This window comes from Wasmannia auropunctata, unplaced genomic scaffold, assembly GCF_000956235.1.
Source record: "Wasmannia auropunctata unplaced genomic scaffold, wasmannia.A_1.0 LD336000.1, whole genome shotgun sequence".
Taxonomy (NCBI): domain Eukaryota; kingdom Metazoa; phylum Arthropoda; class Insecta; order Hymenoptera; family Formicidae; genus Wasmannia; species Wasmannia auropunctata.
The window spans coordinates 2993420-3065508 of NW_012026890.1; the positions used below are offsets into that span (position 1 = coordinate 2993420).

Below are 72089 nucleotides of genomic sequence, written 5' to 3' on the forward strand. Positions count from 1 at the left end.
TTCCATCGTATCGCCTTTCCGGTCGCTTTTATTATCACCTCGCTCTGTCGTTGTACAGCCGCGTGCGTGTCACTGTTATCTTCGATTGAGATAGCTGCACTTTATACGTCGCCCGTGACAGGCGTTTCTGTAACGCGAGACAAGAGCTGATAGGACGACGATAAAGTGGACGCACGAAATAGCAGTATGTGATACCGAAGGTGTAAACCGGGGAGCATTCGTTCTCTCGCGATTTTTCTCGCGCCCGTGATTCTCCTGCAATCGCGTGAGATAAAGATTGCTTGAATCTCTCCACTCTATACGGAAGAAAAATTATTCTACAGACGTTGTTAAATCGATATTTGAATTTTTAAGTAACTAAAATAGTAAGAAACAATGTACGACAGAGATAAATATCTCTTACATCGTAATCTGATTCAGAAAGTATTGCGATAAAACGATTGTGCTCTTATTTTTACTACTTCTAGAGAAAAAAAGATTATTAAAAATACTCTACGTCTATATCTTCCCGTTGAAATGTAGTTCATCGATCAAATTCAAAATTATTTCTGAAAACTGTCGACTACACTACTAACTTATACGTATGCACCGTGAGCGCCGTTCTAAATAAATGAATTTGATGAGATTAATACGGAAACGTCACTCTAGTTCCGCTTCTGCTCTATAAATACCAAAATATCACAAGCGACGGACTGTGTCGTCGTATAGAGAATTCTGGTAGGAAATTACAACGATAATGGGCGATTTTATGGCAGCCTGTTAAAACTTGTAAGTGCACTTTTATCATTCATCGTGAAATCAAATGATACACTGCCTTTAAAGTTTCTCAGCTTGATACCGTAAAAACCGAAGAAATCCGACTGAAAGAAGGAATTGCTTCTTTTAATTGCTTACAGTCTGTTAATAACAGAAAATAGTCTAGTTTAAAGACTGTTCAATCAAACAACATGTTATTAAGAAGGCAATAATTTTACAATTAAATATGTTTAATAAACTCAGTTAATAAATTTATTAGACATATGCACTAAATAAAATTTAATATAATTTCTGTAAAGTGATAGATGTAAATTATATTATTCAATTAATCTGAGGAAGAATCTATTTATTTAGAATTATATAGAAATGTGCAAATATATAATTAGGATTATTAAATTTATTCATCAGTTGTATGACAATTGATGAATAAAGAACAATTATTCATCGCTAACTAATGTAATGCTAACAAATACATCCATGTAAATTTCCGTTTGCTAATGGGATGAATTTTCCCCTTTATCAGAGGATAAGAACCCGTGATACGGGTATTGCTATTAGCATAAACACTGTAAGCTGTAAGAAAAAGATGCGTGCTTATCACGCGTCTTTGAATCTCGTCGATACAATGAACCGTAGCGCGTCTCGTACGTTGCGCGTGAAGATGAAGAAGCTTCGGAAAATGAGCGTCTAGTAATAACATCGAATTTTTTATCGCTTGTAAATGAATATCGTTTTTCCAGGCGAACAACGAAAAGGTGACACAAAAGAAGAGTATCATTTTTCTGACAATTGTGTCGTTTTTTTTTTAAATTGAAGCAAAGGAAATACATATTGTTATGAAGAAATTAGACCCTAGATAGAATTACTAGATACGATCATAAGAGAAAATTTCTTTTCAATTTTAGATAGTGAGAAACAAATGATTTAAAATATTTTAAAAGATTAAAGGATTCGTCGAAAATATTTATTTCAAACAAATTTTCTACTCTTTCTGAAATCCAATATATATAAGCGATTACATAAAAAAGCTCGAACAAAAAATCCTTTTTGTCGCAAAAAAAAATATAGATATCAGCGAATCTATAAATCCTAAAAACAGGAAGAGAAATTTTTCCGCTCTCGCCTGCGCTTCAGTCCGGCGCGATCAAATTTTATATCGGCTTTGCACCAACGGCGGCGTCGCCACACGCAAAATAAGATCGTTCATCGTCAGTAAAGGTTGACGCAACGCTAACATACAGCGATATGAGAGAAAAGAAAAGAGAAAAGGAAAAAAGAGTGAAAAATGTAGGACAAAAAATGGTTTCCACGTTACTCCACCGCCCACGCTCCTCCCCTATTTTTCATCGTCCGACCTCGGTGATGCTCTCCCCGACCGTTCTTTCATTTACGCGAGAGAAACAGAGGAGGCTGCAGAGAGCTGAAAGCTTTCTGAATTCGATCCTTCTCTCTCCGGGGTTTCGTATATCCCGCATCCGTCTCCTTTCCCCTCTCTTTCTCGCTCACTCTCTATTTCCTTTCGTCAGTATCCTCACGTTTCCTCTCGCGCATTAATATACCGACGACTGGATTAAGCACGTCTACGGTTTATCTCCTTCTTGCAATACGTTTAGGCACCTCCGCGCCTAACATGCCCGACCTGCGCGGGATAGGGCAAAAAGCTCATTTACCAAGGGGCTTTATCCCCTTTCCGCCACGCGTCAACTCTCGAATCCGCGAGAGCTGCTCGGCGACGACGTCGGCGAAATGTATGCACGTACGTACGGTTTGCACGATAGAAACGCAGCGGAGGAATTATGCGCAAAAGTCATGCGACACTTGCACGACTTCTCGCGGTGATTCGACTTTCAAATGCGAAAAATCGAACTGATTTTAATCCACCGGCGCGGGCGGAGGATCTTCCACGCGCCGCAACCACTCCATGTAGGAATAAAAAATGTCAATCTGCACTTTGAATACGTGAGATTTTGCGGAGAGAATCGCGCGCGGAGGGCATTCGGTAATCGGCAAAAATTCATAAAAATTTAAGTAACAGAAACTTCATTTTGGAAGCAGGAACGGAGGTGTCACGATACTCAAGAGAGTAACTGCGCAGATCGAATATAGGCGAAACTAGGTCGTCCAGAATGTGTAATGAGACACGGAAGAATGAACACGTCCAAGCCGATTTTATTCGAAACATTCTTTTTATGTTATCTCTCCGTTTCGACGATATTCACTCAGCCAATTGAGAACGCTTCTCCCTGTTAATTAAGCGCTACGAAAAACTGCAATTAAATCCAGTGAGTCGCACACTTTGCATCGCCAATTTATTTCCGTTGTTTTATGAACATATACGTTGTACTATTGTTTTAATACTATTCCCCTTTTGCTATTTAAAATCTCTATGTTTTTAATCTACTTAATTTATTTTGATCATCGATACGTGCGGCGATAATTATTTCGTTACAAACTAGAACGCCGCGGTAATCAAAGACCACAAAACAATAAATAAATACATGTTGGGAATATCGATGCGACTAGAAATAGCGAGCTAAATAATTCCCAGATAGCAAAACCGGCATTACGTGCTTCTAGAAATTTCTCGTATAAAATATACAAAAAGAACAATGTTGCGACTTCGCGCACATCGAAGGTCACCGTGTGTATTCAACTGCATCCGGTGCATATATTCGTGAAAATACGACCACGCCTACATTTTTCTATTTATCATCTCCTTTGAACATCATTACTATCTATTTTATTAAGAATAAAAGTAACTAATGATTACATATATCTTTGTTATTTAAATTACGAAAGAAACTATATAGAATACAATTATCACACTTATAATCACACTTAATCACACTTTTACAGCGTATCTCGCGATAAGATCGCGTGAATATATGAATAAGAAAAAAAGTAGAATCATGAAACATAGTGAAATACAGCGAGAAACGGGAGCATCGATTTCGCATCAAAGTCCGAGCGTCCGTAGAAACTCCATTACGTATCCGCTTTTTATTCCATGCATTTATGACACTTTTATCATATTCAGCCATAAATCATTGAAATAGCGATACAGCCCACGTAACAACGTAATAATCAGATAACAGTAGTTGAAAAAAGTAAAATATTTTTTTCTACATTAATTTCAAACTTTAAAGAGAACTGTAGAGTTAAAAAAAGAAATTCCATTTTTGATTAACTATATATTTTATTTAATTGAAATCGATAACAGTAAAACGAAATAATGAAAAAAATTTCAAATATTGTGGTGAATATGTTGTTCATTTTTCCCTTGTATCACAAATATTAAAATAAAAGGGAACTAAACATACTGCAGTCCGCAGTGTTCTAAATTCAAAGTTTTCATATATTTCAAACCTTACAACGTGCAAAATACATCATATTGTTGAAAGTTAAGAAATTGCATTTAGAGATAACATAAATAATAATTCTAAATTTATCAAAAAATTGGAAAAGCAATCTGTAAAATGATATGAAAATATAAACATGGCCAAAATAAAATAAAATGTAATTATTGGAGCCATATCAAACAATTCGTGCATAATATGAAACTCTAAAAAATAAGACGCGCGCATTTTGGAAGTTAATTTACGAAAATATCTCCGTCGTGAAATAACAAAGACGCGGGTAACATATAAAAGGTAAAGTAGCATCCCGGTTTTTCTTTGGAGTGCTTCGTTTCTAAAGTAACGAGTTGGAAGAGATAAAAATTAGTTTTTATATCGGCGGAGTAGATAACGTGCATACATACAACTGTATTCGCATCTTCTCGTCCCAGCATGTTAATTCTGTCATAATGATTCGCACAAAAGTACATTTCTAAAAAAGATAAAACAATTGCAGCGCCGAGTATGTACACATGTCTCCTATAGAGAAGATTCAATATCATATCAAGAACATACACACAGTTCAACTGCGGAAAGTGCGTCTATAGTCACGATACACATAAGTGTTTTCCTCACGTCGTTTTTTTTTTCAATCCCATCCCGAATCGAAAGAACGCCTTACTTGCTTCCTAAGAACACGGTTCTTGTACATTCGACACTTTTTTCCTTTTAACAAAACGAAGATGCGAGAATCAATAGTATCAATATTTTTTTTATTGTAACTACAACATTTATAAGCATCTTCGATCGAGGCTAAATTTTGGCGCCTAATAATATTTTTATATGAATTTTAAATCCGGCCTTTTTCAATTGCACCTCGAATTAATGTCGGACTTGCAACGCAATCATAAGCTGAAGTTGGAATGACGAGATCATAATTAAATTGATCTTCTATTTTTAACAATGCGAACACTACAAAAAAAAATTATTGCGAAAAATATTACCTCATCCTGAGAATGGTAATATTTTTATTTAAAATTTATTTGTGATATTCATTTACGCGGTCTAGTTCAATTTATTATTGCTTATACAACACTTATATTATTATAACGTACGTATTCAGTAACTATTGTATACATTTATTATCAATAATTTCTGTACAAGCGAACTGTGACCTATTTTCACTAAATTTGCTTATTACAGATAATATATTTAAGACGTCATGTGACATTTTTAGATGACATATCGAGGAAGCAATTAAGCAAAAGAAACACGAATTTATAAAATTCAATTTTATTCAAAAGGCTGACATTATGTAAATTTCAAGTACAAACTTAGGTCAATAATTATCAAAAGATTTATGTAACATATGTTTTTAAGGCTTTTACGGTATTCTCTTTAAAAATGCTAATAGGTTTACCGGTTTTCTGCATGTTTTAATCCATTGTTCGTTCCAACGTTTCATGAACAATGCTGTTAATTTCATCAGCTGATATTGTACCTCATCACCTGACATTGTAATATCAGGTTGTTTCTCATTCTGATAAAACGAACAGCATTATTCACGATACGTTGACATTAATAATGAATCAAAACACGGAGAAAACCTATAAACCTCTTAGCACTTTTAATGTAACATATGTATATGATATAATAGATTTAACAAGAATAACGAGAAATACAAATTTATAAAAATATAATTCTATCGCATTCTGTTAAGATATAATATTATATTTTTGTAAGATATAATATTATCTAATATTTGTGTACATATACACAGTTGAGTCTATCAAAAATAGAAAAAATTTTGTACATATTAATTTTCTAGTTATTTCTAATTGTTTTTAATTATGTTTAATGTCAATTAAAAATAATTGTGAAAATGTTTTACATTTAATTATTTCTTTTTGAAAAAATAAAATTTATTTATGTTTGTTTTTTTAAATTATATAAATGTCTTTTAACATTACGTTCCGTTTTTGATAGACTGCAAAAGATAATTTGTACATATAAATATATATTATGTACATATTTATATCAAAGATTTACAGTTTTATGGAAAAAACACTGTACACGTAATAATGATATACACCCATGGAAAATTACATTTCACCTACGTTCGTTTATATGTGCAAAACTTTTAAATTTTTTATTATTAATCTTATTTAAAAAAATATCTTTTTATCAAAAAGATATGACTTTGACAACGTTAAGACTTATAGGTTTGCTTCAACTTCGATCTTAGAATTTTTCCGCTTGCATTCTTCGGAATGTCATCAACGAATGTGACTCCACCTGAGAAAAAGAGAAAAAGTATATCTTTTCTTGAACTTTCCTGATAAAGCTTTCTTAGCTATCCATTTCTCTCTATCTCTGAATTCTTAGACCTACATTTTAATCGAATTACATAACAAAATTGGTCATTTCTCTAAATATTTGCAATTATTCGGATGTCTGGATAATAATTATTCTAAAGGTCGCGACACAACCACTATATCGATATGCTAATTAAATTAAACTGATTGCGCGGCAATTAGAAATTTCCGCGATTTTGTAAAACTTGAATCAAGTTATACCTTCCAGTCGCTTGTAGTCGGAGACCTTCCCTTTCACAAAGTTCTTAATGTCGTCCTCCGTGGGTTTCTTACCCTTGCTCGCCACTATGAATGCCTTCGGTACCTCGCCATGCCTCGCGTGCGGAATACCAATCACTGCCGCTTCCTCCACGTCGGGATGCGTTCGCAGCAACGCTTCCAGTTCCGCCGGCGGTACCTTCGACCAGGCGAAAATAACGTTTTAAATTAAGGGAAAAGGCGGTCACTTTAAACGCCACCGAGAAATGAGGTACCGTCAAACAGCGGAAAACTTTGAAACTTTGAAGCGATATTTTAGATATAAATTACAACTGTTATTTATCATCCATTTCCCCAAGCAACGTGAATAATTATATAAAGTCCAATAATATGGCAAAACTGAAATTAACTTCTTAATCAGTCTTAATGTGATAAAATTTCTTATCAGAGATTAAAGAAAGAAATGTAAAGATTTCTCGATCAATTTTGTCGGAAATAAATAATTCTGCTAATCATTGCATAACACAATTACGTAATTAAATGATTTGAATATTTTTTATAGTGATATAGAATAATAATGTTCAAATTGTAAAATAATTTATAATTTTAATAAAAAGAATAAATTACACTATATTAGGTATATAACATTTGGGAAGAAAATTTTACTTATAAATAAAGCAATTATTTTCTAAAGATTATTTATATAATTGGAATTTTCTTATACCACACATCGATCAACATTGCAAAAAATATAATATATGTCTCAATTTAAAAATAAAAATACCAAGTTACATATTACAATAAAAAAGAAAAGGCTCTTTTCTCTCAACAGAACAAGTCGTTACCTGGAATCCTTTGACTTTGATAAGTTCCTTTAATCTGTCTGTAATATAGAAATCGAAATCTTCATCAAAATAAACGATATCGCCCGTTTTCAGCCATCCATCCTTGGTTAACGTATTCTTTGTAGCGACTTCGTCATCCAGATATCCTTTCATAATGTGAGGCCCTTTGATCCATAATTCGCCGGTTTGACCAGAAGTACTGACGTCCTGCTGTGTCGTTATATCTACAAGGCGTACATGGCAACTCGCCACATTTTTTCCGATGCTAGAAGGTTTTTCACCATGTTCGACAAACGCCACTGGTGAACTTTCCGTCAATCCGTAACCTTGAAAAAACATCGTAAGATTTTAAATAATTAGACTTGATATCAAAATAAATATTTTGTCATTTTGAATTCTATCGATTCTTTTTCTCTTATTTTATATTTAGCGATATATTTTAATTTATTTTATATTTATATTTATATCGACAGGAGAGAGAGAATAAAAAGTTTTAATAAAGAATTTTATTAGAATAAATGGAATCTTCAAAATAGTTACAAAAATGATAGTTGTGAGATTCAACGAGATGGAACGAAAAAAATTAAAAACTGACACGAAAAACGTTAACAAACTTTGCAACCTATTATTGACACGTAATTTGTCAAACTAACTCTGAGCCAAAAACAATTTTGCTGAATAAACACGTGTAAGTGTTAAATAAGTTAATATACATATATCTGAGTGAAACCTCTGTTTGCGAAAAAAATAAATAAATAGATTCTGTCGATTAACACTGGCATTTTTTTCAAACACAATAAATTTGCCGATTTCCACAAACTCGAATGTGCAACAAACAAACAAGAGTAAAATTTAATACGACATCGCTCTCGATACGACGAACTTTATTTCAGAATCTGCGCGGCCGATTCGTCGGATCTCGTTAAAAATTGAATGTATACGCCGTTCGTTCGTTCGGGCTCGCAAAGCCCACAAATGCAAAACTCGTCCCTCCTCCTCCTCCTGCTCCTCGACATTGCTACCCCCATCGGGAAAAAAAATATATCCGAGCCTTCAAAGCTCGCGCACGTTGAAACGCGACCCCGGAAATTCGATTCGCGAAACTCGATAAACATCTCGTTCGCTCGCGAGTCGAGAATTTTGCGTCGACAACGGCTCGATTTTGCGAACACCCACCTTGATGAAACTTGAAGACTTGTGGATCAACGTTGTATTTCTCGTAGAATCTATCGACGTCCGTTTTGGCGAGCGGCGCGGCTCCACTCATCATCATATGCATATGATCGAAATAATGCTTCTTCACAAGAGGGGAAGCCGTTAAAAATAGCACTATAGGTGGTACACAAAACAGGACAGTTGCCTACAAAGTGCCATGTCGCGAGTTTAGTGCTTTAAGCCTTTTATAATTTTTTTTATACACAAGTGAAATCATAATTTTCTAATTGATGATGTAAAATTGTAAAAATATGAAATCACAAAAAGTGCATGATGTTTTGTTTTAGATTAATTTGAATATATTCAATCGTGCTTCATCTTACATTCTACCTAATAAATCGAAATTTTTAATAAAAAAATGTACCGAAAAATCTAAAGAAGAGATTTATTCGAATATGGCAAACGATAATACCTTGTGTTTTTCTAATACGCTGAGAAACTGATCCGGTACAAATTTTGGAATGGTAATTATCTTGTTGCCGGAAGCAAGACGTGGAAATACCACACCATTCATTCCATAAATATGGAAAAATGGTAACACAGTAGGTATTATTTCTTGAAATGTACCTGAAAAAAAATTAAGAAATTTTAATATATGATGAATATCAAATCGTGAAGCTAGAAAACAATTTTAAATTAAGGATTTTGCAAATATAAAGCTAATTGATATAACATTAATTTACAAAATTTTTACAAATTTTGGAAAGCTCAAACAAGAAGATTGAAATCATAACTTGTTGGATAAAATGGAAGGTACTTGTAGTAGGATGAAATGCGTCGACAGAAGCTGTCACCATCATTATATTAGACACCAGATTGCGATGTGTTAGCTTAACACCCTTTGGTAATCCAGTCGTACCACTTGAGAATGGCAAAACCGCTACATCGTCGCAAGTTCTGTCCGAATTTACGGGTGGCAATGATTTACCTCGCGTTATGAGATCCTGAAAAATTTTTTTATATTTATTTTTGTTTAATTACTTTCATTTGTAACATTTAAATATCGCTCATTTATTTGAGAAATATCTATCTTAATTGATTACTAACATCAAAAGGTATCGAACCCTCTGGAGTAGAACCAGTCTTATCGTCAATTACAATAAAAGGAGTTTCATGTGGAAGACATGCCCTTGTTGCAGCGAGCACTGTAGATGCAATTGCGGTCGAAGTGATGATTGCTTTTACTTTGGCTTTCAAAAACTGCCTCTGCATTTCCTCTAAAAATTTTCATCATGTCTATCAATATTATAACAATACGCTTAATTCGCCCATTTATTTTAAATATTTCATCATGTTTATATATATATATATATATATATATATATATATATATAGTATACATATTAAAATAAAATAGTTTGAAATATCAAGCTCACCAGACGTATACAGTGGATTCACGGTAGTGACAACAAGGCCTCCTGACTGGCTCCCAAGGAAACCTAAAACTGTGTCCGGCAAATTGGGTGCCACTAATGCTACCACATCGCCCTTTTTAAGACCCATGTTCCGCAAACTTCTACCGATATAACTTGTCGCATCCTTGGCTTGCGCGAATGTGTATTTCTTGCCATTTACACCGCATTCCTGCAAAGTATGATAAAATTAATATACAGCGTCTACAATCTCCATAAGATAGATTCTCCATTAGCGAATATAGGTCTAACTAATTACGCTTACATTTGGTCACATATTTTCCGTCTTTGCAAACGTTTATTCTTGATTTCCACATACACGCACAATTCCCTCCCCCCCCCCACATTAAAATTTGTTAAATAATTTATATTGATCTGTTTGAAAAAAAATGACGCAATTAGTTAGAAACGCTACACATCAAAATAGATTATCTATCGTATAGAACTAATAGAGATACACACTGGAAAAAAATCTGGTTGTATTAATTGGAAATCTATATTCAATCAGTATATCTGTTCAAAAATCGAATTGTTGTTGGATTTACCAGACGAATATGATTAATTCTTTCCTATTAAATCTACCAGAACTTTTGTTGCATCATCTTTCCTGTCAAATATACCAGAATTTTTGTTGACCGAATAATTCTTCCCTATTAAATATAGTAGAATTTCTTGTTGGATGTTGAGCCTCTTATATTTTAGCATGTTTTAGCATGTCTAATATGGAATATTTAACTTCCAGAAATTATCAAGTTCTTGAAATAATTTTGGTGCAAAACTAAAAACTGTCAAAATCTTTCTCTCAGTTACTTTTATTTTCGGTTTCTCTCTTTTGGGAATTGTGAAAAATCTCATGATGCTGCATGTTTTATTCTCTTCTGTGTGACGTCTACTGAATATAACGCCTACTGAAAAGAAATTTTACAGATCCAACTAGTAATTAAATCCGTGTAGTAAATAAAGTCTATCAAACGTTCTAGTTATGAAATGTCGAATCCTATATTATTATGATCAGAAATTCTGTTTGATTTTACCAAAATTCATTCAACCATATCCATCTTACAATTAGTAAAACTATTTTTCCCAGTGTAGATATAGATACGTAGATCTGATAGATCTATGCGATAGATAATAGATATATTTATTAGATCAAAAAAATTACCAAAGCAATGTGATTAGGATAACTCTCGCTATCGTTCCAAATGAATTCGTGGATCAAGATTTCCGGGTAAGAAGCTTCACCGGCTACAGGCATAATAATCTTCTCGTTATTTGGCCCCGTCACAATTCTGGGTTGCGACGAGGTCGATGCACGTCTCAATGTGGAGTTCAGCGTCCTTATTCCTGCATCCAGTACCCGATTCAGCCTCTGAATACCACGAAATGCGTGTGTTGCCATGCTCGTATAATGGTATTAACTTATCGGCAATTAATTGCACAGTTCGTAATCTGCAAGCGTAATAAATCATTTTATTAGTTCAAGACTGGAAATAAAATCGTAAAATAAAGACAGATTATGGTAATTGTATGTATTAGAAGACATAGAATTATAAAAATGTTACCTAATACAAAAATAGATAATTTTTTAAGTTTTATACGTTAATAAAGTTTTTATTATGCATGTTTTTTTAATTAAATATTCATGTAGAAATACACATGTAGAAATACAAAAAGTACAATTTACATCATATTTCTTTTTCGGAATAAATGTCATAAACGAATGTAGAATTTAAACGTAAATATAAAATATTTGTTAAAAAAATAAACGTAAAATATTACGATATAAAGATTTATATAAAATAATAGTAGATGTTTTCGCAAAAAATTAGTTGTGCAGTTTTTGCAACTGAATAATGGATGATGGATTTGCGCGAAAAAATACCGCGCAGTTATTGACACTATGAAATGCATGAATATTCTAAGTGTCGTATGTATCCGCAATTATAAAAATTTTTATTATCTGCTTATTTAACGATAGTATCATCGTGACATTTGTACGTTACACTGATACATTCATTTCAATAACAAACTCATTTAATACAAAAGTCAAGATCAAACATCTCCATTTTTATTTAAATATGTTTCGAATAAATATATTATACATATTTGTTTATCAAAATTAACTTAATTTACTACAATAAGTAATTAATGGCTTCCTGATCATTAAAAAATCATAAAAAATTAAAATAAAATCTCCTGTTCTCGCCATGCAATAAAAGGCAAAAATAAAAATATATTATACTGCATTACTTAACTCAAGAAATTGATTATTTGTTTATATATCATTTATTCTTTAAATCATTTTTTTTTGTATCTATGATATCTACATAAATTATAATATAAAGAAAAACATAATTGTGTAAAATCAATCTTTTTTACTATACTATTTACGTATAAAGCATTAAGAAATTAAAGTAGCATATTTTTCTCCCTTCTTTTTAAATAGAGAAGTCTCATAGAAATGCCTCATTAATCTTATCAAAATATTCCAACAAATTGAAACACTAAAACAAAAAAATTACAAGTGATAATTGACCGATATAGATAACACAAATAAGCGGTGAATTTTCTTTCATTACCGATGCTGACTAGCAATACTATTAAATCAGTTCTATTAAATTGCTTATCAGTGTGTGCTATTAAACTACTTGATATTACATACTCCAGCTTCTGTTTAGGACTATGTTTCAAGACCAACAAATAATTGACGCGCAGTTTGTATGAACTAGAAATTATAAAATTAATACAAAAATATTATTGAATATGAGATCTGCTATGTTTGCGAGCAAGATCTTAGTTTATTCTAAAATAAAATTTTATTATAGTAACAAATGTTATTATTAAAATAACATTTTATTAATGTTAAAATAAAATTTCAATTGTTTCCTAGAAAAGTATAAGGACAAAGTAATATAAAATATGATAAAAAGAATATATAACTCCCCCCATAATAAAATTGCTGCTATGAGTATACATATTGCTACTGTTTTATATAAAATTAATATAACGGATATAATGTTTTATGTAATATTTTAAAATTAATATAACGGATATAATGTTTTATGTAATATTTTGTTTTATGCAATAGTAACATTTTAGACGAGTATAAGTAAACTTCACTTCGTGAACTTATCTTTTCGTTCTTAACTTTATCGTTTTTAAACGCTGAAATTGTTTGCGTTTATGTGATATAGGCATTAATGTCAGGGTCACAGTTAACTAAATTGACATGAGTTGGCCAACGAAACAATTATAAACATGCCGATTCACCTTAAGTATCAAAAAATGATTAAAGTCAACAATGCACAATCGAAATTTTAATCGATCAGATAATGTATAAATATAAAGTGTTCAAAGTTCAAACGCTGCTTTTAACAGTTGCTTTTAACGTCAGATTAAAGTCTGTAACTTGATATGTTATCGTTGTCAATAAAGAAACTCAAAATTCTCAAAAATTCAAATAATGAAAAATTTTTCATCTATTCGAAGAGAGGCGACTTGTCTAAAAAAAATATTTATATAAATATATATAATTATCTACATGTTATTTATTAAATACTAGCTATTGCATTGATATGGAGCGATATCATCTATTTATTCTTTTGTAGTATCTATGATATCTGTATAAAATATAATGTAAAGAAAAACGTAATTGTGTACAAAATCTTATTTATTTAGTTTTTTTATAAAAATTATATTTTGATTATTCTTTTAATTTTAATTACACTTATTTGTAATTTAACTTTTCATTTTACATGTCCTATGAAACATACCTCCTGATCCGACATTTTAACCGGCATTTGACTCAAACACTTCATCCAAGGACCGTCCTACACATCCTTAGGATGTGTATGATGTCCCTTGGAGGTGTATGCTATATAGGAAGTCATGATATTCTTCTTAAACATAATAAAATAATTTTTTTACTAAACGCACGTGTCTCGAATAAATCGAATAAATTATTTGAATAATATAATCACTTAAAGCACGACAACAATTTTATAATAAAAAATTGATTTTATTTATGAAAATGTTTGTTGCATGAAATATTTATCTATTACTGCAGCTAAACAAATAATATTGGAAATAATTTTTTCGATATCATAGAACTATTTTTAACTTAAGACTACTAGAGTAATTCCGGTATATACGCCGCATCTATTAAAAATTTAATTTATCAGGTATTATTAATTATGGTTAAGGTAAACTATACCGGTAAAAACTTTAGACTGTCTATTACTATAAAAAAAATTTATTATTTTTTACATTAAAAAAATTCTTTAAACCCTTGCATTTTTATCGTATAAAAATATGGGTGGGTTATATGGCTACTCACGGTTGGAATGAAAGACTCAAAAAGTATACAAATAATCTAAAGAACTAAGCACTTGTATTTTGCTATACTCTATTCTTTACACTTCCTCTACACTTATATACCACAAAATAATCACGAAGCCTTTTATATTTCCTACAATAATCATTTTATGTAGATTATATTGTAACTTATGGTTGCGCTACTTATTACAGTGATAAATAATTTAATTTACAATAATTTTATAAATATTAACAGTAAAAAATTAAAATCATAACACAATACTAATATAACATAAAGGTATAGTGGCGAGAAAATTACTTTCACTTCTTCTATTTTTGACTTCTGCGGCATAAATCCTCGTGCGGAATATATACCGAAGTTACTCTATATATACAAAAAAATAGTTTGAGATATCAGATATGATTTATCTAAACTTGGACATTATAAGTGAAGTTCATAAACGCAATTGAAGTTAGTTTTATTCTGCAATCAATAATGCCAATAGAGCTTAGCGGATAAACAATATTATTATGATTGCATAGTGATAAATGGTATAAGAATAGAAGGTCAAGTGAATTAAATGTACGCATGTATGCGCAAACGTACATAGCACATGTATATTCATGCGACAATTCAACATGTAAATTGAATGAATAATGAGAAAAAATGATGCCGAAGTTCATTTATTATTTATTCAAGCTTACGACGCTTACTGTTTTTTTCGTATTCTGATAAAAATCATATGGCACATCGATACGTGTAATACTGTATTAACATCATTAATTATATATTCTGTTGTTATTAATTATCACACATTACATCACATAGTATGTTCCATACGTATCGTTATAATGCTAATTAACATGCTTGCAAAAGTATAGTCTATACTAATGTTTGCTAATGCAATTTTCGCAAAAATAAAAATTTGAATTAAAAAAACTGCACAAATTGAGATAAAGAAAGTTGAGAGAAATATTATTCATATAAATATTTATATAAATTCATATATAATATTTATATAATGTTGATATGTAATTTTTGAACAGAATAGTTTTAGATAGTGCTTCTACTTCACTAATTATATTATTATATGAATTGTGCTTGTTTTTACATAATTAAGAAGTCCAATGTATGTAGAACGTATTCCACTGGTTATCCGCTCATCAAAACTAAATTTATGTTGTTTTCAAGTTCTCTATAGTCAGTTCAAATACGTAAATCATAACATCGCTGTACGTAAATACTGCACCGTTATATGTACATATCATACATATGTTCTTGACAGAAAATAGTACTACTGATTGATGATATACAATATTTAACGTAGACTTTCTCATATGAGAAGAATACGACCTAATCTTACAATTTAAAATTTAAAATAGGATTTATAATTAATTTAAACTCGAAACAAATTAAACAAATATTTTGTCTCTTTATATAACATATTTTTATTATGTGGAATCATTTTTGATAATATTTAATATTTGCTAAATATCGTACGTAAAATCATTACATTCATATTTTTCAAAAGTACGTGATATTTCATGGATCTAGATTCTTACGTCGCCTTTCTCTCTGTACTTGGTAGATTGTGAACCGTGTTTGCCGCTCTATTTTTAGAGATGTTAGAACGCTATCTCATTGACGGTGATATCTCGGCGATGTCTGGCAAGAAGTGCAATGTCGCGACGTTGGAATGCTCTGGTGTTGAAAACTTGCAATTTTCGCGCGCGCGCGTAATATTTCACGAAAAACTCGCGCAGAATTGAACGGTTGCCAGTTAGATCGCCGTCGATCGTCCGGCCACCGACGTTTACGTAGCAGGTTTCCCTGGCGGACTGCCGAGTTGTTCAACAAACCAACTGAACTTGAGTCGAGGCGATTTCGTTTGATTCCCCCACCATCGACTTGCCATGCTGGAAAGATGTACGAAAGGCAAACAAGAAGAAAAAAAGATTATAACGAAAATACCGGTCTGTTGTGCTTTATAATGTGAACGTCAATAACATCAAAATAAATAAATATATATATATATATATATATATACATATAATTATATTATAGAATAATATAAATATATATAATAACGTCAATAACATCGAAATCAAGAATATATCAATTATTATATTAGTCATACACTGAAATATATAAATTATTAGTCATATGCTGAGATAGTAGATACTTCTTAATGAATTTTGTTATACAAGATATTCTTTATACTTATAGCTTTACTATATGTAGTTTTTTACTAGTTGAAATAATGTGACAGTATTACAAAATAATTTTATAATTACGTAAAAAAATATATTGTAAAAAGCCAAATAATAGATATAAATATAGTAAGAAAGTCTATTAAACTTCGAATAAGTCTCATACCATCTTACTTAGAATACAAAAAATTTATTAACATATAACAAATCTTAGAAATACATTAAAATTTTTTAAGTAAAGTAATAACCAGTTTGTATAAAATCTTTAATTTTGAATTATATTCATTTAATTCTTTTTTTTGTAATTCCATTATTTGTATAAAAAATAAAAGAAAATTGTAATATTTATTTAATTTTACAGAAAGGTACAATAAAAAAACTTTCAAAGTTAATTCTTCATTTTTAATAAAACTAATCCTATAAAAATTAAAAAATGTAATAAATGCAATAAAAATTTGATGCAAAATTGTAAATGTTTTATAAGGTCTACAATGGTATAATTTGATGAGACAAGATTGTAAAACTGTTTTGCTTTAAAATGCGTAAACAAGCGTCTACGTCGCACACGTCTAATCATGTACAAATCAATTACCTAAAAGGTATATTTACAATGCATAATGACGAATTCTTCAAATATATGTATACGCGTAAGATTATATACGCAATTTTATAATTTAAAATCTAGTATATATCTTAAATAATTATATTATTCCTTGTGCAATATACAATTTTTTAAATCACGTTTATTTAATGTTATGTCATTAATGTTTGTTCAATTGTTAGTGTGATAAGATATCATCTGATATGCAACAGTAACGATTTAACAACGTACAATTTTTTAAAACCATTCCTTTTCATCATAATAACGACCATACAACAATATACCTATAATATTTTATAGCCATCTCTTTTTATCGTACAATTATTTCTTAGTATTGACGAAGTCATTAGTTTAACAAGTATAAATACATTTAATACGTATCTAAAAAGCAGTTATGTAATTGTTTACATTTATGGATCCTTCTACTGCTCGATACCAGAGAATTGGTATTAAAGTATCAATAAAATTAATGTTATTTTATTTATTTATTAAACACAATGAGATAAATAAATAATTTAATTTAATTACTAATATCATTTAATACTGGATATAGAATTTAGGAGAGATCATTGTTACTCCAGTAATTAAATTATATTTCAATTTTTATCGAATAGCATATAAACGTGATAGTGAACGTGATGTGTATAATATCTTATTAATAGAAGCTATTTCAAAAATAGATTCAGACATTTTGATTATTAAAAAGCAATCAAGAAAATTAAAACAAAACATGTTTCGCTTGGCCTTGTCTTTAAGCACATTAGATCATCAAAGACTTATGAGATACTTCATCCTCTTGCCATCTAGCGTTATACTTGACGCAACGAGGAGTACGTTGCATTTACCATAATACCATATGGCATATATTACAATTTACATCAATAATATCGCACGCGCGATTTTCTTACAAAGATATTATAAAACATTTCGAATATTTGTGTCTTATACAAAATAATTTAAGAACTTTCATATTTTTTATTTTCTTATAAAGATATTATAAAACATTTCGAGTATTTGTGTCTTATACAAAATAGTTTAAGAACTTTCATATTTTTTATTTAGGTACATTTGCATGTGATTATTATTTTCAGTGTTATTTATTTGTTGTTTTAATATAAAACCCACGCATTCTTTTCAGTTTCTTATTGTTAATTTTTGTGCTTCTTCACTTCTTTACTTCAATTTTATCACTCGAACACATATCAAAATTCTTTGTGATAGTTACTGTTTTACCTTAACATTGTTTTATCTTTTCTCGTCAAATTTAATTGATTTAAAAATTTTAGTATTATAAAAATTTTAACGCTTCTGCTTGTCACATTCTTTTCCGTTGAAGTGTTGCACTGAAATGATGGTCGTTTAGCTCTCTAGTCAACTTCTCCTACCAGAGATCTTCAGGTAACTGAAAAAGTTTCGAGAAAACCGGTTCGGCTGTTGACCGGACTATTGTCCTTTTTTTCGTATTTTCCTATTTTTTTTCTTTTTGATTTACTTTCTCTCTTTCTCTCTTCATTCATACTACATTTCGCTAATTTGATCAAATTGCATTGCCATTATTATTTGTTATTTTACGTTAAATTCTTGGTTTATCGTCGATATATGTAAATGTTGTTACACATAAATTTTTCTTTGATAAGTGTTTTATTATTTATTTAAAAATACGTAATATTTGTGACTCAAGCTCTTATCTTTTTTTTATTACTGCCAAAAGTTGAATACTTAATTAATTTGCAACAACATAAGTATAAATTTATTATACAATTTCGAAGTAATATTTTATATTTTATTGCGCATAGTAATACGTTCTTCATAATACCGCTTGTTTCGCAATTTCTGCGCGTTGGTTGGTTTCAAGCTTATCGTAGCGGTAATGCGTCGGCGCATCTTCATCGACGCTGACGCCGACGCTGATGACGCTAGGCAGGAGCGTCTCGAAAGACCTTCTAGTAATATGTATTGAAAGATCAAGATGTAATATAAAATTTTTCTCTAAGTACAAATACATTTATATTAAATATAATTACAATTAATTTATATAAATTAAACAACAATACAGTGAATTTAAAAGATTATATCTGTATATCAGTATTCTTTTATGCCAACAATATTATTTTGTCATTTTATAAATAGTTTTTTAAATTTAGATTTTAAACAATCTCACACTAACAAAACTCTTATAAAACACTGTTTACATGCTATATGAAAATTATTCGTTTTATAGCATAAGGAGATAGCATATAAATACACGTTACGAAAATTGTAAATAAAGAAGAAAACCTATATATACACGCTGTTTAAAGTGATTTCATTAATAAAATGCACGAGGATTTCGTAATAAGCTGCTGATACGTATCGGATGGTGATAAAATTTTGTGTAACTACCCCTAGACCTACACATGCCGGCACTGCGACATCACTGTATATGCTTGAAACCTGCGCCCAAGGGGTGACGGCCATGTCGACGTGGACCCTGCAGTGCTCCCCCGTTGCAATCCGCATACACCCTCGGTCCGCGGCTACTTTGACAAAGAAACGACCGCTTTCAGGAAACGGACAGGATCATCTCGAAGCAAAAGTAATCGTCGCGCCGGATCACTCTTGCACGCAGCATTTGGGCTATGAATGAAGACCCAACCCTTTCACCTCGAGGTAATCATCCCCTATATACTACTCAGCGGTACATCGCGTGTCGTACTCGCTCGATGTGTCCGGGGGATTCGTGAGGCGCAATTGAAGTTGCCCCATCGGAAGAGTCACGGGTCTTCATAGATAAGGAAACGACACGCTTCATCGTGCCGTGATTAAAAGTGGTGAAAAAGAGGTAATAACGTGCGTGAGCGAGTGGCGACGTTTTTATCGATTGCATTACTTATGCATGTGTGCCTCGAGAAAGAGTATTCTTTCTCTGTGTGCATATATATTGTTACGGAGTGTATAAGGTTGATCCATCCACTCGTGCGTCACTTTGACGTTTGCCATTTATTAGTCGATCGTAATGCGGCCTTAATTAAAATATCATGCACGTGAATAAGGAAGCTCTCTATGTTGTGCCCCCCAAAAAAAAACATATTAACGCATTTGATGCCGTTCGAGTGCGTCTATACGTAAATATAGAACGTGAGGAGCTCTCTCTTCCATTTGCCTTGTTATGAAAGGTAATCGATGATTTGCGACTCTTTAGCGAGAAAGAGCGGCAAAGTTAAACCTTTTTAACTTTTTGCATTGCGGAAGACGCGTTGACAACATGTCGATGCACACGTGTTTATAGCGATTAAGTAACGTTGCATTATCGTTAGGTTTTAGCAGTGTTGCTTCTATCTGTGATTCCGTGGCCGGGTCCCAGCGTCTTTAAAATATCATGCCCCCGCGATCGAGCGTCTGTAGTGAGGAGGATAGTTCACAAGGTAAGAGAAAGTATTATCAGTTAGATAGATAGATGAATATATCAATTAAAATTATTAATTAAAACTATCTGGTGAATTAATTATGCGCGAACATGTCTCTAAAAATCAAACGATTTGATACAGAAATTATATTTTTACTTGAGAAACAAAGCATTTTTCAAAAATCTGATAACAATGTTTTCGACAACAGTTTGCTGAGTTACAAAGTCATAAAGAGATGAGAATCGCAAAGTAATTTTTTAAGCCTCGTCGAAATTTCAGAGATGGATGCCAATACTGAAGAAGTATCAGGTAGAATTGCCATTGGAATGCCCGTTCCACGAGAGTCGAGATATTTTTCGGCCACAACAAAAGGCAAAGCATCAGCACAGACCATCACAATGGACCTGCGGGCTTTGCGGGAAGTCCTTCTACGCCGAGAAACATCTAGATGCCCACTTCGATAACAGACACAAGAGCAATGTTAATACGGTAACAATAACATAAAAGATAAAAGATCGCACATTGTCCCTCGATCATTGTAGTATATATTCTAAAAAGAGGGAGTAGATAAGAACAAAAATTTGTCAGAAAATATATATTATAACACAATAAGTATATAGCAATATATTTGATAAAATATAGTGTATATATTATTTTATTTTTTACTGTATCTATACAATTATATGTTTAAAATTCTATTTCTCTTCTTAATTATAACTGCATAGATTGCATCTTGATAAAGACTCATAAGTCTTGATTCTTATTAATCATCGATTACTAACAATCCAAAGCTTTTTATTAGTACACTGAGAAAAAAAATTACTCAAAACAAATAAATATGTTTCAGGTACCCCTCAAAAAAATAATTTCTTGAAGCAAGTAAAATTTTTTTGTTTTAAGTAATTTTTTTTCTCAGTGCAAACACTTTTACTTAAAATAAAAAAAATTTATTTGCTTCAAGAAAATTATTTCTTTGAGGGGTACCTGAAACATATTTATTTGTTTTAAGTAATTTTTTTTCTCAGTGTACTATATTAGGAACCGATGAAGCTTCAAGCACTAAGTATTCTTTCTTTCAGGCAGAAGACGCGATATGCCTAGCGGACTACTGCGACATCATGCGCTGCGAGGTGCTGGGCAACCGCGATTTCGAGAACTTGGTGGACGACGACGGCGGTCACCTAAACACCGATATCCAAGTGTGGCGCGAAAATACCGAGCAGCAGAAGCAACAGCAACACCGGCGCAGCACTTCTGTCATGCCATGCGAGTCGCGCGGCCTCGCCATGTATCCTGCAGACAAGTCCTGCACCGTCACTGACGGAACGGTGACGAATTCGCAGCGTTACTGCCGTCGCGACGACCACGACGATGGTGAAATGCACAATCATAGACTAGCGAGATCGTCCTATCACAACGAGATCGCCGAAACGGACAGTAAGAACAATGACTGCGAGGAGGATGAAGAGGAGGAGGAGGAGGACGAGGAGGACATGGATGATGAGGAGAATCTGGTAGAAGCAGCGCTGCCCGCCGTCGACAAAAAACAGAGACGGCGAGGGTTGCATTTGAGGAAATTGAAATCCAATTGCAAGCCGGAGGAGCTGCAAAAGCTGAAGACCCAATGTGAAGTGAGTTGCCACGAGTTGAAGTGAAGTTACTGCATGGTCATTGTGACTTTACCTGATATCTCTTTATTGCCTTGAGTTATAGCATATAGCCTTGAAATATTTTCGTTGGAATATATATTATTAAAAAACAAAAGGACTATGATATATGTATATATGAAAGCTCGCGCATTGTCTCTCGATCGCATTGTAATATGCATTTTCTCACGGCATATAGATAATTCAATTAAGATTGAGTAGCCGCGATTTGAATAATGCGCGATCTTTGATCTTTTTAATATTAATATGAAACAAACACGCAAAGCACGCTTGCAGACACACCTGTCTGCGAATACCAACGATATGTAATAATCGCGTTTATCACGCGATCGTCAACAGATACTCGTACGCGATTGCATCGCCGGCTTACTCGCTAATCTCTCTGTACGGGATTTCCAAGAGATCGAAGGTACGCAAGTTCTTTGCACACTCCGTAACTTAATGACGTTGACGTTCCCTCATCGATCGTAAATGATATCGACAGGGGAGCTCAATCGTGCGATTTGCTGGTATCTCAGCTGTGACAAGTACTGGGAGGACACAAAAAGACCGCACCGTCACACACCTTGGTACCTGCTGACTGTCTTCATACTGCTCCTGTTTTCGTCGATTTACGCATGTTATTACATAATCTGGGTTTGCTTCAAGTACGTCAAATTAAAAAAAGCTCTCTCTTCACAATTTTTTTTCGTAAAAATGTTAAAACGTCAATAGCCCCTAATAGGCGAAGATTGTCTTACATTATTAAAGAATATTTTTTCTTTTTAAAAATTGCAGATAATAGTCTGTGTTGAATAAAAAATAATCAAGAAATATCGTACGACTTATATAATTTTTTATATATTCAGTATTATTATTCACATATTCAATGAACTTCTTTGAAATAAGCTTGTTATATTAGACGACGAACTACCTTTTTTGATCCACAATTTTATTTAATAAATACAAAGCGATTAAAAGTACGTTTAAAAGAATGTTTCAAAAATATAAAAATTGTAGAAAGACTATTAACTTTCTTTTCGCCGTTAAAACTTCCAAATAACTTGAAATAAAGACGATAAAACATAAAATGTTAACTATCGGCAATATTACTAAGATGCTACGTATCGTTTTCCATCGTTCATTATGTTAACAAAAAATTTAATTTTTTTATATTTTCGTTGCGTGTAGCACCGCAGACGAAGACAGACTGGACGGTGGCGGAAGTGTAGATTACAACGGAAGCACGGATCGCTCGGGTACTTCTCCGTTGCACGATCCGAGTATTCACAACGAGGGCAGGTTAGACAGACGGAAGGGCGATCATGGAGACGACTTGCCCCTGTCGAGCGAGGACATGCCTGATCATTACATCTACGTCTCGTACCCGCCCGAGCTGAAGCGGCGACTTCTGGAGAGGTATATCGACTCGCGCGCGAAAGCGTAGCCGCGAAATATATCTTATACGTCATAATTGTATACAGTGATCCTCCTGCTTACAGCTGCTACAACAGGACCACTCGTCTATAAATCGACGAATCGAATTAGGAAGGAAGTACCTACGCGGCAAAATTTAAATTTTACCCGGGATCTGCACAAGGAAAGGTACTCGAGGCTGTAATCCTCACTCTCATTTTTCTCGTTATTCTCGTGTTTTGTATACCAAATGTGAATAAACTGTATCATGGACACGACATCAACTGTGTTCGTTCTATTTCTCTTTATTCTCTTCTAAAAACGCTGTATCGCGTATGTATAAAAAGTTTAAAAGTTAAAATATGATGTGTTCAATACATATGATTCCGAGAATAATTGAACTTTCACAGTTTTTTTTGTCAATAATAATAAATTAAATTAGATTTTTAGTTTTAATATTATTTTATTTTGGTATTTTATATCAAAGGAATTCGTGATTAAAACAATACGGATGAGGATAATTCGTCATAAATATAATTTGTGCTTTTTATTAAAATATTTTTATTAATATATTTATTTATTTGACAGAATAAATTATTTCTTCATTTATATATACACAAATATTTTTTCTTTTGTATATATCAAATATTTTATAGATCAAATAAAGGGATAGAACATAATTTAATCAAATTATTAAAAAATATTTACTTTAATTGTAGAAAAAAATAGGAAAAAATTTCACTTTATTTCGACTAGAACTGCGTTCGATTTAAAATGACGAGAACTAAAACCAATAAGTCATCTTCATAGTTCCGTCGGAATCACGTTGAGTATCCATCATGCTGGATTGACGAGCCAAACGGCGAACGCTTGCCGTGCTCGGCCGTTGACGTTCTTCCAAAATGGATGAAGCAAGCAGAGATTCGGGTACTTCTTGCATCTCTACTGTATCTCGCATCGACAAGTCCTCGTAAGAAGCCGCGATCGATGATGGTCTAAAGAATACAAATTTTAAGAAATCTATCCACAATCATAGGAGAAAAAACAAGAAAATACGGAAGTTAGATTAAGGATATACAAAACATGTTATCAAAATATAACTTTTGGGTCATACATTTAGTTTTCGATAAATTAACATAATTATTACTATTATATATTATTTCGATTTAATTGAATATTCAAGAAAAAATTTGTGACAAATCAAAATTTTTGATGTAAACGCAAAATACATATATAACAACTGACAATTAATTGTCAAGTGCATACTTTGTTGGAACGCAACGGATGCAATCCGCGCATGTCCAATCTTTGCCAAACAATTCTCCTTCCTCAATTGTTTGTGGTAGACGGTGATGCAATGTTTCCGGTAGTCGCAGTCCGGATAAGCCACCAATTACTGAGATCGCACCCAAGATGACTAAAGGCAATACAAGATTTTCTTTTCCCTGCGAATCATGTTCGCAAATATTCGATACGTTGCAAAAATATAGATTATAATCAAAGATATATATATATATATATTTCATCTTTGATAATTAATAAGATAATAAATTAAGTAATACATAAAAGTTAAAAAATTATTAGCAAATTATATAAAAATATATCTTGCCGAGAATAATAACAGGAAGAAATAGGAAAGCATTATATTGAAATAGAATTCAAACATCAATTCCGACTCACGAGATATGTTACGAAGGGTATAATGATGAGTCCGAGGCCGCTGATGTACGCGGAGAAGCCAATGGCAACTCCACGTAACTGCGTGGGATAGAGTTCCCCGGCGAAGGGGTAAATAATTAGAAATGAAGCCGATATCGCAGACTTTGATATGAGAAATAGTATTAAGGTCTCCGTGACAGCATCTTGAATGAAAAGCACAAAAGAGTAACAATTATAAAACTGACACATTGTAGCTTTTTTCTTAGTATTTCCGATAACGTGCATGCTCAAAAGTGATACATAAGACGTCTGCTTGCTGTTGTGTGCTGTCTAGATTACAATTCCGCACGTTATTAATCGGTCAACTTTATTGCTCACGTGCGATATCGGCACGTTACACAATTAACTGATTATGTTGCCACTCTTGTTAATTAATCAAGTCATTAATTAATTAACCAGCAGCGCGTACCGGGCGATAACAGCACCGTTGCAATGCACGACACTCCAGCCACGACCATGCACAGGCAGAGCGGCCATCGACGGCCCCATCGATCCATTACAATCCAACAAGCGACGTAACTGGGAATCTCGGCGAGGGAAGAAAACAGAAAACTCAAATGTTCCTCATTCCCCAAGGCCGGCCCGTAGTAGGAAAGACCAACGTACACCATATTATTGGCAAACCTAATCGCAATAAATTAATGATTCATTCATTCCCGTATCAAGCGAGACTTTTGTAAATTGTCTTTGACTTTTGTAATTGTACTGTGTTATCTCTGTACTTCAAGGTATTTTATCTGATTAGAAAGGAGATAAATCTAATTAGAAGCAAATTATCTCATTCAATATATAATCAATTAATCTTTGTATTTTATTGATTACAAAGATCAAGGTTCATAATATCGATCCATGTGAGATATTAAAAATTCACAGACAAACCGTGATTAAGTACAAATTTATTCCTTTCTTCTAAGTAAGAGTAATTATCTGAAATTAGCTTAATATGATAAGCAAAATCCAGAAGAAAACTGCAAGCAAAACAACAAGGATCGCATTGATACGCGAACTTAATGTACTTTCGTAAAATGCGACCTGTAAAACGAATAAGTGCGCTTGTGTACTTCGATTTACCAGTTTAAAGTGATGAGACACGTCTTGAGGCGCATATTCGGCGATTTGAAGAGTGAAAGTACACCGGGACCGGTTCGCAATCTCTCCTCCTCGCTCTTTGACCTCGACATTGTCATACGATGCCGGAGTTTTTGCGTGAACGATGCCGGAAGTTCTTTGCCATTCACGCGGGCCAAAGTCTCAAGAATGGCATTAGCCTCGGCTAGGCGACCTTTTGCTAACAACCACCGCGGTGATTCCGGTAAGAACCTATAATAATCTCCAATCTTTCATATTTTGTCTTGGATGTTTACATATGTATAAGCTAAAAAACAAGCTAAGATTATTTTAAAACGATGTGATCTCAAAGCCATCACACGTAAAATAATTTTAATCGGAACCGTAAGTATATTGACTAATCACAGTCAAACGTTCTAAAACATAAGACCGCAATTTTGATTGGTCAATTTGCTTACGGCCATATGATTACAACTTTTGATTAAAATTTTTGCACGTGTAATGATTTTCAGCTTGAACACACTTACATTAAGGATAAGTGTACGCGTTAATTTTTTCTTGTATTTGCTGTGTACCGCCATGAGACATTGATATGAATTTCAGAAAGCGCTCATTTAATTGTATCTCAAAACTCTATCTAAGAACTCTATAAATGTAAATTGATAATTGATTTGACAACTGATTAATGGATGTAAATCAGATCTGAATAAATTCCCTAAGATTTTTGTAATTACTCAGTTCACACTAACGTATAATGCGATTTAAAAATTGTCTCATTCTACAAATACAAATCTGTAATTGCAAATCGCAATTACAAAATGTAATTAACATGTTTGCACTCTATTAATTTATGCAATCTCTCATAATACATTCATTACAATTCTCAATGACAGCGTTATCTACAGTTCACTCACCACCAGTAAAAGAAGTATATCAGAAAAGGCGCGCTCGTGATTACGGCGAGCGTTCGCCAATCGCGTATTAGATAGGTGACACCTGCTAGCATGCAAAGGCCCATCGTATAGAAAGTGCAAGTCATAACCGTTACGAATGAACGGTAATTTGGCCCGACCAGCTCCAAGGCTAAAATAAATTTATATTGAATCCGAAATTCAATTACATTAAGTGTCGACGAAGTTGAGATGAGATCTTAATATATTAAACTATAATTAATCTTTGATCACTGTCCAGTAAACACAAATTAACGGTAACATATCATCAATGTTACAACATCAGACTTAATAATATAATTGTTATGTAACATATGTTTTATTAAATTGATTATTAAGTCTTACGTCATTGTTATTTGGTATTTCTTGGGTGATATATCGATTTCAGTGAAATTTATCGTAAGATTTAAATGCTTACATATAATAAAAGGTATTTGATAAATCGCTGGTATTGTTAAACCAACGATAAAGCGCGTCGAGGCCCAGGTCCAAAAATTGCTTGACATTGCCGTTAGAAAGCTGCCAATTATTAATGTCGCCAAGCACGTAAAGAAGGATAGCCTCCGACCGATTCTACCCAACAAAATAAATAGATTGCTATTTATAAAGCTATATATAAAGAAAGATAATTTTCGCTGTATATCTTTTGTTATATATAAAACTATTATATAAAGAAAGATAATTTTTCGCTATATATCATCGCTATATAAAAAAAGAACATTTTTCTATTCGATAAAATAAAATCTAGTATAATACAATACAAAATAAAGTAAATTCAACTCAACTCTAATTTACCTGTCATTTAATGTACCGAACAGATACACTCCTATAGGGCCTCCTGTATTAAGAGCCACTAAACCAATTGTTGGATAGATCGCGCGATCGCATACGAGATCAAACTGTAACATGATTTTTTCTAATGTAGTGCAGTGTCTAGTTAAATTTTTTTTCATTCTTGAATATTTTTTTCAAATAAAATATCTTGTGTACTTATAGAAAAATCGTACATTTATAATCATATTTTCTATTGAATGAAATGAATGAAACCGCGTAAAATATGAAAATTTTCGAAACTCAATTCACTTCTAAAACTTGATTACGCTAATAAATCTATTAATTCATAAATTAATTTCAGGCTTGTTCACTATAATGAACGACAGATGATGAGCTGTAAGCTGGTTTTTTTCTGTAAAATTAGACGGACGAACATACATCAACGACGATAGACGACGTTATCTCCGAGGTTTCGTATTCCCAGCCGTGATCGCAAGGCACAACAGACCACGACGAGTTGGGCACGGGCAAGTACGTCGTCACGACAGAGTAATTCTCCATCGTCGTCCAGTCGATATCGTATCGCGTGCACTGACTATACGTCTCGTTGTCATCCTGCTTTAACACGACATCTTTTAGCGCCAGGCCATCGCATGAATAATGCATTAACTACGAACTGTAAGACGGGATCGATCCTACCGAACTACATCCGATCGCGTGAAACAAACAGCAGTCTCTATTCGGCTCCCTAGGATTAACGCATTCTACTTGGGCTGCCACAAAATTACATACAACGTTGTGTTTACGAGGATTGGACTTTCTCAACTCCTCCTGGCGCAGTTCAAGGTAAGAGTGAACTATAAATTAGCTTATTCTGTCTAGCGCAAGTTTCTCAGTGCTAACTAAACAATTCAATTTGTAATTAAATTACGTACGTATGTCGTAATTAATGAAATGGATTACACGTGTACAGAGAGGACAAGTTACGAGGAGAACGCAATGTTGAAAGAAGAGGGATACACCAACAGAATAATAACTATCATATCTAGCTCTAAATGAGAGGATATACTGCGTGATGAGCCGCAGATGAAGAAACGAGAATGACGCATCAACGTATAATCAACATTTTTGTGGATCGACCTACGAAAGCAGTATCGCATCTACAAGGTGTTCGACATCGGCATCGCGATTTCTCACACCATCGACTGCACCTGACTCGCGGGAATGGCGAGACGTCTTCTGCGAGCAACGTCCATGTTCTCCAAACCCGGCACCTTGCACCAATGCGACGGCGTGTCCGCCATGAATAATTGATTAAAGGCGCAAAAACCGCACGGCAAACACGCCGGCAAGCAGACCAGCCACAGCAACTGCTTCTGATAACGACCAAACTCGCCAACAATCGGCAAAAGATCGTCGAGATCGAAGTCGTCCTGCGAGACATTTCATTTGCGGAGCCATTCGCAATCGAATGGCGCTTTTTAATTATAGAGAATTATAGAGAATATTCTTTATCGCTACTGTTATTATTGCCGGCTATGGATTCTTTGAATCATTTAAAACTTTTTTGAAATAATTAAACTTTTTTTTAACATTATCTTGAAAGAATCGGAGATCTATTGAAATTAAAAAACAAAACTAAAAAATCGAGAAATATTTAAGATCCGATCGTTGTCATTTGTTCGTTAAGTTTAATTTTCGAATAGATTTTCAGTTTTAAAACATATGAATTAATTATATGAATTAAATATATGAGTTAATTATATCTCTCTATTTTCGTTAAGATGTAATCGCAATCAAGATGCCTCCAGAAATCTGTGATTTAAATTACAGTGAAGCAAACTAAAAAATAATAGGAAAAGATCGCCAATACCATCTCTCATACTTTGTTTTTGGATATTTCTTAAACAGAAGCTAAAAATAAAACTTTGAAAACATAAATACAAATTAGAATATTATCTTCTATCAGATAATATAGCAGTTTTTTATAATACTGTTTGGAATTTTGAAATATTTAACATTTAAAATAAGCAAAAATGAGCGTCTAGTAAAATGAGTCGACAAAAATAAGAAAAAGAAAAATATAAATAAATCAGTTTTAGGAAAAACTACAAATATGTAAAACAATCTAATACTAATAATAACCAGTATAATACAATATCTAGTATTATTTAAACTACACAAAAATTTGCAAAAGAAAATCGTAAGTGTTATTTTCACATTTGTAGAATTTATTTTTAGCTGATTTTATGTGAAAATAAATCACAAATAAATTAATTATATTTGTTTTTACCTCTTTAATTATTTAAACAGATCATGTTTTTATCAAAATTAATAAAATATAACGTTTAGTTTCCGAGAGATGTGTTTTTATAGGAAACCTAGATCAGTATCGGCGACTTTCCTCTAATAAAACGTTGGTGCCCGCTGAAACTCTTCGCCTTTACCTAGATTCGCTTCAGAGATTGCAAAATTACTCTAAACCACGCTTCACGAAACGTGATTTCAATCGTGTGCCAACGCGATTACGAAAGTATGTCAATAAGCTTGGCGTTATCAGCGATTCGATAATTAGCGAGCGAAGAGTTAATCAATTTAACGCTATCCTCAATATCAATTTTCGCTTCCGTAAAGTCGGCCCGTGATCGTGAAATAAGTGACGCAAAAGACTATATCTTTTGAGGAAGAGCACAGTCGGCACAAAAAAAAATAATACTTACATTATCCTTCGCGACCCTGGCATTATCGGTCTGCGTCGAGCCACTATCGTCCTGTCGCTCCATTTCGGTGACTTCGATCTCGTCCCACGTTACCGAAAGCCCCGATGATACCTTACAAAGGCGTCACGTGACATGCATTAGCCTCCATCCGTGGATGATTCGACCGATGCGAAGCACGCTGCATCGTCTCTCCCTCCGTAATAAAAGCGCAAGTGTGACTTCGCTTTCTCGTGGATTCACAAAAGTGCACCATGCACCTCAATGATTTCAGCACCGACGGCGATTCGCCGCGCTGCGACTTCTATTAACAGGACACGGGTCCAAAATACAAGAACACTAGTGAGTTCGAGTATTCTTCAGTTGTCGAGTTTAATATATGGTATTTTTTTGCAATTTTTTTTAGCGAGCTCATAAGTATCTAAAATATATCGTAATCTTTTTTTTCCAGTTTCCACGTTTAATATTCAAAAGATACGAAGAAAGATATATGACGTTTTAATTTTTTAAAAAAGATTTAAAAAATATATAATTAGTTCTCCATAATCAAGATTCACAATAAACATAGATCAGATGACGAATGATTTGCGAGAACTGTGAAACACAATTGCAAACGTGCTTCTTTTGCGTAACGCGGCCGACGCATCAGATATATATTAAGTGTCGCGCAAATTTTTCTCAGTTAGAAAAATGCGATATCCATGATTTATCGCAAATAACACTGACAGCTTGACCAGCTGCACGCGCACGTTTGCACTATTCGAAAGAAGGTATTGGAAATGCGACGGATGGATGGTTAATCTGTGACGCGGGGGGTGCTCTTGTAATTCAATTAGATTAAAGGTACTTAGAAAAGATTAAGAGTAACGCTGACACGCACATGCTGTTACGAACGCACGATGCGGCGTTCTCTTCATCCCCACTCCATCTGGATAGACGCAATTTTCGTTTGAAAGTTCCATCGTGAATTTTTCATTCCGATGAAAAAGATTCTTGAATTATTTAATTGGAAAACACTCTGAATTCTCTGGCGAGCGTAAGAACATAAATAATCTGAGGCGACGATACTTACGGAACCTATGGGAAATAGTCGTAAGATGAAGAAATAAAATTTTAATTTCTCCAAAAATTCTCTCGCGGACGAAAAGGAAAAAACATATAATGGGTATAAAACTGAGATGTTTGAGAAAAGGCGGTGACACATATTGGCTGTGCTTGATGTATTTGAACGACGACTGTGTGGTAATAATGGCATCACATCGCGTGTATATAGATTTCAAATGGAATTTATTTTCGGGCCATCATGTTTTTTTTTTTTTTCGTGAGAGGAAAGAAAACCATGAAATAAAATTTAGGAAGCAATTCGCAATTTGTGCCAATTGGAATCTCATTTCGTTTTTCTCGATACTTCGCATTCCCGACGCGCGAGCGCTTCTACCGCGTTTCGAAGCTCGCTCGTCTATCTCCGAAGAAAGGCAAATTAAATCGGTGAAGAAAAACAGCAGTCGAAATGACTCGATATTATATGGCACTGTCGCTTGGCGATTCGTATAATCTTGTCTCTTGCACTCATCGGTACAGTCAGCCACATTAATGTCTTAATTGTGATATGCAAATCGAATTGTTCCTGTGCGATGCAACGTGGACGATGCATCGAGGACCGATCGCGAGATCGCCGAAAAGAGAACGTCTTCGCGTTTTCGCGAAGAGTCACGATATTGCGCCGCGATATTTCTCCACGTGTGTCGTATGGGGCCTCGCGGGACCCGCTTTAATCATGTGCGATCATTAATGTGACCAATTATACGCTAGACACACTTCCCGAAGAATCGTCCCCCAGTCATTCCACGATCGCTCTGGCACTCACGTAAGCGATGTAGCCGAAGTCACATTGTCGTTGTCAATTATAAATCACCACAGGAAACACAATCCTCGCAAGCACCACACGACTGACTCGAACCGAAGTAGGAAATAAAACGATAACGCGGTGCATTCAGCTCTCGCACCGCGTGAACATGCCCACACCCTCTCCCTCTTGTGAAGTCCAATTAGCTCCCCGCGACCGTCAGGAGCAGAGCTCACAATCATATAGGAAGCAAGTGAAAGAAGAAGGAACACGCCGTATTCTTTAAAGATCGGGTTATATAATGCTTTGGATCGTCCACTCTTCTAATTTTCGGACACGCCGATAGGTCAACAACTACGTAAGAAATAGTATAGATTTTGATATTTTTGTAGATGAAAGAGATCCTTCGAAAAGACAGAACACTTTGGTTGCACGAATCCAAAATTTAGATGGAGTAGACGGCAACTTTGAACTATCCTATATATTGCCAATTGCGAAATTATAGGCCAAACTGTGAATTGTGCTAAAATTTAAATTTAAAATCTGTAATTTAAAGAAATTTTCTTCATTCACTTGGCTCTCTAGAAGAGATTCACTTGACGTTAAATGGAATTCCCGAGTAAATGCTCCGTACAGTTTGAGATGTTGATGGATCTTTTCGTTGAAATTTTAATCTCTGTATTCATTTTACCCAGATCCAAATCACGCGATATCCAAACATCTAATTGCTAGCCTATATAACGTTGATTGCCATGCTGTGCCGTCGCAAGAATATCTGCGACAAAAATGACTTTACGTCGTAATATATATAACATTTAATTAACGTGGCAGTCGGTCGATCATGTAAACTCACGGTACACTAAATCCGACAACTTTACGTTCTCCCTCTCGTGAAAAAATTTCCCCTTTAAATATGGAAAATAAAATCTCTCCTGTAACATCACATTTTCTCGAAATAGCGTAATTTCCTTTTTTAAAATTATTCATCCGTCGGAAAGTTAGATGTCCGCGAGCCGCGAACAAATTTGGTGTTTTTTCCCTTAGCTCGATACCGATCGCAGACGCAAAAGGGGGCATCGAGTTGAGCAAATGTCAATGATTACGTCCGATCCGCGAAGAGTCACGCCGTCCGAAAAATTGGCGATTAAGATTGTCCCCTCGCATTTGCGAGAGTAGGCCGTGATTTTTTTTGCTCTCGTCGCGCCAAATCGGCGCTCTTGTGTAGCGGCACGAAAAGGAGGCCTCGTCCTACGAAGATCGGCGGATCGAGTGCCAGGAGATTGCTTGGAGGAGAGGGTGGAGCAACGACGGCAGGCGGACGTCCACATCCAGAATCGTCCCCTTTATTCTCTTCTCTCGCTTCACCCACGCATATATAGGTCGCCCAGAAACACATTTTCTTCCCACCACGCGTCAATTATAATTAGCACGATCTGATCGCTCCTCTCGATCGGCAGCAGCACTCGGGCACTCTTTCGCGCAGCGCACCAGACGTCATCCACGCACGCAGCTTTTTTTGTATTTTTTTTTTACTTTTTTTTTTAATTAGTTCGCCCACTTCATCGCGACGGTGGCGTCGCTCACGGCATCCCATCCCGGAAAGTGTTGCGGATCGCAGGGAGTTTCGGCGAGGTCGTTCATAACGAGACGATGCCGGTATCGCGGCGATTTCGCGGAAACGAGAGATCCCCCCCGAATTCTATCTATATTCACGACAGAATGGTTTCCTTTAATGCTACTGCACTATTGGAATTTTTCATTCGGTAAAATATGTAACAATTAATTACTATGGAACACGTGATTCTTAATTGACGGCATGCAGCATCGAGAATTCTTTTCGGAAGTGGCGTTCGCTTGCGTTGCAATGAAAGGACTTCAATCGCAATTTCTGCAATTTAACGTATACAATCGATTCTTCAGGTAGAATACTCTCCTTCGGCAATATCGCCGAGAACAATGAAGGGGGAAAAAAAATAGGAATGCTCGCCTCTACTCTCCTGCGATACACTCGTCGCCACCGCCGCGCGGTTTCAAGCATCGAACAACAGATCTACGCGTTGGGCTCGTGTTTCGCGACTCGATCGTTAAAAAATATTATCGAAAATATTGTCTCGTACGTACAAGGACACCGCAGGCGGAAGGCGAGTCGCGAGAACGCTCGCGAGCCCGTGGGATCACCTGAAAACTTCGAAGAATAGCAATATTGCAATTTAGCAATATTGCTTTTAGTTGTAAATTAGTTTTGGGTGATCTTAATTTTTTAAAAAAACCCCTTTAAAAATGTACTTTAAAAGAAAAGGTATACTAGATTCGTCAAGGCAGTCAAGGCGAAGAGAAAGATGAAAAATGTACGGTCGATCTTTCTCTTCGCATTAGCATCTTTTTTTTAAATACTCCATTAGAATTTTTGGATCCAAAAATACATCAGTATATTAGCTTTAGAAGATCTAATATAGAGATCACACACGTTTCTCCCCAGGAAATTTTCCGTCGATCCCGCAGGCTGGCAGGCGGCGCGATTCGGCCCGCCTCACGATACAAAATTTATATTTACTTTTACATATTTGCTTGGCCTTCTGTTTCTCCATGCATCGACGATCCGTTCTCTCTTCTCGAACGTGACGCCGCGATTCACGACGAATCACGAGCCAACCCACATTATCATCAACATCCTCATCATTATTATCATCCTCAACATCAACATCAACATCAACATCTGCAGCATCATTATTATCATCATCACCACCATCTTCTCTCTCCGATCCGCTCCATCAATCATCATCGACGCATCCCTGGTAAACTTCCTTACTTACTTCACAGCGCACATCATCACTGATACAGCGTAATATGCACACGACTCTTTTAAATATACTACGTAAAATACGCTCATATCACGTACGTTCGCTCTAGTAAGCATCGCACGCACTCTAGGAGTCTCGACGATGAAAAGGCTAAACAACTAATTAGTCGACAAGATAAGTCGCTTTGTCGTGCTATTACAAGTTCCCCCTCAGGCTGGCTTCGCATGCCGGCGAGAAATCCCCGTCTCTCGTCACGCATCGAGAGCCTTCCGCCGCAAGGACGTGTTACGTCGCTTCCTCGGGATCGTCACGAAGACGTCATTATGGCGGTAAAAGGCTATAAAGAACGTAGTAGGCTTCGCGCGAACTTTTACCGATGACTTATACGGTCTACAGTAATCTCCTCACAGAGCGGCGTCGGAGTCCGGCAATTTTTTTTTTTTCTTTTCACGTCGTCGACCAACACCTCTCGCGTGTGTTAATCTCCTATCACTTTGAAGAAATCTTTGGCATACGAATTTTTGGAATATATAGACTTCTCTCGTTTCACGGATCATCCGAAGCTCTGTTACACAAGGATAATTAATTCGTCCGACAAAAAGATATAGGGTTTGGTTGAGAAATGTCTAGTCTACGGGATAAAGGATTAATTATCCGACGAGGATGTACACGTTACGAAGCCAGTCTGATGAAGCACGGTACTCGAGAGCGAGTTTCCCTCTGGCCACGATCCCGACATGTGCGTTTCAGGCTCGATCAGGTTGTCGAGGTAGAGGGGAAAGAGAAGAGCTTCGATCGTAGGATATGCTAGGATCAGGATCGTCCGCCAGAGTTTCGTCTCTGCGATCGACGAAAGGATCGCGAAAGGTCGCGAGGACCGTGCTTCCGTTCAGGGTAGAACGTTCGACTCCTCGCACACGAGTCTCTCTCCGAAAATCACAGTCACATATATATCTATTATTTTTCTTTTTTTGTATTTTTGTATCTTTTGTCACTTTGTATCTCTCGTCGCTTCGCCTCCTACGCTCTCTCTCTCTCTTTCTCTCTCTCTCGCTCTTGCAACACAAATCTCTAATTCACCCGTTCGATTTCACGCTTTATTCTGACTTTCTCTCTTCTGCCTTTTTCCCCTTATTGGCGAATCCGGTGACGCAATTCGCGGCGATTTCAGGCAAAAATCGAGATGATCTTTTTCAAAACAAACTCACAATTAAGTATTATAATAAATAAATACAGTAAAACTTTTAAAATATTGATAAGAGTAATAATTACTCGCTTAATATATATTTCTAGCTTTTAATAACTCTCAAAATAACAAATTTAATCAGACATTTTTAACTCTTGAATATTTAAATGACAATAATTTATGAACTTTAAAGAGAATTTCTATCTTATAAAATTGTCTTATATTGTTCAACAAATTAAATTGTTCAATTTTTTTCCAAATATTTTAAATTTAAAGCAATTTTTGTTACATATATATAAGTTAATAATAAAAAAATTAATAAAAAAAAGCTATGTAGATTAAACTATATTTCGAGATCATAACGTGATTTCTTTGTTAATGATTATAAAATTCTAGATATGTACATTGATGCACAATTAATCAATATTAATAACACGACTGATTCTCAGAATCATCATTACGATTTAGCACCAGATTAATTTTAAGGGAACGATCAATCTCGGCACCAAAATCGGAACGCTGCGAATTCCGGCGACCGTCACACACAGAAATTGCAAATTCTCGATTGCGAATCAAAAGAATAGGCGAGCGATCGAGTTCTTTGCAAGATACGGAAAGACGCGCACCGCTGTCCTCTCCGTTGTGGCACTCATTCCCATTCTTTCTTTTTTTTTCTCTCACTCTCACTCTCTCTTTCTCTCTATCTCTACTAAGTGGAATGTGTATAAAAGAAAAGAATATAGTCGCGTCTCTTTACCAAGTCTATCGCGATCATAGGACTCGTTATTGATTGCGATCAATAATTAACCGCCGTCGATGATAATCGTGTTAAAAAAAACGGCAAACTGCGGCGAAATTTCATCATTTAGGGCATTGCATTTCGACAAGAATAGTCAATTTCTTGATAAACATAAAAAAAAAAAAAAAAAAAAATTTTAACTGCTGAAATATTTTATGTATTCGTGAGAATCACTTGATTGATGTCAGAAATTTTATATTAATTGGTAGTTTATTAATTAAAAGAAAAAAGAATATTACAGATAAATGTTTGATTTTTTGAAAATCAGCCGATCAACATAAATGTTTTAAAAGATATACGAGTATGTGTATATACATAGCAATTCGAATAAATATTGCCACAAACTTGAAACGTTTTCCTGTGTTTTCGCAAGAAGTTTTATTTCGTAATCTATGAAAGACCTCATCTTAGAAAAATAGTTTAACCTTCTCTTAGAGAAGTGATCTCAATATATATATGTATATATCTTCCACATTAAACTTTGATATTAACTCGATAGGTAGTTTTCAAGTCGGCGATTAAATGCATCTTACTTGGTTATTTACAATTTGGCAATATTCTTACAATCGAAGATAGTATCATCACACATTACCATTGTCATCAATACTGAATCTAGATACGTGGATTAAAAAAAAAAATAAATTGACGCGTACACACGTCTTAAATAAACAATAAAAAAAACAAAAGAGATCATTTTTCTAGAATTTGTGCGAGTTAGATATCTAAAAATATTTCTCGTAAAAACCCAGGGTACGAAATACAGTGGCAACATTTATGCAGGACAATATATTAATTAATGTTATCACGTGTTGTGTGCAAAATAATCGATAAAGTTGTTTGAGCATGTTTTAAAAGTGCATTGGTCTCGTCGATGAACGATTAAGAATACGAGTTTTTAATTTTAGGAGACATGAAAATAAATCAACGAGAAACATAATCTACGCGTTGCTGCATTGTATTGTTCGTCGGTGCCGATGAAATTTCCGAAATCATAACATGTCTCCGCGCCGATATTTGTCAAAACACGTTTGCCCCGCGTTTGATATATTCGAAAAACTAGAGATTTTTCTATACTACTACGCTATTCTCCCTCTCGCACTCAGGAAATCACGATAGGAGTGTAAGTGAGAATATATATGTATATATATGAATATATGAACGCGAAGTCACTACAAATACTCAAATTAAAAAAAAAAAAAAGGATCCGTTGAAAAAAGCATTTGGAATGCATGGCACTACCGCAGACACGTTCTCGACGACGACGACGACAACGACGACGTGACGTAACTCCGTATTACGTTATTTATTTATGACATGTCGCTGAAAATCGCGGGCGGACGATCATGAAGGATCCGCCGAGGAGGCTCCCGCGACTCCACGAAACAGACTCGCGACAATGATTCGCGATCGGCACGACACTGACTATTCGTCATCAAGGACGCGGTGTAAACAGAGGTAGAGATGCAGGATACTTGAGACATCCCGGTCGAACGTGGAGAAGGGGTTCTTCGCGACCTCGCGTGAATCGAAGCGCGCGATCTCACCGCGAGCTTCGATCACTACGAAAGAGATCAACTAGGCTACTTCTCTCCAGGCTGTACGACTCTGGGCTATCCGTCAATTATCCGTTTGACAGAACTCGGCCGGTTTATAGACGCGATCACGGTACCAGCCCCAGTCCCAGTGATCCGCTAAGAGACATTCCCGTCGAGCAAATAACGCGAACGACGGGCGCTCCTGCACAGTGACGCACGGTCAGGAAGACGATCTCACCCGGGATAGATTTCGAGTGGTCCAGACGTCTTACGAACGGGTGGATGGGGAAGGGAGGGAGGGGGAGAGGAAGAAACTAGTGATTAAAAAAGTGTCTGGACAAGCCGTGCAGCGTTGTTCCAAATGGCAGTGCGAAAAACTCCTCGTCTGCGACACCACTCGTGTGTACCGTGATCGCGCGGGAATACTCGACCGGCTACTAAAAAGGACTTACACGATATCGAGGTGGGATATAAGGAGGAAGAGAGTTTAGAGGAAATTTAGGGGATTGTTCTTGAGCATTCGAGATCATTTGCTCCTACGGACGTTCAGGCCGGACGAGGACTTCGGTACAACGAAATCATTTGTGCCATCAAAATATTAACTTTAATTATCCAATCAACAGCAACAGACATTCACGTACGGGGAAAAAGTAACACATCTCTCATCACACAACGGATTCTCGCGCAGCATGATCGGATCAAGAGTCACTCAATTGAAAATTCTGTAATCTTCTCGATCTTTCGCACTCAGTCTCTCTCTTTCTCTCTCTCACTCTCATTCTCTCTTTTTTCCTTCGTTACCCATTCAAGTTTCGCAAGTTGCATAGGAAAGCCGATACCCTTTCTTACGCAGGTAAATTCGGCACGATTCTAAGCAACGACAGCTAAAAATCGCGATTCAAAAATTTAATGCACGTCGTTGAGAAGCTCGGTGCGAGCTTTACAACGAGTCAACGGCGAGTCACTGTAAATAAAAGACTCTCGTTTTTTCTCTTTCATACCCACACACATACATACATACATACATACATACATATAGGCATATGCACACGCGCATAATTACATCATACATTTTACTATATTTTTCATTCACACTCTCACATATCTAACATGCTATCACTTTATTTCGGAAATTCTCCCTGAGTCTCTTACTCTCACTCTCCCTCACTATGTACGTAACATTCTCCATCCACCGCTTGGTGTTCCTGTCGCGCTCTCTCACATCTTCCGGTCATCTCTCTCACAATAATCGTTCATCGAAGTCATCCTCTTTCTCTCACTCTCTCTCTCTCTTCTTGGGTTTTATCTCTCAATCACGCGGATAAAAGCCACAGGCTCGTTTGTACCCAGGCATACTTGCAACCAGAAACATCTCTCTTTCTCTTCTTGGTAGACTTTGACCTTGATTCATTCATCGGCAACATCCACTTGCACTCCTCATCATCCGTTGTCGGCATCCGGCAGACAGGTATTTGTTTTTTCTTTTTTTTTTTTGGTTCTCTCATTGTCTCGTGCGCGCTCTTTCTCTCTCTCTCTCTTTCTCTCATTCTCGCTTTCTCTCGCTCTCGCTTTCTCACTAAAATCCCTTTCTCTCGGATTATATGGGCTGCGCACGACACCGATAATTATATCAATAAAATACCATCGCCAGATAGGGACACGTGCAGACTCATCACCTCATCTCGTCATCATCGCTTCGGAACTCACGCACATCCATCAACTCGCATCCGCACCATCCAATCTTGTTGTCTTTGTATTGTGTTTGATAGCTTTCTAGTCAAATCAAATTGCACGACAGTACAACCGTGGGGTGATCTGTAAACAACAAAAGCGAGCCAAATATCAGTCACCGTCGCTCATCCGTGCTCGTTTTTTTTTTTCGGAGAGGGGGAGTTTCGGGCAGACGTTTCAAATCGCGTACGCGGGGAGTTCGAAGGATAGAAAACAACGCTACGACACAGAAGGTAGTGCATTCCTATCGACATTGAAGTAATTCTTCAATGCTCACGTGCGCTCTCTCTTTCTCTCTCTCTTTCACTCACTATCTTCCGCCCTCCCCCTTCTCTATTTCCTCTAACAATTCTATCCTAACTACATCCTATCCTTGCTATGAAAAGCTCGCCAGTTAAACTTAACAACACCAAAGAACATACGATGATACAGTAATCGAATATGCATGATAAAGGCGGAGTGCGGAAAAGCGCAAGAAAAGCAACAAAAATAACGAGAAGATAAATTCTCATCCCTTTAACGGGATACAAACTCAAAATAAATTGCAGTGTCAGTGCAACGCGCGTCGATTAAAGTGAGGTCAAATCGCATCGATAACTCTGCGAATTAATTAAGTCAGGCACGACGCTTAAACAAGAGAATATAATGAAAAGGTACTCACCAACTGGACGTAGCGTTGGCAGCAGTCTTGAGCTTCCGAATCTCTTTCGCAGCCCAACTCGCCAGTTGTTTAGTTTTGTGAGTGCGCGACTTCTTTCCCTTGACCAGCAAATCATTGAGCGGCTCGGTCTCCACCATGGGCAGCAGCTTAACTCCGAATACCATGACGAGATCGCCCAGCAGGCCTACCGCGGCTGACACATTACCCTCGGAATGTTCGCGGTCCTGCGCTATCGAAGTGATGAATTGTATAATAAACGGCACGTGCGGCTCGATGAGAGAAATGGCGACGTCCGGACAGTTATTCGCATCGCCGCGGAGACCCTGAACTATGCCGGTGTAAGCTTCGAGCACGCCCTCGCGCAACTCGTTCAGATAATCGATCATATCGTAATCGCTTCTGTCTACGTTGGCCTGCGACGCCTGTACCAACGTCTGCAACACAACGTCCAGATATTTCTTGAACTCCGGCCCGATACTCATGGCGATGTCACCGAAGGCCGAAAAGATCTGTGGTTTAACCGAACGATGAACGGCGTTATTGCTGAGGTTTTCCAACAACAGAGTCATAATTTCGTCGCAATAAGGAAGCATCTTGTTCTTGAGTGCACGGCAGATATCACCGGTGAGACCGACCGCTGCGCAGCACACCTGATACTCAGCATAGTTCTTCAAGCCGAGACAGAGATAAGGCTTGAACGCCTCCATGTACTTCAAGAAACCTTCGCCCAACACTTCAACCAGGGTCGAGACAGCCATGAGCGCGTCCTCCTGTACACCACCTGATTTGCAGGAGTTTGAGCTGAACATAGCAAGCAGAGCGGTCATTATCACGTCGGATATCTGCGGGGCGTCCTCCGCGGTGACCTTACGCAAGACGGACTGCAATGTCGCACAAAGCAGCGACTGCAAGTCGTTGTACTGGGCGCGATCCGAATGACTCTGTATGTGTGACTCCATCTGCAATACCTGTTGCAACCGCTCGAGTATCACCATCGTAGTTTTCTGCACGGTTACGTAACAGTCGCGCGGCGAGTTCTTCACCATCTCCATGAGAGCTTCATAGGCGGCGGATCTCAAATTCGCCTGAGCCCCATCTGGTCGATCGGTAGTCTCCAAAAGTCGTTGAATGATAAAATCGAAATATTGTGACATGCAATACGTTTCTGGCTGATTTCCGTCTTCGCTCGCCTCAGCAGACTCGTAGCTCGCCTCCGCTAATCCTGTAAATGCCCAGCATACATTGGCAGCGACTCGCGGTTCCGCCTTCAATCCATTCACCAGAGACTCCAGCAGTGGCTTGAGATAGGTTTCGTTGATTGCGGCGTCTGGTATCATCTCGCATATGCGACCGAACGTCCACGCGGCGGTGTCGCGGACGACTACGCTGCTATCGTACATCAGCTCGATGAGAGTGGGCATGGCTTGTTCCACTAACGGTTTCAATGTGGCAGGCTCTAAACCACCGAGAATCGAGCCGAACGCCATCAGAGCCGCATCTCTGTACCTCCAATCGGGGCTCTTAATATTATCCTTGACGAAGGGAAGAACGAATGGAACAATGGCTTCCTCGCAGCAGGACGACAGCAACATCAAGCAAACTCCAGCAGCCTTCGAAGGATTCCAGTCATCCTCATCATCAAATTCTTCTTGCTTAGTTAGTTTTTTCATCAACACCGGTACCAAGTATTGTAAAGCACCCTTAGCATAGTGCCGTGAAACTTTCAACGGCAGACGACCTCCTTCCGATGCTTCTCCTTCTTCCATTGACAAGTCCACTTCCTCGTCGGATACGTTCGACCAGAATTCTATTCCTTGTAGTGCTACTTCGTCAATTTCCGACTTCATAGCTTCTAACGTAATCTGTAATCAAAATTCCATTAAGATATGCAACACATTTAGTAAGTATACTTACAATTAGTACCGCAATATTCATGTAGTTATGCAATATATATTTTTGATACGACGATCCAAATGATACTTACAGGAAACAGTGCTGGAGCCATATATGGTTCCATATATTGGTAATACAGTGACATAATTTTCACAAGACACTGTAACGCAGCCACTCTGATTTGAGTATTGGTAGACTGAGTGGCTTCGCATACAACTTCCATTATAAAGTTTCGTTCCGTCTATATATAGGATTAAAAGGTCAAAGCATTAGTTGTTTATTGCATAAATTGTATCGTAGTTATATACGAAAATAATATTGGCGTCAGGTTAATACTAACCTCTTTCTCAAAGTTTCCTTTGGTGAATTCCAAGGAATTGTACAGGGCGCTTGTAGCCGCTAGTCGAACGTGATTCGACGTACTGGAACCCTTCATACCGTGAATGATAGCTGTAAGGATCTCGTTTGATTGTGACACCAGCACTTCGCTTTCAATCTCTTGGCAGATATATCCGATAGTCTCTAGAGTAGCCTCCTTCATCATCTCGGTACTGGACGGGTTGACAACATTATTGACTAACAATGGAATTAATTCGCTCCACTGCCCCACTGCCAACTCGGCAACAGCAACATAAGCGACACACTGTGCCGCAGAACTTGGCCTATTGTTTTCCGTTCCCAAAGCTCCTAAAATCTGCAAAAACAAATATATCTCTTTATATGAAAAAAAAAATAATTGTCTAATATACTTAGAATTTCCCTAAAAAATATTATCTAGTAATAAATTTTTATAATTATTGCTATCGTTTATTCAAAATTTCCATTTTGGAATTTTACTTTCTGAGAATCAAACTGTTATTGTTATTAAACAAAATTCTTTATTTTAAGATGTTATCTTAAACAGAAGAGATAAGATATATAAAAAAAAATAAGATCGAGAGTAAAAGTAAAGATAAAAACGATAAAATAAAAACATTTCTCCTTTGCATTCAATTGGAGTAATATATATGTTTATAATGTTCAATAGAAGAAGGAACATCGCCTCTACATAAAATTGGATAATTATTAAATGTTAATGAGAAAATGCGGTAAATATAACATTTTCTTACATTTTTCTTGATATATTCCCTCGTCTCAACGGGAATAGTTAGCCAGCGTTGCTGGTACTGGAACTTCATGTCAGGATCCTTGGAGGTAAGTTGGTTTTTGAGCTGGAGACCCGCAGCCATGCGGGCGACGGGGCTCGCGCCGACTGTGACCAGCACGGCGCTGAGTCGTTGCACGAATTCATGCTGAAACAGACATACCATTGAATATTGCACCTGAACATCACTCCTCGCACCAATGATGATAATAATAAAAATCCCATAGTGGGGCGAGATTACTCACGAGATTGGTTTCGGCCGCCTGCTGCAGAAAAGTCTGCGCTGCCACGAGCTCATTTTTGTCTGAAAATGCGACATGGGCATATTACAATTGCGTGGCGCAATTAACGTTAGTTAACTTAAGTGCGTTAACGTCGCGGCAGAAAAATCATGGAAAAAGCCGTAAGGTTAGACGAGCGCGAGGCGTCTCTCTTGCGACGTGTCGCGCCGATGCGTGCGGTGCGCGAATATGAGCAACCGTCTGCAACCGTCACACGGGACAATACTTTTCCGGCGGCGAACAAAGCGCCTAGCAACAGCACGACGGGGCGCGATATCGCGCGTAACAGCATGCGAAATGGCTCGCGGTCTCGTCCGCGGGACGACGACGGCGGCGGAAAAGCGCGCGGGATCGGCCGAGGCGGCGCGGCGGCCGCCCCGAGCCGAGCACGTTGCGTCGAATTCGCCGGAACTGGGGGAACAGCACGCGGTCGCCTCCACCGATCATTTCTCTCCGCGTGCTCCAGTTCGGGATCGCCATCGCCATCGCTGCCGCCGCCGCCGCCGCCACCGTCGCCGCCGTTGTTCGCTGCACAAGCGAATCGCGTTTCCGATCACGGCGGGATTACAGACGGAGACGCTCGCGGACGAGGGAAAGCGGGGGCGCCGGCCACCGTGATGTCGCCGCTGCACGACGGCCGCGGCGACTCTGACGCGCACACACTCACCCGACGAGACGGTCCTCTCGAGGACTTGTATCAGCTGCAACGTCGTCGGATCCATCTGCATGATGAACGGCGGATTGCTCTCGTTTACGGCGTGGGTACGTCACGGCTCCCGCGATACGACGCGAGGAAGTTAAACGTCAGCTCCCTGCGACACGAAGGCTCTCTCTCGTCACGACCGGCGGATATCCACATGTAGCCACCACCGACTCAACTGCCTTCGACGTTCCCCCACCCTGTCGTCCACTTCCTGCCTGGCGCGGCGCGCGCGGCCGGCGCGGCGGCCGAGCCTACGTCCGTCTCGCTCGCGCCCGCCGAGTCCGACACGAGCGACTCGTCGGCCCCTCTCGCTCGCACTCTCTGTACTCCGCGCGCAGCGCAGTCCGCCGCTTCCCTCGCACACAACGTGCGGCGCAGTGATACCCGGTTTCTCTTTGATATTCTCGCGCCCGCCTGCCGGAATGAACCGCGATTATCGTCGACACGGGAAACGTGGCCCGCGGTCGACGAGCGCGGATCGACGCGTCGTCGCCATACGCGAAATTGCCGTCACGTCTCTCCCGGTTTTTTCACCGCGACTGCATTGGTGTATTCGTCATATTTGTGTTTTCGCGAGAGCGAACTATTTTCTCATCGCGGCGACATGCCGCGCATGCGCCGGCCGATACGCGCGCGCCACCTGGCACTGCTACGAGCAATCGCATTGGACGCGCATCCGTTGCGCAGGACTGACCGTTGGTGGGTTTTTCGATATTCCGATGGACGTTTGAAGTAAACTTTTCGCTGCGTGCATCGCCGATTCTCCTTTGCATCGCGTTAATTTACGAACGTTCGGTAAGTGATCTGTCCGTAAAACTTTTGCCTTGTATATGTATATATACCAAAAACATTGCAACAACTCTCGAATATAATCTCGATTGAAGGGTTTGGGAGCACTCGAATCGGAAACGGGATGTTATATTGGCTATGAGTGTATCTATAATCCGTTCCGAAACGTGTTCCGAATGAAAAAAATTGTCGAGTCATTTTACTTGGCACAGGTATCTATTATAAAATTCTTCCCCTGCCTTTACTCCGTCATCTCTATCGCAAAAAGTGATGCAACCCCTTTTATCTCTTGCTAAAATTTTTCCGTCTAATATACTGTACAGCGTATATCCGAATCAATATATGATAGAAAAATGATGAAAAGTGTTGCAAATTATATATTGCATTGCAGAGTTGCGACAATATTAGAAAGTACGCCTTCTAAAAAAATTTCAATGTAACATCCTGACAACGTTGTGTGATATACTTAATGCAATATTTAATACATGCAATAGTGGATTTTTTTTAACGATAATTATTGTACAAAGTTGAACTGAGGTTTAATGCTGAGGTCTAGTATTGAAGATTTAAATTTACTGCTTCACGAATGACTGTGATTATTCGTGTATAAAGCGAAAATTTTTCGGTGATTCCCTTCCCCCCCCCGCCCCCGCCCCGTTACTCGATGCAATTTCTTTAAAAAGATATGTGGCTACCTAGTACAGATTATGTATACCTATATATTACTTTATATTCAGTATTTTCACTATGAAACTCGAACAAAACCAAATTCTCTGTCGTTAAGAGAAATATGCCAATCTCGTAATTTTACATCACTGCATGGTATCATTAAATACGCAAATTATAAATATTAAGAACATAATAATTGCTACTTAAACAAAATATTAATGATATTTTAATTGTCATACACTATCAATGTAATTAAAAGGAAAGAATATGATTCGTATGATTATAATAATAATAAATCGCATATCTATTTAAAAAATAGATATACAATAATATCAAACTCTAACAGAAAAATTCTTAGCCATAATTGTTATTGCTTGTTCACTTTATCATCATTGTTTTTATTTGAGTTTAATTTATGATTATTAAATCTTTTTAATTTTTTTATTAATTTATTATTATTAGATTTGTTATTCCCTTAGTTGAATATATCTTTGCTTGCATACAAAAAGCGTATCTTATAAAAATATAAAAATCTTGATCGATATACATCTGAAAGCGATTCTTTTCAAAAATATTATAATCTCGCATATCGGTGAGAACGCAATTTTAAAATTGCATTATTAATATATTGCTATTCGTCAAAATTTCAAAGAGTTCTCTCTCTTTCTCTATTTATTAGCTAACGATCAGAATTATTTTTCGCGATTATTGATATTCAGTCATCACCGATGAAAACATTCATAAATAAAACTTTACATAAAACAGCATCGGTATCTATATCTCGTTTGCACTGTTCGTCTACATATTTAAGTTCTGTTAGAACCGGTATGATGTGCTAAGAATTGTGGCCAGGTGTTTGCAATTTCGAAGAAACAAGGGTAGGTTAAAAGCTTTAAAAAGCTACCCTTGAACGAAAAACTCTTGAATGCACCGCGGGATTGTTGTAAACGTGCAAGAAAAGATATAGAAAGATGGACATAGGGGGATGCGAAGAAAGGACATGAAAAACTAGTCGGTCTATCGTTTTAGTAGATTTAATGAAACGATATACAGAATACATTTGCTTTCGTAATGCATCGCAACGCATTCTCGCGTGCCTTACCATCTATATCACATGTCAATTTTTTTTATTTATAAAATATAATCGTCATAATTTCTTTGTTCTCGCGTCTTGCCTTTGAACTGCCTCTTCGTCTTATATATCGAAAGTATATATATATATTTATATGTATTTATATATATATATATGTATATATATTCATTTATTTATATATATATATATTTATTTATATCTGTATTTATATATATATCTATTTATATATATATATATTTATTTTTATTTATATGTATATATTATTCCAAGCGAGAGGGAACTGTGTGTTGTGGCTCGGCACAGAATTAACAACGAATCAGGCCAGAAAAAAGGTTCCATAAATGTGCGCGCGCATACGTGTAAATATTTGAGAACAATATTACACAGTAACATATTCACGTGATATTACACTATATAAGCTATGCATCACCCCTACGATCGACGGTCGTACGGATGAAAGAAGATATACGATCAGCTTCGAGTATCCTCCTCTTCATGATTTCTTTATTGTCAGCCGCTGTAGTTACGCCTATCTCATACTTTCTCTCCTTCTCTCTCTCTCTCTCTCTCTCTCTCTCTCTCTTTCTTTCTCTCTCACTTCCTGTAATCTCTCATGCATCGATCGCGTAATCATACCGCGAGATCACACATTCTTGCGATGCAATTAATTTCAACTTGTCAAGTCGTACGGCCGTCGATACGCCGACGATATTTCCGTTATTTCCTCTGATCTTCCCCCATTTCTCTTTGTCTTACGATTAATATATTCGATCATTTGCATCATGTAAGATTTAGCATATAAAGAAAAGGAAAGGGGGAGAAGAAATATCGATAGATCAGAAGAGATCTGGTGCTTTTTAGTGTGAATAGTGTTGCGACACTTACGTGAACATTTGTTGGCTGCTATTCGCATTGTCTCTCTCTCTCTGTCTGTGTAGACACGTGTTCGTTTGTGTTAACTTACTAGATTTATTTTCGGTGCAACGCTCATCTCTCTCACGATGCATATGTATATGTTAAGCGCGTATATAAGGTATAGTACATTTGTCGTACATTTATAAATGTGATTTTTTTTTGGCTGAGCGTGCGGACGTTCGTATGACAGAGTGAAGCAATGAAAATTAATTTCACGGTTAAAGAGAATTTAATTAATATCGCGAATTTGTCTTATTTATCTTGCTTATTGAAACCTTGTCAAATTGCTGAATTTTATAGGCAAATATTATAGTTGTATTTGTAAACTATTTATTATTTATCGCAAAACATTATACGAGGAAATTAATTATGTTCATGTTTCGATCAATCGAAGACCAAAGGTAACGACAATTTTTATTTTGATGAAAGATAAATATGTTTCTCTTGACAATCATGAAAATTACATCAGGAGGAATAAATTGTGTTTCAAACTGATAGAGAAAGTTTAATAACTTGTATGAAGAGAGCTTGACAACTTAACGAAGAAACGAAGAAAGAGCACTATAGAGTGAGAGGCTAAATTTCAAATTCATTCGGAAAATGTATGTAGGAGAAATTTACATAATACATTGTATGTTTTATGACATCATGATTACCTTTCCGTCATTTTGAGCTCTCGGAGAAGCCGACAACTTCCGTATAGTTTTCACAGCGGAACACCCTGTACGCAAACGTCCGCCGCTTCACGAATCCAATGATAGATAATGCCCTCGAATAAACTCAGTAAATTACGATCAGTCAATCGAGAAAATAATTTATTAACAAAATTTCGAAGAGAAATTAAATAATCTGTTGATCGAACATTTATTGCATACATCGATGAAACGGGGAAAAAGGGATAGATTTACACCTAACGGAATTGACTGTTATTTCGTTACAGTAATGACAGATAATCGATTTAAATAACAATGTCGGGACGATCTCGTTCGGAGAGGATGAGATCTTATTGTTCACGCCCGAACGATCCGATTTTGCCCTCCTATCTCTGCTCCTTTCTCACGCCTAATTCTCTTTTATGACAATTTCTCGTAAAAAATAATTCGCCGCAGCGCTGAGTCCAGGGGACGATTTTCCGCGGTCCAGGAGCGAAAGATATCAGTCGGGGCCGCTGACTCTTTTCTCTTCTCGCGCGGACTCTCGTTAAGAAAAGATATATATAGGAACACTAACATACGTCGCCACGAAATTCCATCTTCCGTATAATAACGGAGGCCGTAACTCTCAACGGGGTTTCCTTCGTTCTAGCCGAGCTGCCCCCTCGCGAAATTCCGATCTCGATCTTTCTGCGACCGATAATTCCCCTCCCGACATCTCCTCTGGACTCAACACTTTGTTTTGCACGGGCGAGAAAGTCGATTTCCATGCGTTCGAGGATCTCTACATCTAAAGATGAAGACTGATATGAGGAGAAGATAAGGCGAATATCAGGCAAGAGAAGCGCTCATCCTCGAGGATTCCAATTGCGCCAAAGCGTTTCTTACAAATGTGAAAAATTATTTCCGCTTTAATTACATTATATTGCCGCAGATCGATGCCAATGCATTACCTGATTTTATTATCATTAATACAACATTATCCTTCTTTTTTTCTAGTTATTTTTATTTCCTGGAATTTTTTTCTCTCAATTTGCCCAACTAGCTCATTATTAAATATCTTATCTTCGCACAACGGACGGAAGAAAACATTTATATTTAGTATTTACCGACACGTTATTTTGTAAATGTTTCAAAGCTCAACGATTAATATTTGTTTCTATATATGCCTAGAAATATTTGTTACGATCTCTCATAGCTAAAGAGACTTCTCAAAAAGTGTTCACTTTTAGAAAATTCTAAAAAGGCAAGATTTTGTATCTCTAAAATTCTTCAATCGATTAACACGTTATTTCGCTCTTTACAAAATATTCCGACAGAAACATTGGCATCAGTCTGATATCGTAAAGAACTTCCTTATCTTATTGCTATCGATTTCATGGCGCGAATTAGTTTTCACCGACGAGAACAAGCTCTTCCGAAGTTTGTGTCCTTCGAAGCAGAATCGACGCTCTCGCATGCGTTATCTTAATTTCGATCGCAAGGGTCGTACAAGCCTTTTTACCCTCGGATCCTGTTTACCTTGCATTCTTACCGGGCATTTTGTCTTTTTTGAACACTTGCGCGCGTATCCATCCGCAAACGTGGACGTGTAAATGAAGCATATTAATGAATCATTCGGTACGCGGAGAAACATTTTTACAAACATGGCAATTTGTTTTTCGGGGGAAGAACTTGATATGTTGTTCATTGCGCGTTTCATATTTTTTTTTTCCTTTTTTTATGTCGATACCTATAAATTTTGTGTCCGCTGGAAACGGAATTGATTTGTCCCTTTGTAGAAAGAGTAATTAGAGCATTAAGACTGATTATTTAAAACGTCATCGCTAGTAATTAACAAACGCGTGACACATATATATGCGATATAAGAATTATTGCGCCTATATCGGCCAATGTAGCAACGGTGTCCATTGAGTTCGCCATGTGTGCGATAAATATATCGTAATTTATATAAGATTTGTTCTTCAATACTTTATTATAAATATATTATTGTAAACAATCGAATATTTAACTTTTTTTTTACTTAAAAACCGGATCTTTAATTTTTCTCGTCACAAATACGTTAATCATGGCGAGCCCTGGATTTTTACAGGAAACCGTTCCTTTATAATATTTATTAATAAGTAGCACAATACCACAATTATTAATTAATCCTTTACGGCCAAAATTATTTTATGGATTTGCAATCGGTAATTAAGTATCATTGATCATTGCGCTAATATTATTACACTGCGATCACTGATTGCGTTTCTGAAGAGCGTATTGTTGTATTGAAGAAAAATCATTTTCTTTGATTTCCAGATTAATTTTTTTAACTGATCTGGAATTATCCTGACACAAAATGGTGCCTATATTTTTCAGGCCGCAAAGCATTAAATTTCAATTAGCAACGAGAATTGAGAAAACATTTCCGAATATGTACTGCAAAAGCTTTCGAAATTCGTAACAGTTGAATGAAGGTAAAATATGTCCGTTTCCAGCGACGGAAATCGAACGCGAAGTATTTGATTACTTCTTATTATTACTTCTTCCGTGCACTGCATCGTGTACGGGCACATCACGCGAACGATATCGCTAAACAAAATACAGACGACATTAATACGAGGAACCACAATCGTATAGATAGCTATATATAAGTAAAAGGCGAATTCGATCCAGGTATTGATTCCGCCACGTATGCGAAGCGCGTCGAACATTTGCGGATACACACGACTTTACATTAACATATACACATGTAATTATCATATCTATATTGTGCACGTACAGGTAATTAACGTGATCTTTGTTTATGTATGTATATGTATCTGTGTGTCTGTTTCTGTGTGGACCGCGGTAGTAAGGACAATGCCTGATCTGTCGTGTTACGAAGCTCGGATCGCGTTGCGATGACGACGGTGGTTATCGTAAGATTACATAGGCAATGGTAACTGCGCCTGAACAAAAATAGATCTCAGGATTATCTAACGTAATCTAAGAAGATAATTAAAACTGAAGCAACCATAGCGGTTGAGACTAAAGCTTACTCTTACTTCCGTGAACGTTATCTCTTTCTCTCGGTGTAAATAAAATATAAAACTACAAATATATATTTAAAAAATCTTAAAACTACAAAAAAAAATACGAAAAAATTTAATAACTTTACTAACAATAAAATTAAAAAAAATTTTAAGAATAATAACGTAACGTCTTTAATTAAGATAAAAGGCGAAAACGAATGAAGAGGTACTGTATAAAATTTTTATATATTTAAATATATTTAAATATTTCTCAACATTAGGTAAAAAATAATCGTGAAATCCCTTTTCGCTCGAATGCGAAGTTATTCCCGATGTTTATGCAATCTTACTTTATCTTACGGTACTTGAACGTGGATAAAATATTAAGATATACATCAAAAAACAGAGATGCATGTCGACTGCGGTAAACCTGGCGGCGAGGACGCCTGTTTGAAAGCCTCGAACAGCATCCTCTGCCGTCTATCGCGTCGATCGTAGGATACTGGTGCGCAATGAGAGGCATTTTAACGACGACGACGACGACGACAACGACGGCGAAGCTTACTGTAGCGAGACAATGGTAACACAAGGTGGTAGTAAAGGTAGCGCTGGTAACAGTGGTAGTAGTGGTAGTAACGCCATAGAATAGTAACGCTATCAATGAGTAGTAGTAAGTATAACGGTATAGTAAAGTAGTAGTTGTGGTAGTTAAGTAGTAGTAGCGGCGCGTTATATACGTATATAAATAGGACACTCTACGTTAGTTTGATTAAAAAAGTAAATGTCATAACGTAATAGGTAACTTTAAGCCGGGCCCGCCTCGCTGTCTCGTGCTGAGAATTCAACTGCACTCTCTCGCCTCCTCAAAACGAGGCGGGCCCGTGGTTGTTCGCCTTAGCTCTCTAAAATCACATAAACGCAAGAGTAGTGGTAAAGAGTCGATCGATATCGACCATGCGCTTCGGACCGGCGCTCGAACGGCATTGACAATGCCGAGCTCGTTTGCGAGTACGTTACGTGAGAGAAAAAAAAAGAACTCTACACGATCGCGGGACACATGGAATCTGCGAAAATCCCACGGTGAAAAATGTCTAAACTGCTTTGCGAGGCTGCGGACTGAAATCCATTTATACGCGCTACTCCGTTCTCGATGTTGAAATGTACAATTAAAATTTAAAAATCTAACTCTTTCTACTTGACAATTTCTGATCGATCACTTTTAACGAGACGTAATATTTTTAAATTATTTTTTAGGTGTGCCTAGTTGTAAAATACTTGCACAATACATGTTTGGTAAACATTTACGATTTAAAATAACTGACATCTGAAAAACACTTGCTGAATTTTTAATAATATTATTAAAGACTGACGCGCACATCTAAAACGTGTAAAAAGTGTGTATAAAAATACTATGAAAATGTATCTCGAATATTTCTCAACTTTCCTTACAGTTTACTGTAAGTAACTCATAAAATAATAGTGCCACTCCTAAACTCATTTTCCATTAGCATATAGATACCCGAGGGACGCATATTGCAACCCGTTTGCGGCATTTAAATGCACGTGAACTCGCAGCTTTCGCTCATATCTCAGTTTCCACCGGCGAGTTTTTTATCATTTGATATTCTTCATTGCACTCAATCATATTTGCCTCGAGAACGCAAAGCGCGCCTGTCATCGGGGACAGGTATGTCCACGATATAAAATAACGAAAAGCAAATAAAGGAATATACTTAACTTGATGTAACATAGAATCGCATCGATTCCTGCCACGCGAGTCGAGCAAGCAATCGATGCATCTGGCACTCGGCATCGTCCGTCCATCGAGAGCGCGACCGACAGTCACATCCTACGTCTACTGTCAAGACGGACGGGGCGTTTGTCCGCCCCTTTCCCCGTCCGTTGCTCTGATATGTTGCGAATCGCCGAATGCGTTCCCCCGCGACGAGCAAGATATTGCCGAAGATATTACACGTGTCCGAGAAGTGGCGGGTCGCGCGCGTGGACCGTGAATGGGAGCGGCGAGGCGAGCCGAGCGCGAGCACGGAGAGCCTCGTACAAACTAGGTAGAAAAGTGAGAAAAATTCGCGCTGATAGCCTTCCTGCGTTGAAAGAGAGAAAGAGAGAGTCTCTCCCGTCCGTCCCGTCAAGTCCGCACGAAATCTACTACAGCTAGAAGGGAGAATAGCGAAATCGCCGCGGCCCGCCTCGCGCCCGCTCTTCCTCCTCCGCCCGTTTGCCTCTCGTCATCCGCTCGCGCCGATCCGCTCTCCAGCATAGCAGCACAACAACAGCACGACTATGTAGTAGTGCACTTACTACTAATAGTAATAACGGCGACGTGTGACACCCGCCACCCGACACGTCGTGCATGCAGAGACCTACGTCGAGACACTCTGTACACTTAACGTTCGCACGTTGGATGCATACGTTCCGCTTACGCTCCCACCCATATGCATATACCCATTCGCTCATACATACGTACAACAAACTTTCCCTTAAGTTTAGCGTCTGCGCTCGCGCGGACAGCTTAAATTCCGTCCGCGCTCGCTCGTACGACCAATAAATGGCTCCCCTCGCTCTTCCCGCTCGACGAGCCCTTTCAGGATATTGTCCTCTCGCGAGGCGCGAGTGGACCGTTCATCGGAGCGTCGTCGAGAACCGTAACGTACCCGCGGGATCGCGCGAGGTCTACACGCAAGAAGAGAATAAAGCTACGTGTAATACGAACTAAAAGAAGGATGCAATCAGAACGAAGATAACGCAACCGCAGATTGGGTCTGAGAAAATAATTGTTCTATGTGCTGGCGAGACTGCTCGGCTCGGTTTAGAAGGGCAGGCTACCGACAAACATCGTCTCGATCAGGGGTGGCGCCGGCACCAGGTCCTCCAGCTTGAGGTAGAAGATCCGCTGGAGGCCCTGGACCGAGAGGCTCCTCAGCTCTGGTATCTTCCCCAGTAAGTACGACAGGTACTGCGACTTCCTCTGCGCCTCGGCATTATAGGTCACGTGGTCGCGCAAGGACGAGACAATTTTCATCTGCAGCTGTTCCATGCGCTGCGGTTCCTTCAATCCGTACCTCTCTGAAAGCACGCGAATCAGCTTGAATGAGATCGCCGTTTTCGCCAAAATAGAAAATAATCCATGAATTGCCACCAAATTCTTTAACAATAATAATGTTTCCGTAAAAAAAACGTTTTTCATGGAATTGTTTGATTTTGTCTGTATATTCATATTTTTGTTGACCTATATAATTGAGAACGCATTTTAGTTTTACGAATCTCTTTCCTTTTTAAGCGGAAAGAATTTATAAACAATCCCGGAAATTTTAATATTAATATTTATAAATAGTATTATAAATAGTATTGGAAGCTTTAATATTGAGTTATAGTTACGGATTAAATTTTACACTGTTATCGGAAATTAACAAAATCGCGAGAATACTGCAGATAATATAGAAATAGAATCTTATATTTTGAAAGGAAAGTGCCGATATTGATGATGTATTACAGTGTGAAATTTAATTACTACACCACTAAAACATTCGAGATTAAGAAACACTGATAAATCAATTAAACTCCAATAATATCAGTCACTCGACCTTCGACACATGGCTATCCAAACACGGAAACTCTGATTGGACGCGCTTGTAAACCGCACACCTGCATGTCTGGTTGCCAACGGAACCACATCGCGTGCGGAACGAGGAACGTCGTTCCTTTCGTCGGAGCATCAATAATTAACTGATCCGACGGATTAATTATTTAGCGCGGCCGGTATAACCGGAATGCAGGTAAAGCGAATTGGATGAGGGAAGATATGGAAGGTGCCGTTGAAGAAAACGACCAGCGGTACCGCGCGCGGTGTGACAACGTCGCGCGATCGCGGAATAATTAATAATTAATAACAGTAGAGATCGCAACTGTTGGCAATTCATTCGATCGTGAAATCAAGGAGAGTGTGCAAATCAAATTCGAGTACTGACCAGTAACCAGGGTGAGAGCGCACAGACAGGCGAAGGCGCTGATATCGACCTCCAGAAAGTGGAGGGCCTTGCAGAAGTCGAGAATGCTGTGCAGCCAGTCGCCGAAACTGCGCTGACATTGCTCCAGCGCGAGGACGACACCGTTGCAGAAGACCAGCTTCGTGTCGTCCGGGTTCGTGCGGTACGCCAGCCTGAGCACAAACAGTTCTAGACTGGCCGATTGGAAGAGCAGTTCCTGAAAGCAGATTACATTGTGAAATTATTAATGTGAATGTACACTCTTAAGGTCGCAAACTATTGAGATAATCGAAAGATATAATAATGTGTTTTAAAATATTAAAATAAAAATATTTTATTACTTTATTCTCAATATTGAACATCTTAAATAATACAAATTTCATTTAGAATGTTACGACAAGTCTGAGACAGCAAAAAATCTCTTCTGCTTATAGCTGTATATTAACAAATTAACGTCTATTGTCCTACCGAGCAGTTTGCTAGTCAGCCAACCGACCGCGTCAAAAGCTCGTCAAGACTGACCTTTTAGAAAATGTATAAGCTATCGATCTCTATAACCGTTAGTTCCCAATGGATATCGTTCGAGAAATTGATACCTGACCAGTGATATAATAAAAGCGCACACATCTCGATAAGACCGCAAAAAAAAAAAACAGAAAAGCAAACGAGGAAAAAACAACGATAAACTCTCAAGAATTCAAATCTTATGACTTTTGCGTAAAAATTCTGTAATCTTGGAGACACTATCCCCTATATTTTTAAATCGTTATGGCTTCGATTTATCTTATTCATCTCTATATTGCGATAAATGATCGCTCACCTGATCTTCCCGCACTAGATCCGTGAATCCGGGGATTTTGTCGGCGAAGTTTCGGATAACATCGATTGAGGTTGTTAATAAGTTATAGAATTGTTGAATCTTCTCAGCCTCGGTCATTGGAGGATCGCCCGGTCTAGGTTGTCGGTACTGTGAGTAATCCAGGCTTGCCTTGTCCGGCGTTGTGTCCAGATGGGCGCGAACCAGAGCGGTGATCAAAGAGACCGGCGGACTCGGTGGGGATTCTTGCGGTGACTTGGGCTTTGAAGGCAGTCTACCTCGACGGCCCTTCAGAGAATCTGTTCTAACGACCTGTTCAACAATTAAATAGTAAAATAAGCTACAATCATTTCATTGCACATTCGTAATTATTTCGCTCGCGTTAATATAATAATAATATTTTTGCCGTTTTTTTAAAGTAACCTTTGGCGTAGAATTTAATAATTGTATAATTTCGATTACTTTATCTGCGTAATATAAGTTTTTATTTAATTTTAAATCTTAGAGGCAATTTTAGCAAATTTTATTAATTAGCCATCAAGAGTTTACTTGTTTCATTATACTTCAAAATTAAGAAATTTTATATCTACAATTTCTTCGTATTATAAACAAATCTAAAAAAACATTTTCGGAGTGTATATTGTACAATGATGCGACGATGCTATTTACCTCCTTAACCATGCCAACCATCAGGCACTTCTGGAATCGGCAGAACTGGCAACGGTTTCGCCGGCGTTTGTCTACCGGGCAAGCCTTCTCGGCCAAGCACACGTACTTGGAGCCCTTCTGCACGGTCCTCTTGAAGAAGCCCTTGCAGCCCTCGCATGTGCGCACACCGTAGTGCTGACAGGCCGCGGTGTCGCCGCACACGGCGCAGAGCTGACTCGGGCTCGGTGGTGCGCGTTCGCCACTGGTGCCGCTTCCGGGCGACGGCGAACTGACGGTGGAGCTCGCGGTACCGCCGCCGCGTGGCTTCGGGGAATCCGTGCTCCCACTACTGTTAACACGACACAGGACGCGCATTGATCTATAACCCGTCGCTAGTCAAAACCGGAGATTCTCCCAAAACTCGTTAGGTCTCGTGTCCTCGAGATACGCATAGTTAATCATAAACGTGGAAATCGAACTCACGTCTTTTATTTTTTTTTTAATTTATAGCTAAGTTTGAAAGATCCGTCACACACACGCGCGAATTTAGATCGCACGATTTATTTTATTTCAGAATAATGTGAATTAAAATTTTTTAAATTGGAGTTTTCGTTTTGTATACTCCGTAAATAGATTTGACTTCGCGATTAAAACTGTGAACGAAATAATGAATTCGAAAGGATCATACATATTACAAACTTTGTTTCTCTCACATTAGAATGCCGTTAATTTATACGAGGAGCACAATGAGACTTGAAATTATTTATTACATTAACTTCGTGAAAGATCTTACCTTGCCGATTCTGATCTCTGAGTGGGCAGTGACGCCCTTCGCGGCCGAGTACCAATGACGACGCTGGTGTCGACATTGGGACAGAGATCGGTAGGAACTACGGGAGTGGCGACGCTGGCAATAGCCGATGGTGCCCCGTAAACCATGGGCATGGTGACAGCCACCCCGTAGGATGGGTCCTGCCGATGACTGGAGGGCGGTACAACCGCCGTCGCCGGAGTGGGCGCCGATTCCGTAGGGAAGTAGCCTTGATGGTGATGCGGGGCCTGCTGCGGCTGGTGATGCTGCGGGTGGTGGTGAGGGTGCTGCTGCTGTGGTTGCTGCTCGTGATAGGGCACCGCGGTCGAGAAATCGGTCGGGTAATGAGGAGTGCAGGAATATACCGGGTTGTCGTAGCATTCATCGTCCATCTTAATACCGAGACTCTGGAGCTCTTGCCTAGTGTATCGCTGCGTGTAGGTCTCCTGGAAGCTCGGTAACGGCGTAGGACTGCAAACAAAGACGCGTAGACATTTTTATACGAGCACTGTATCCGAAAGCTTTGCCGTTCCAAAAACTTCGATGACTTAATTATAATATCGATAACAATATATAATAGTTTCCTTGCTGTGTTCGAGAAATCCTCATAAAAAATTGTAATCATTCATGTTAGAATATGGTCTTAGAAGTTTAGGGATAGTTTACATACCTAAGAGAATCAGCTTGGATGTCTTCGGGGAGGGGTGGCGGTGGTGGTGGCGGTTGCGATGGCTGCTGATGGTGTACACTTTGCTGAGATTGAACAGAGTCGTCGACCGGAGGTACACCCTGCGGATTCCCGAGTTGCAGTTCCGGAAAGGGATCCAACTCCTCGGGCAAGCTCGTATCCGCAGCGTCCGGATAAGGGCTATTCAGGAAATCCCCGAAGCCAAAGGGATTGGCACTCTGCAATGAAAAATTGTGGTCATATTTATTAAGTGACATTATACAATCATATAATGAAATAGATATAATAATATAAATATAGATATAAATATATAACAATATACATGTAATTTTATCAAAATATTAAGAAAATTGAAAATAAATATTTATAATAAATGATAGTATAATATTGATCTCTCAACAAAAGTAATTAAACAATAACTTTCTTTGCCTTAAGAAACAAATCAAAGTTTAAATAATTCAATAAAATAACATTAATGATTTCTAATGAAAATTTATATCACAAACTTTAATAATGTTAACACGAAATAATATAATAAGCTCTATCGTAAATGAATCGAAAACCGGGAAAATGAATAAAATAGAAAGAAACATAAATAAAAAAAATACCTGCGTCGCACGAATGACGTGAGCCAATTTGAACACCATACCGACATAAACCTTGCGAATCTTTACATACCGGATAAACGAGAATCGACTATTAACTTTAAACGCCGTTTTAAATAATGTTTTCCTTCGGCGGAGCCGTCACGGTCTCCGGAGAGCCGTGCGAGCGGCAAATCGAAGCACCCAACTGCAAGGCGGAAACATTGTTCGACCACAATTGCGAGCCGCAGGCCGCACCGTCGAGACATCGATGTACAATCGAGGTGCGCAGTGAGGATGTTCGAGAGAGGATTGGACAAGCCAAGCTCGTATCGCGTGTTGTCTATAAGCTAGCGCTCGATAGAGGCTTAGAGCCCCTCTCTCTCTCTCTCAAACTCTCCCTGCTCGTCTGTCTCTCTCTTTCTCCTACCCGCTTCAATCATTGATAGTCGATAGTCGATGAGCGGTAAAACACTATACCTACTTGCGATTAAATATTCGCGCGGCAATAGGATAATAATAAACGACGCGGACCGTATTGATACACTTCGTAAATCGACTCGACAAGAAATTATGTACACTGAGATACTCTAATGTAATGAATTACTCAATCGGCCGTAAAATATTCAAACTGCGAACAACTTTCAAAATTAACGACGGAGATTAATCACATCGCGATACACGAGCGATTTGTGTAATCATACGATAATGCTTTCTTTGCTGCTTGCGAAATAAATTCGTCATATTTCGCAAAACTATAAACGCGTTCTCAATTATAGTTACAACAAAAATATGAATATACTGACGAAATCAAGCAGTTCCATCGAAAAATATTTATTCAAAATTTGCAATTTAATTCTGAAGGAAGAGAAAAGATATTCAAATTTTTATGATATTTTTTATGATATTCGCAAATGTGCAAATGGCGCGTTATTTTTATTGGCGTGCTCGAAATACAATTATTTTTCTCAATGACCGGAATCAAACAGTTACCATGCAAAATGTTTATTCAAAATTTAATTTTGAAGGAAAAAAAAGATATTCAAGTATATCACTTTATGATATTCGCAAATGTGCAAATGGCACGTTATTTTGTGGTTGTTTGAAATAATAGTAATTACTTTTCACGATGAAATGCAACTGAACTCCATATCGTCGTTAACAATTTCACGCGATCTGGGTAAAAAAGTATCGATTTTAAAATCCGAGAGTGAAAAATATGAAAATACCGTAGCAATAGAACATTCTACGGCAGAGAGTGAAGAATAGCATCATGAAGAGGAGGGGGATGATGGAGGAGGGTGGATATTCAATTTGCAAGTGCCGGTTCCGCTTGGAGTTGACATTTCGCTCATCGCTCCCCCGAGGACCGGCGATCGAAGAGTCGTCCTTCCAGACCGTGAATAAATGGCCTGCTAAACGGCCATCCTAAAAGCACCCCCTCCTCTTCTAGCTTCTATTTTCTCCTGCTAAACTGTCGAGACAACCTCTTCGGTATTGCCCCGCTAATTCCGCGGCGCACATTCTCGTTTCAGCGGTTAATTGACCGCAACATCCATCGCGGAAAAGGAGTCGAAACCGAGAGGAGATACCGGAGAAAAGGGAAAAGAAAGGAGAAACAGGTAGGACGGCATCCAAGTATATGGAATGCAGATTGTGCGTGATACGTGCGGATGACGATCGCAGGAATGCGAGAGAGTCTTGTTACACGGGCCAAGCGCGACCGTCCGTGGAATCCGTGGAGTCTGAGAGGTCGATAAGAGAGAATTGGATTAACCATCGGATCGTGACGCGATAATTTCAAGCCTGGTCGAGTAAAGGCAGAAGCTTATCGGTGGGAAAAAGTGGATGGCAATATTTCAATGATAATATACACCGTGGTTGATAGGTAGAACGCTACTTTGCGTGTTTGCCGTGATAAAACTTGTATGATAAGAAATGATATAAAGACAGAAAAATAGTCTACCGTTATAATACAAAAAGTTGTGAAGAAAAAAAAAGAATCCTAAAGCTTTCAAAAGACTAACAAATCTTAAAACTTGATTTTTTAGATAATTTATAAGATTATTCTTCAGAAAATATAATGAATTTTATTAAGTTACATCAAATCAATAAGTTTTATTATTATTTAATGTCAAAGATTATATAATTCTATAAATTTAGTCGAAAAAATACTTATCACAATAATCAAAATTCATTTTTGATTGGAGACTGTTTGATCTTTGCGGCACGTTACATCTAGATTTATACTTTCTTTAAGGAATATTACATATCCATATTTCTCATAAGACCTTCGTGGAATTATTTATGAGAGGCGAGATGAGATGTGAGATATGAGTGTTTACACGGACGAATATTATTACGTAAAATTACAACTTATGTTGCATCATGTAGACATGCAAGCGAGAACTTAACTGATCCGTTCAATCGACGCAGCTACGGCCGACAAGATTCGCAGTGCGGACGGCAATTCGGAATGCCGATTGAAGTTATAACCAAGTTTCGCTTTACCCTCAATTTTATTTATCGCTAAAATAATCGTCTCGTCTTCTTCCACGTCCTCGAAATTTACTTAATTTCCGACTTAATGAATTCGATTCGAATCTAATGGGAAAATTAAAGATAAAGTGTATGACTGAAGCAGAGAAATGGAGCTCACCTGTGTCTGCAAAAGTAGCATGCTTGATGCCACTGTGAGGGCGGTCGTAGTCGTGGTGATAGACGATTGATTAGTGCAGGCGAGAACCGGAACGGTAGCGGTCGCTTGACGTTGCTGCTGTCGTTGGCGATGTAGTTGTTGTTGCTGCTGCTGCTGCTGCTGCTCTACTTCGCTACGGGTAACAGCCACCGCACGTTGGCTACCGTTGCTGTTGTCGCTGTCGCCGTTCGGCGAATGCAGTTGCCCTGCAACACCCAAACGGGCACTCTCGGTTAATATATTTTTATATTAGGCAAGCAATATCATTTAAAAGGTAAATTGAAATAAAAAGAATTATTTTGATGAAAATATAAATAAGAATAAAAATAGGAGATATTTTGCAAAGGAATTGAGAAGAAATTGAGAACGCACGATGTTATTGAAAGATATTATCTCTCATTTAATATTACCGTTAGTAAAGTAAGATTTTATAAAAATCCAACTTCATCAATTATTATTATTAATGTATTCAGTATTTTTTCAATATTTCCTTCATTTAAATGTACGTGAGATGCAAGATGTGCAATATACAATGCACGTGTCTCCAATAAGAGACTTCGAACACTGAGCGATAAATAATGCGCAGGCTTGCTAACATTTAACTATCGTTAAATGTTAGCAAATATGGAGTACAGACTAACATTATTCATTATGCGCGAAGAGGCAAAAATGGATCGTAACCTCGTTTCTGAGGAAAAAACTTTCTGATATGTCAATTTCAAACGATACGGCCGAGAGAGACGCAGCGGAACACTTTTTCTATCAAGAATACGGTTAATATTGATGTTTAGCATTCTATGTGACATACTGCACTTCCGGTGCGCGGTATAAGAGGGGCGCGTTAAGTACAACTCGGTCACTCTCCGACGTTTAAATCTCCGCACACTTCGAAATCGATATTATTCCGAATATTAATTACAAAACGAGAAAATTATCTTTTGCAAGATAGGATACAATTCGGAAAGTATTCTTCTCTCGATTTTATGTTTTATAATCTTTTTGATATTTATAATTATATATTTCATATATAATAATATATAATTAATATATAATTTTTTCAAATTAGCATCACAGCATAAATTTGCTCTCAAATTTCAATACACAAAATCTACGAAAGAAATCGAATATACTTGAACAGATACATACAGTATCTACGATACTGAGAATGTCCATCATCCATGGCGATCATGTCTGCAGAGATTATTACAGCTTAGAAAATTATATTATTACGACGATGAATTTCTATTACTTCTTTTAAAATTTAATAGCTAATCAAGGCAAGCCTAATGGCAATACGAGAGAAATTTCCGAAATCTTTCACTTTCACTACATTCAGCACAATCAGGAGATTCGCCGTGGATCTTATTAATCGGTGAATCCTCGTCGTCGACTGAGCACTTGAACGTCGCCGGGACGTCCTATATAGGGTGGTCTCGAACACCCCGGGGAGACATGAAATCATTGGCATTTAAAATACTACAACCCCGTTCTATACAAACAACCACGTGCCCCACCTCCCTTCCCGATTATTATTACGCGATATTATCCCCCTGACGGCCAAGCGATAGACAGTCTCGTCTCAGCGACCACGCTTTTACGGCATAACATCGATATTAAGAAGACGCTGCAGCTTTCGCCGCATAATTAATAGTAATTAAAAGATCGCTAGTAATTAAGAAATTAGCAATTCTATGAATCTCTCCTAGAAATTCCGCAATTATATTCAATTTACATTTCTAAAGAATTCAAAATGCACAAGAAAACTAATTTCTCTAATTATAAAATGATGTAATTTTTGAAGTTCTATTTTTATTATGAAAATATATTTAACAAGATGACAAATATAGAAATTTTTATCAGAGTTTAATAAATCCGATATTAACATATTTAATCGCGATTTACAATGTTATTTAATCATAATATTTAATGATGATTTTCATACATCTTAAACTATTTATTTGATTGTAAGAAAGAATGAGATTAGAGTCAACGGGAACATCGATGATTTATCGAATCAACCAGGATGGGTTTCGATACGCGAGTAATCTGATACAACGGCAGCCGGATGCAGGGCGTCCCGGCGCATCAACGAGATGCCACTCGTCGATAGTCACGGGCCTCGAAGTCGTGTTCGATTTAATTTCATGATCGCGCCACGCCGGGGACCACCCACCGCGATCGCGAAACATCGGTCATAAGCGATTTCACCGTGACGCCGACCGATTCTGCAAGGGGGTGTGCGTTGCGCCCGTGGAAGAAGTGACGATTAGGCACAATGGACCGGCTGTTACGGCAAATTGAACGCCCGTCCGGGGGGAGGGAACGGGCTTATTGTTATTCGCCGAAGCCCGTCGTAAAGCGATCGGGGAAATCGGCAGTGTCTTCCGCAAACGGGATGAAGCATCGGCTGTGTCAGACTCGGCAATTCCCGTTAATTATCCTGGAGTTTGCGTGAGGTGAAATGTGTGATTATCGGCAGAGAAAGAGAGAAAATAGAAGAGAGATGTGGGTTATTGAAAACAAATCTTTGAAATTACAGGAATTATGCGTGCGTTATTATATAAAGAATCGCTCGTTTTAGATATAGGTATATTCCTGGCACTGTGGGAAATGTCAGAAATGTGGGCGGTGGGATAATATGTAGACTCCTCATCTAGTTACCTAATGCAAATAGGCATGAAATTTTATGATTGCACAATTGACTGTTGGTCATAATATGAATTATATAAAACCCATTTTTTTTTATAAATCATTACAGTAATTATTTCAATATCATTAAGTTTTCAACTTAATATGTAAAAATATATATATTCGTGGATAAGTATTTATTTAGTGAGTTAATCTGTCGAAAGAGAGTCTCTCTTATTAATTGATCTGGAAGAAAAGTAAGAATACGTTGTCGTAAATCTTAGTCTAATAAAGCTTTTGCTAATGGAAAGCAAAGCAATTCGATCGATCACTCCTGACATCCACGGATGTCAGGAATTCTGGATTACTAATTGCATCGTAAACTCCGACCTGATGCAATTAGCGAGACTACCTGCCAGCTCGTGATAGTCGCGTGCTTCGGAGAAATAAAAATACTTATATGTTTCTCGCTGCTATAAAATACAATGTCGTTATTGCTACGCAGTAAATTAGCCGATACCAAGAGAACGTCAACCCGTAACGTAGCACGTTACAGTTACAGTTAATTGAACGGCCGTTGTATACCTTGTCCGCGATTATTTTTACGTGCGAAAATGGCACTTAACAGCCCGCCCGAGGAGATAGTACCATAAAATCCGCGATTTAAGATTGCATATAGGCAGAATATGCAATCTTATCTGCGAGAAATACGATGGAAGTATAAGCAAGTACATCGTAAAAGATGCGCTAAATAGGAGCGCAATATAAATAATTATAATCACTTAAAAAAATAACTTAGAATATATGAAAGCAATAATGTTACTGTATATAGAGCGTTGAAATATTACAGTGACAATTTCATAAAAGTGTAAAATAAGAAATAAGATTAATTATTAATTACATTAATTTCTCAATGTGTTGCTAACTCCTGCATTAAATTAAATATAGCCTTTATGCTTATAAAGCAATATTTTACAAGACTAAATGAGCTTTCACATTTAGTCTTGCAAAATATTGCAAAAATATAAACAAATAAATACCCATAGACCTTTTACTCCAAATTTTAAAAAATTCCAAATATTTTTCCTTCGAACCGATTCTCTTGTGCCAACGGAACGGAGCGTAACGGGGCTCAGAGTTCCAGCACCTAAGATGGCACAATGCACGCGTGCCACGCGGAAGAACGCGCGGCAGCGCCGTAGGCAGGGGTGTACGCGCGGAGATAGAGAGGCAGAGAGCAGAGTAGGGTGGCGAACGGCCGAGAGAAAAGAGTAGGGCTTAGCAGAACAGCGTGTGCCAAGTGGATTGCAGCGGTCTGGTGTGCAGGGTCCTCCCACGAACCACGCCTCTCCACGTGCCACCACGTGCACGCTCGTTTCGCGCTCGCTCGCTCGCCTCGCCTCGCTTCGCTTCGCTCTCCTCGTTTCGCCGCGTCCGCGGCTTCCTCTCAATCGCGCGCCCCTTCTTCCCGTTCTCCCGTTCTCTCGGGTTTCCTCGTTGGCCCTTGCCTTCTACAGTATGGTATATAACATCTCGCAATCTTATCTCCGCTGGGAAACCGAAGACGCGTGTACGTAGATAAAAGTAACTTACACTTGTCTTACATATATTATAAATCGAATATAATTCGGATACATTATCATAATAATGAATTTTTGATAAACTCTAATAAAATTAACAAATCTAATTATCTGCGAAAGCAGGGAAATGCATAAAGAAATGGAAAGAGGAAACGGAAAAAGAATAATTTTCTGCAGGTAATATTTAATGATTAATATACTTATTTATAGATATTATATAGAAAGAAAACTTTTTTATATAAAATAATTTGAAATTGAACACGCGAAAGTGGCGAAAGCAGTTTTTACATTGCATCTCGCATTTAAATGTAACATATTCAAATATGTAACGAAACAAAAATTATTATCGTACCGCCTAAATTAATTAATGAACGTATGTTAATTGCAGACGGATACGCAATTTCTTACAATTAATATACTGTAATTCTAGTGTAAGAAGCGATAATGTCTTATTTTAAGGGGCACACCGCGGTGACTTCAACGCGCGCATGAGAAACGAGACGTATATGAATTTCTCGTGAATCTCACACGGTCGATAAAAGCAAATATTATTAAAATAAAACCAAAAAATTTATTAACAATGGATTTGAGCAATGTGTGTTCTTGAGCTGAGCATTGTATAGACTTTCTCCAATCGAGCGCAAATGCAAGAAGTTACCGTATGAATACTGCAAGTTTTTACACGTGCACAGGTATAGACAAATCCTAGTTACAGCATGAAATTATATCCGCATGCTGTAATATCGTAGATAGAGAAATGAATAGAATGGGTAGGCGGGGGTGAGGAAGACGGAGAGGTCGTATATTACTAAATCAGGGGGATCGGTTCGTTGCCACGAGGATCGTAGGTATAATTCCGTTTTGCGCATATAATGTAGCTACGGGGATAATTTCATCCTTAGAATGATTCTACTTGCCATAACTAGTAAATTACCGTGGAGCGGATTATCTCTAAGAGCGCACGCGGACAAGCGCGCGCGCACACGCGTCCTCTTAAGCGTCCGCGTGTTGCGCGCGGCCAAGAGAAAGGCATATTGTTGCCGATCGCCAAGTAACTCCCGGGAGATTCACCCATTATGCAAATCATCCGCGGACAATTCTACATGAGCTTACAGACTTATTCAAAGATTACAATCGGTTTTTCCGTCATTAACGATTAGTTCTCGAGCGTTGTCGGCATCGGCCGTCAAGAGAATGTCCGCGCGAGGAATGCGCGTCCTTCTGTTGATCATCCCGATAGAAAAAAAAAAAATGCAGTCGCTGCAATGTATAAAAACTCGATTGCATGCGAAATTGCATTAACATCTTTGCGGTGTAATATCGAAAGCCAATACGTACGCTCGGTATTTCACTTCGATTTTACTGCCACTCACATTCCATAAATATTATGACTGATCCATATCTGCAGTATTATAAGGGAAAGAATCGGAAAATTATGATTTCTAGATTTATCACTATTTGGAAAACATATAAGTCTTCTTTAATACTATTAACGAACAACAATCTTTTTTTTCCGGTTATATTAATTTTATTATATTCCATTATAATAACTATTACATATTTTTTCATTTAATACGAAATCAAAAGTTTAAAAGAGAAAATGTATTTTCTTTAGTTTTTTCAAATTTGAAATTAATTCCAAGTGTTTTATATAAAACCAAATGTGTGCAATGTAAAGCGATTCACCGCGATAATCTTAAATAAGTCCCTCGCGCGGACAGAGCAAATTACATCAAATTTATTCGATACTTTGCCGGTCCATCACCAGTTTCGTAAGGAATAGGACTCTCGTCTGAATCTAAAGTAGCAGAAAGCAGACGGTGTCTCTTACTTGTGGCAGTGAAAGGGTTAATTATGATCGTCCGGCATCTGGCGCGCGGCGGACGGGCCCGCGGGGGCCACTCGCGGGACGCCTCTGTCGTGTGGGCGAACGCGCGATGGGGTCTTAAATCGAGTATATCCCCGCGGCCCCGCGGTTATGTGCCGCATGTGATATCGGGCCCCGCTTTCTCTCGCACGCACGCTCGCGCACGCACCGCGGCGGAACGTTAGGTGTGCCCGCATACGAGATGAGTCCATTGATCGCGGCGCGGCGCGTCCAGCGCCGCGGAGGAAAGAGTCTATGGATAAAATACCTTTTCCACGCCCCTTTAGTCATCTCTCGCTCTCAAACGCGCGGTAGTATAGAAATAGCATCGGTGACGTGTCGCACTATTATCTATTTCTGTCTACAATACGTTAATTTCATACATTCAGATGTAACTTTCCTAACATTCTATGAACTCGAAATTGGAAAAAATTTGATGTAAAAAATAAATTAGTTATAAAGTTGTTGCACCAGAAATTTTACATTAGAATATCATTTGCAATGAAAATGTAATCACTATACATATATAGCATTATATATGTATAAATACATATATAGCTGTATTTCCACGTTATACGATCACATATTGTAATTATTGTTCCAATTCAGATTGAAAATTCTTAATTAACCAAGAGAAGAGATTAAAATACCAGAATTCTCTCTAGTAAAAACTATGCATAATCGTCGCGATCAATGATAAATGACAAATGACATAAACAGTATGATCACCGATAAAGTCTCATCTCGATCGGATTGATATAACGATAATTGCCGGCAAATCACCGGGACTTATCTATGTCAGGAGTAATAATCATCGGATGATGAATCAATCGTAGTTACGATAATAATTCAATTCCACGAGAGGCGTCATGCCGTGCACTCGAGTGCATTTGCATATGTCTTGCATCCGAATAAGATTACGCGTAATTTACGCACGTGCACGTTGTATATCGTATGCGAGTTACAAAGAATCGAGCTACTATATAGAGAATATAGCGCCAGTCACTCGTCTTCCTTTATCTATACATACCGTACTTTTGAAAGTGCCCAGATGCTATACGCGTCGGCGAGACGCGTCGTGTGAATCTCCGATGTCAGGCACTGCTTTCACTTTAATTAAATTTAGCAGGAGATTAATGTTAATGCGCCTTACCGCCGCGAAGTAATGCCCACGAGGTACAGGGCGCTGCAGAATTAACGAGCCACCTTTTATTCGCCGGATTAATTCGAAATCGATTTTTCTTTAAAGGTCTACGAAAAGATCGCGAGTCTCTTTCAGTCGCACAATGAAAAATAAGGAACTTTTCGAAAATTAAACGTCAGAGGTACAAACAGTAAGATGCTATTCTTCAATTTCAAGCGGGCTTAACAGAGCCCGCGTGCAGCGATCGAGTGGAGTATTAAGTATTAAAATATTTACCGTGCAAAAAAGAATTCAGGATTGACAAATGGTAACTGCCCTCGGCATTTTTACGCTAAGAAGGAAATGAATCAAGATTGATGAATCTAAAAATAAAAGATAAGCCATATACAGCTCTGGAACAGCGTGTACATTGGACTGCGTGTACGCGCGCCGACAATCACCATTTCTCCGAAGGAGTTAAAGATGACGGCACACGCACGCCGCTTTTATCGCCGGCTATTATTCAGCGTATTCAAGGAATCCCGTGAAGAGTAGCCCACGTGACACCGTAGATCGTATTATATACATACTGCCGTTTAGCACTACTGGCGTTTAATTTTAAATATAATGGTAGGCACTTCTCGCGATCCTCTTTTAATCGTCGTTTACGGTTAACTTCATCGATTACATGTTTACCAGCTCGTATGGCTGTTTGAGACTGTAATTAAATTAATGGGTCGGCTGATTACATGGTATTCCCTTGATCGGTGTCTTTGACGAGAAGTACGAGAATCTAATGCCTCGGCAGAAGCATTAAATCTCCATGAGTACATCTTCAATATCTACAAGTGGTGCGTCTACTTTTTTTTGCACCAGTTAACGCGAGGCCTTTGTGTAAATTAAATCAAGTATTCAAATGCTCTCTCTTTTCCCGCACACGGCCAAGAATATCATTTCTTCGCCGGGCTGGTAAAGGGGATCAATAGGGATTTCAAATGAAATAGGTTTTTCGCCGTGTGCATAAAGCTTTGCATTTAACTTCTCTCGGTTTATCATTATCTCGATAGTGCATCCTATCCGCACGAGTCGTGTACACGCCTGCTGCCGCGGTTTCCCTCGCGCGGGTTAGAGCGTGCGGTGTGTCGGCGGAGGTGAAAGAAGAGAGTCGAGTAGAAGTAGACGGCGAGGTAACGAGAATGAGAAAGAGGCAGGGAGAAACAGAGAGAAAGAGAGAGAGAGAGAGAGGAGGATGGGAGAAGGATACGGAGAGGCGCTTGCGACACGCAGGCTCCAGCGCAACCGGCCCGATAGCTAGGTAGGTAGGTAGGTAGGTATATCGCCCCCTGACCCCGAAGAACTACCGTGAGACCGGCTTAGCTCCGCGGCCGGCGCGGAGCACTCTCCTTTGCTCTCCGCATTTGCGCGGCGTGCATCGCGTGCATGCACGTGTACCGTATACGTGCACTCGTGTATGTGTTTTCTATCGCGAGGCGCCTCGAAGTGTAGGAAGAGAGGGCACGCGTGACACGAGGGCGAAGGAGAGAAGGGAACGACGACGGCGACGACGACGACGACGACGACGATAGATGGGAGGCCTCGTGGGTGCAGCCGCTGCATCCGCGCGGCCTACCCGCGCTCACGGAGGGCGCATCGGCGGGAGGGAAGGCGCTCAATGGACCGTTTGGATTACGCCGCGAGCGGTGTCGCAAGCGTTATAAATGTTGCCGCGCGCGGAACCGAGGATTTATGGACACGCCGCGGAGGGGTTACGACCGACGACCGTCGTCATCTTCGGCCGTCCACCGAGAAATCTGCTTGGCTCGCGTCGGGAATCGTTAGCGCGAAGATACGTTACGGGGAGACAAGTGGAAATGGATCGCGAAGCGTAGGTGGTCCGACAGTTTCTGATTTCCTGAAGTAAACCTTCTTAAGTTTTCTTTTATCTCAAATCTTTTTCCTCATTATTGAATATCGCGCGTATCATTCTCTAGTCTAAGTAAACTCTTGA

At 37.8% G+C, this 72089-nt stretch overlaps 5 protein-coding genes across 10 annotated transcripts; 1 reads left to right on the forward strand and 4 right to left on the reverse strand.

Moving 5' to 3' along the window:
- Positions 1 to 5980: 5980 nt before the first annotated feature.
- On the reverse strand, positions 5981 to 16313 carry LOC105453359 (probable 4-coumarate--CoA ligase 3). The gene is made up of 10 exons (XM_011695242.1): positions 16014 to 16313; positions 11299 to 11585; positions 10101 to 10308; positions 9772 to 9941; positions 9482 to 9668; positions 9137 to 9291; positions 8686 to 8869; positions 7510 to 7835; positions 6668 to 6863; positions 5981 to 6386 (listed from the first exon to the last, which is right to left on the reverse strand). The coding sequence occupies exons 2-10, from the start codon at positions 11533 to 11535 to the stop codon at positions 6301 to 6303; spliced, it is 1749 nt and encodes a 582-aa protein (XP_011693544.1). The 5' UTR covers positions 11536 to 11585; positions 16014 to 16313; the 3' UTR covers positions 5981 to 6300.
- Positions 16314 to 19681: 3368 nt separating this feature from the next.
- LOC105453363 lies at positions 19682 to 23990 on the forward strand. Of its 2 annotated transcripts, none has more exons than XM_011695249.1 (8): positions 19682 to 19911; positions 20559 to 20666; positions 20928 to 21137; positions 21728 to 22279; positions 22655 to 22724; positions 22800 to 22962; positions 23486 to 23713; positions 23779 to 23990. In XM_011695249.1, exons 1-8 carry the CDS (start codon positions 19885 to 19887, stop codon positions 23822 to 23824), a joined length of 1404 nt encoding a protein of 467 aa, XP_011693551.1. In that variant the 5' UTR covers positions 19682 to 19884; the 3' UTR covers positions 23825 to 23990. The 2 variants fall into 2 exon arrangements, with proteins under 2 accessions (XP_011693551.1, XP_011693552.1); XM_011695250.1 differs by having other exon boundaries at positions 19683 to 19911; positions 23797 to 23990.
- A 393-nt stretch (positions 23991 to 24383) lies between these two features.
- LOC105453361 (organic cation transporter protein) lies at positions 24384 to 31017 on the reverse strand. 3 transcript variants are annotated; one of them, XM_011695246.1, is made up of 11 exons: positions 30942 to 31015; positions 29433 to 29654; positions 28660 to 28836; positions 28243 to 28346; positions 27866 to 28020; positions 27412 to 27580; positions 26501 to 26749; positions 25839 to 26053; positions 25391 to 25572; positions 24977 to 25155; positions 24384 to 24705 (listed from the first exon to the last, which is right to left on the reverse strand). In XM_011695246.1, the coding sequence occupies exons 1-11, from the start codon at positions 31002 to 31004 to the stop codon at positions 24495 to 24497; spliced, it is 1926 nt and encodes a 641-aa protein (XP_011693548.1). In that variant the 5' UTR covers positions 31005 to 31015; the 3' UTR covers positions 24384 to 24494. The 3 variants fall into 3 exon arrangements, with proteins under 3 accessions (XP_011693548.1, XP_011693549.1, XP_011693550.1); XM_011695247.1 differs by lacking the exon at positions 29433 to 29654 and having other exon boundaries at positions 30942 to 31017; XM_011695248.1 differs by lacking the exon at positions 24384 to 24705 and having other exon boundaries at positions 25009 to 25127.
- A 139-nt stretch (positions 31018 to 31156) lies between these two features.
- LOC105453360 (importin subunit beta-1) lies at positions 31157 to 45713 on the reverse strand. 3 transcript variants are annotated; one of them, XM_011695245.1, is made up of 7 exons: positions 45483 to 45713; positions 44780 to 44838; positions 44500 to 44682; positions 43731 to 44084; positions 43482 to 43631; positions 41498 to 43359; positions 31157 to 31242 (listed from the first exon to the last, which is right to left on the reverse strand). In XM_011695245.1, coding segments are annotated over exons 1-7 (2670 nt in total). In that variant the 5' UTR covers positions 45544 to 45713; the 3' UTR covers positions 31157 to 31241. The 3 variants fall into 3 exon arrangements, with proteins under 3 accessions (XP_011693547.1, XP_011693546.1, XP_011693545.1); XM_011695244.1 differs by lacking the exon at positions 31157 to 31242 and adding an exon at positions 38616 to 40920; XM_011695243.1 differs by lacking the exon at positions 31157 to 31242 and having other exon boundaries at positions 41494 to 43359.
- Positions 45714 to 55460: 9747 nt separating this feature from the next.
- On the reverse strand, positions 55461 to 64072 carry LOC105453364 (probable nuclear hormone receptor HR38). The gene is made up of 8 exons (XM_011695251.1): positions 64030 to 64072; positions 62845 to 63089; positions 59584 to 59819; positions 58896 to 59384; positions 58124 to 58451; positions 57458 to 57766; positions 56620 to 56854; positions 55461 to 55717 (listed from the first exon to the last, which is right to left on the reverse strand). The coding sequence occupies exons 1-8, from the start codon at positions 64070 to 64072 to the stop codon at positions 55461 to 55463; spliced, it is 2142 nt and encodes a 713-aa protein (XP_011693553.1).
- Between the last annotated feature and the right edge of the window lie 8017 nt (positions 64073 to 72089).

Coding starts and splice junctions, on each gene's coding strand:
- LOC105453361 (XM_011695246.1), bottom strand. CDS start 31,004: ATGGAGCGACAGGACGATAGTGGCTCGACGCAGACCGATAATGCCAGG. Junction 27,581..27,865: donor TCAAATACCTTTTATTATAT/GTAAGCATTTAA, acceptor AATTTATTTTAG/CCTTGGAGCTGGTCGGGCCA. Junction 26,750..27,411: donor ATATACTTCTTTTACTGGTG/GTGAGTGAACTG, acceptor AGATTATTATAG/GTTCTTACCGGAATCACCGC.
- LOC105453359 (XM_011695242.1), bottom strand. CDS start 11,535: ATGGCAACACACGCATTTCGTGGTATTCAGAGGCTGAATCGGGTACTG. Junction 8,870..9,136: donor GCGTATTAGAAAAACACAAG/GTATTATCGTTT, acceptor GGCACTTTGTAG/GCAACTGTCCTGTTTTGTGT. Junction 7,836..8,685: donor AGTCTTCAAGTTTCATCAAG/GTGGGTGTTCGC, acceptor TGTTTTTTCAAG/GTTACGGATTGACGGAAAGT.
- LOC105453363 (XM_011695249.1), top strand. CDS start 19,885: ATGAAGACCCAACCCTTTCACCTCGAG. Junction 22,725..22,799: donor GGATTTCCAAGAGATCGAAG/GTACGCAAGTTC, acceptor TGATATCGACAG/GGGAGCTCAATCGTGCGATT. Junction 23,714..23,778: donor AAGCGGCGACTTCTGGAGAG/GTATATCGACTC, acceptor AATTGTATACAG/TGATCCTCCTGCTTACAGCT.
- LOC105453364 (XM_011695251.1), bottom strand. CDS start 64,072: ATGATCGCCATGGATGATGGACATTCTCAGTATCGTAGATACT. Junction 63,090..64,029: donor TTCTCAGTATCGTAGATACT/GTATGTATCTGT, acceptor TGGGTGTTGCAG/GGCAACTGCATTCGCCGAAC. Junction 55,718..56,619: donor CGCTCTCACCCTGGTTACTG/GTCAGTACTCGA, acceptor GCGTGCTTTCAG/AGAGGTACGGATTGAAGGAA.
- LOC105453360 (XM_011695243.1), bottom strand. CDS start 45,543: ATGCAGATGGATCCGACGACGTTGCAGCTGATACAAGTCCTCGAGAGG. Junction 44,085..44,499: donor GGGAATATATCAAGAAAAAT/GTAAGAAAATGT, acceptor TTGTTTTTGCAG/ATTTTAGGAGCTTTGGGAAC. Junction 43,632..43,730: donor AAGGAAACTTTGAGAAAGAG/GTTAGTATTAAC, acceptor TCCTATATATAG/ACGGAACGAAACTTTATAAT.